The 72089-nt window shown below is 31.1% G+C and overlaps 2 protein-coding genes across 3 annotated transcripts; one reads left to right on the forward strand and one right to left on the reverse strand.

Moving 5' to 3' along the window:
- Nucleotides 1-32126: 32126 nt before the first annotated feature.
- LOC112800508 (scarecrow-like protein 32) lies at nt 32127-34642 on the forward strand. Its single transcript, XM_025842825.3, has one exon. It carries the CDS (start codon nt 32777-32779, stop codon nt 34280-34282), a length of 1506 nt encoding a protein of 501 aa, XP_025698610.1. The 5' UTR covers nt 32127-32776; the 3' UTR covers nt 34283-34642.
- A 2106-nt stretch (nt 34643-36748) lies between these two features.
- On the reverse strand, nt 36749-43895 carry LOC112800509 (peroxidase 51-like). Of its 2 annotated transcripts, none has more exons than XM_025842827.3 (4): nt 43597-43891; nt 43305-43505; nt 43048-43213; nt 36749-37329 (listed from the first exon to the last, which is right to left on the reverse strand). In XM_025842827.3, exons 1-4 carry the CDS (start codon nt 43804-43806, stop codon nt 36926-36928), a joined length of 981 nt encoding a protein of 326 aa, XP_025698612.1. In that variant the 5' UTR covers nt 43807-43891; the 3' UTR covers nt 36749-36925. The 2 variants fall into 2 exon arrangements, with proteins under 2 accessions (XP_025698612.1, XP_072092755.1); XM_072236654.1 differs by lacking the exon at nt 36749-37329 and adding an exon at nt 41448-42672 and having other exon boundaries at nt 43597-43895.
- Between the last annotated feature and the right edge of the window lie 28194 nt (nt 43896-72089).

The following is a 72089-nucleotide window of genomic DNA, read 5'->3' on the forward strand; positions in this document are numbered from 1 at the left end:
AGAAACTCAGCTTACTCCAAAGAAGTTAAAGCTAAGAGATTTGTGGATCAAGTATTGGATTCTAAATTTTGGAGTCAATGCAATGATATTGTTAAGCTTATTGAGCCACTTGTTCGTGTTTTACGTATTCTGTAGTGAAGACAGAGCTGCCATGAGTTTTCTTTATCAAGCTATATATAAGGCTAGAGGAGAAATGGTGAAGAGGTTTCAAAAAATAAAGAAGGTTGCTGATTCTTATTTGAAGATTTTAGATACCCGTCGGAATGCATAACTCAAGAAAAATCTTCATGCTGCTGGTTATTGGTTAAATCTAGCTTTTCGATTTAATGCTGAAGAATTTGAAAAGCATAGACAAACGACTTCTGGCTTGCTGGATGTCATTAAGAAATATGTTTATGGTGATTCTGATTTGAATTCTAAGTTGACAAGTGAGATGAGAATCTTTAACTGGCAAGTGTACCAGGTCGTCCAAGTAATACCTCAGGTGAGTGAGGGTCGATCCCACAAGGATTGATGGATTGAGCAACAATGGTCGAATGACTGGCTTAGTCAGGCAAGTAGAAAAGATTGTTTGGTGGTCTTCAAAGGCATTAAACAATAAACAAGAGTAAAGAAAGCAAATAATGAGTTTGGTGTAAAAACAGTAAGAGAAAATAGTTAAGGTTTCGGAGATGTTTACTTTTTTGGATTAAAATTTCTTACCATCTATTTTCACAATGCATGATTCATTCCATGGCAAATAGTAAATGACTAAACCCTAATCTCTTGTGATTCAACCTCCTTTAACCTTCATTAACCGCCACCGTTGTGGTAACTTAATTCTGATTAGAGGGTTAAGTGCAAAACTAGTTTATATCCACAAAAACACTAATTATCCAAAGCTAACAGGATTATATGTCACATATCCCAATTAGTTCATGTAATTATCAATTTAGGATAAATTTGTTTTCAAGCTGTTGTTCAAGCGATGTTACTTTCTCGAGAATCACAAGAACTCATGTAGAATAAGGGTCATACTCTCGTTCCACCCATATTCATAAGATTAAGAACGAAAATAATCCTTGAAACTGAATTAATACATTAATTATAATAGAAAAGCAATAGTTTTAATCCATAAAAATAAACATAGCTCCTAACCTTAACCAATGAGGTTTAGTTGCTCATGACTTACAGAGAAAACTAGGATTCTGAAAAGTGCGAAAGAGAGAAGATCCCCCTCCGTGAGGCATGTCCTTTTGGGGAGGAAGGAAGTCCCCTATTTATAGTAGAACATCTAAGACTAAACCTAGAATTCAAAATCAAAACGAAATCAAATCTAATAATTCAAATTCAAACTAAATCAAAACAAAATCAAATCTAATCAAATCAAAGCTTTTCTTAATGACTCTCTAACTAATGATCCTCCTTGTAATTTAAGTTTGGTATCTTCAAATCTTCACTAATTACAAAGATTTCTTGGGTCTGGGGCTGTTGTAGGCATTTGGCGCCACTTTGGTGGCGTTCAGCACCAGAACTGGCAGTGCTTGTGCACTGGTTTTGTCCTCCATGGGCACTAAACCCCAGACTCAGCATTTAGCACTCTATATGGTAGAGATTTCTGAAGAAATGTATAGACTATTATATATTGTTGGAAAACTCTAGAAGTTGACTTTCCAATGCCATTGAAATCACGTCAATTGGACCTCTATAACTCAAGTTATGTTTATTGGAATTCAAGGATGCCAGGGTTAACAACATCCACTTTCTTCCTTTGTTTTTGCATAAAATTATACCATATTCGCCCAAATTTCACGTAAAATAATAAAAATACTAAAACAATTTAAAGTACCATCTAAAGAGGATTTTAACTCTAAAATATAATTAAACTTACTAAATTCTAACTAAATTTAACTAGAAAATAGACAGAAAAAGGGTATAAGATGCTCACGTATCATATATAATGATCATTCCTTTGATCGAAAAAAAAAATTAAAACATATTTTCCTAATAGTGTGAATTCACTAGCGTCAAACCTTTTCTTTAATATTGGGTTTGTAGTGATATATCTCACCAAAATAATACAAAAAATATGTTTAATGTCGTCAAGGGAGATTGATAACTCATGCGAAAGTCCAAGCAAGGATGAATTATTGATCCATAAGAAGGAGTGTGAAATTAGGCACAAGAAGTTAGGCCAAGTCAAATAAAAGAGCCTAAGGTACCAAGAGTTAGGAAGCCTCCAATATAGATAAAAGACTATGTTAGCAAATGAAGGAAGGTACAACACGAGAATATTTCTTAATGCTAAGCTGGACAATTTTTTAGGAGAATGTGGAGGTATATTGTAAGGGAATCAGAATTACAATTCACGTATGCATGAATTGAGAGTTTCTTAGAGGAATTATCCCTGACTCAACGAACAGCTGCGTTCGTTTCCATTTTCTATCTTTTGTCTTTCATTCAACAATATTCATAATCTACTTTTTTTCATTCTGCTATTGTTCTTCTGTTTAATTACTTACCACTTGAAGGCTATCATTGGTGCTCTTGTTGAGAGAGATGGTGACTTCTGATGAACTCCGACATTAAGCGGAGCTTGCTGCCTTGCAATGGGGTCATGTGGAGATCTCCAATCAAGTGTCGGCCACCACTGAAAGGTTGGATGAGCTAGAGGGGTCTTTACAGAAGATCAGGGGGATACTGAAGGAAACATTAAAGCTTAAGAAGGTGGCGAGCGAGTCCAACGATGTGAAACAACTACAATTCTCATCAAACCGTAATGGTGTTGTCATAGGACACCAAGTTCAGCAGGGGAATCGACGGCTTCGACTGGAACTTCCCATGTTTGAACGTGAGAAAGTGGAAGAGTGGGTGTTTAAAGCAAGGGAGTATATCGAGTGGTATTCGGTGCTACCAGAGATGCGGGTTCGGATGCTTTTATTCCATCTGTCAGGAGCGGTTTACTCCTGGTGTCGTTGGGTTGTCAACACAATATTTACACACTTGGGAGATGTTCTTTGAGGCACTACTAGTGCGATTTGGGCAGAACCAGTTCTTTGATACCAAGGCAGCTTTTAAGGAGGTAAACAAACAACCACTATCGCTGAATACCAGATTCAATTCGAAGAATTTACTAATCAAGTAACTAGCCTGAGTGATGATTGGTTAATTTCTTTCTTTATTGTGGATTTCAAGATTATTTGAAATGTGAATTATTGTTAGCAAAATCCATCTCTTATGTCATTGCAATTTCATTAGCCAAATTGCATGAGTAAAAATATACTATCATTTCCTCTCCCAAGACACATCTCACGATTTCAAAAATTACTTCTACATCAACCCAACATTCTCAAACACTCTTTCATACAAACCACCTCAAAAACATATCAAATCCAATTTCTTTTAATCCACAGCACACAACCTTGCCTAATTTTAGAAATTCTAACCCACCCTTCAAGAAACTATCTGCTGCTGAAATCAAAGCAAAGAGGGAGAAAGGGTTGTGCTATTATTGTGAGGACAAATAGTCTCCAGGCCACATGTGTAAAACTTCTTGCTATCTATTTATTGGTGAAGAAGAGATGCACAAAATCTTACAAGAGTTAAAGCCTGAGGTAGTCCAGGCTGCAGGGGCTTATGAGACAATAACCGTGGATGCTGTCCAACCAGAATAAGCTTAAATGCAACGATGGACCAGTATCAACCCACTACTTTTCAACTGAAAGTTTCTTATAATGAGCAGTTGTGATGGTTTTGATTGATGGAGGTAGTTACCATAATTTTGTATAGGCAAGTGTAGCAGAAAGGTTGAATCTTCCAATCAAACAGACCACTCCTTTCTAAGTATTAGTGGACAATGGGGATGTGATTGGGTGTTAAGCCTATTGTGACAATGTGCCTTTAATCATGCAAGGATACTAATTTACTATCAACACCTTTGTATTGGACCTCCAAAGGACTGATGTGGTATTTGAGGTGTAGTGGTTCATGTGTTTGGGCTATGTGATGACACAATATGGGCTACTTACCATGGAGTTTGTGGTAAACGTCTTGAATATTAAATTGCAAGAAAAATGACTGCTAAAATCAGAAGCCATTAGTAAACAAGATGCTTTAGAGAATGGTGTCTTTTGAGATTGTCACTACACTTTATCAGTTGAAGGTGATAAGTGCAGACGAACAGGAGTCAACCCCATTTCTGCAGAAATTCAGCAGGTGCTGAATGAACACAACAATGTTTTTGAGGATCCAACTCATCCACCACCATGAAAGGAGATTGATCACACCATCACCCTCACATCGAGAGCACAACCAGTGAGTGTTCACCCTTATAAGTATCCACATTTTCAGAAAGAAGAGATTGAACATTTAGTAGCTAAGATGCTGGATGCCGGGGTGATTTGAGAAAGTCAGAGTGCATTCTCTAACCCAATATTGCTGGTAAAAAAGAAGGACGGGTCTTGAAAATTCTATGTCAATTATCGGACTTTAAATGCGATTACTATTAGGGATAAATTCCCTATTCCTACGATTAATGAGGTCTTAGATGAACTATTTAGTGTAGAGTATTTTTCCAAAATTGATCTGTGGTTTGGTTACCACCAAATTCGAATGAGTGATAACTCCATTCCTATGACAGATTTTCAGACACATCAAGGTCATTACGAGTTTGTTGTGATATCCTTTGGACTCACTAACACTCCATCAACATTTCAGGTCATTATGAATAAAATTTTTCAACCTTACTTTCGCAAGTTTATCACTCTATTTTTTGACAACATACTTGTTTATAACAAGATGTGGGAAGATCATGTATACCACCTCGGGTTGACACTCACTCTCTTAGCCTAACATCAGCTTTTGACCAAGAGATTCAAATGTCTCTTTGGCCAAACACAATTTGATTATCTCGGCCACATTGTATGTTCGGAAGGGATGAAAGGTGATCCCACTAAAATTGAGGCAATTCAAGCATGACTTAAACCTACTTCTCTTAAGCAACTGCGCGGGTTCTTTAGTCTAACGGGCTACTGTCGAAACTTTGTCTCGAAGTATGCTTAGATATCTTACCCGTTGACAAAACTCTTTAAGAAACACAATTTTCACTCGGGGTGTAGAGGCGGATCAGGCCTTTGAACAATTGAAGGCAACAATGGTGCATACACCCATTTTGGCTTTGCCAGATTTTTCAAAGCCATTCATAGTGGAGACCAATTCATCTCACAAGGGAATTAGTGTGGTATTAACACAAAAATGGGCATCATCTCGCTTATTTTAGCAAGAAATTGAATTACAAAATGTACTTGGCCTCCGCGTATATTAGAGAGCTATACGTAATTATTCAAGCCGTCGGCAAATGGCCATTACTTGCTAGGAAGGAAATTCGTTAATAAAATTGATCATCAAGGTTTAAAGGAGCTGATGACTCAGGTGGTACTCACACTAGACCAGCAGTATTATCTTGCCAAACTATTGGGGTATGACTTCGAAATTGAATATAGAGCTTGACACTTAAACCAAGTGGCTGATGCATTGCCCCAACACCCTAATTCAGACACTCCCTATGTCTTTCGCAGCCTTACGACATTGAAGAATTCACTTCTTAACTCACTCAAGGATGCTAACATGCATTTCCCCTATATGTTGCAACTACACCAGCAATTACACGAAGGACGACTTACTACGGACTATGAAGTGAGAAATGTTGATGTTGTACAAGGGAAAGATTTGGGTGCCAAATTACTCCGGATTAAGGGAACTATTACTGCAAGAGTTCCATGCTTCAGTGCGAGGGGACCATGAAGGGTTGCCTAAAACTTACAAGTCACTTGCTGATCTTTTCTTTTGGCCAGGTATGCGTAGTAATGCTCAAAAGTTTGTTGAGCGTTGTGTGGATTGTCAAATAACCAAGTATGTTCTGGTTACACCCCAAGGGATCTTACAACCACTACCTATTCCAGAGAGACCATGGATGAAAATCTCCTTAGATTTTATTATTTAATTACCTAAATCTATTGGGTACACGATGATTTTGGTATACGGCGATTTTGGTGGTGGTGGATAGGTTCAGTAAAGTGGAACATTTCTCTACTTTAAAACCTGGATTCACAGCGTGAGAAACAGTGGTTAAACTATATGGTTTCCCTGTTAGTATGATCTCCGACCGGGACCCTATTTTTCTTTGTAAGTTCTAGAAGAATTTATTTGAGTTTAGTGGAACTAAATTGCACTATAGTACGGCCTATTACCCACAGAGTGATAGTCAGACAGAGGTAGTGAATTTCACACTAGAATAGTACATAAGAGTCTTCACTCACTCTTATCTGAATCACTGGACCTCCTATCTTTCTTGGGCAGAATTTTGTTATAATAGCTCTCATCATTTAGTAATTAACATGTCTCCTTATGAGGCATTATTTGGGTTTCCTATGCGTACCTTACCGGGTTACCTTCTCGGTTCCAATCCCATTTTGCCTGTCGATGAATTTCTAAGGATTAGGAAAGCACTGTACCGAGAGCTTCGTTATTCCCTACAATGCACTCTAGGAAAAGATGAAATGGCAGGCAGATCAGTACCGCCGGGAGAAGACTTTCGAAGTTGGAAATTGGGTCTTGTTGAAAGTACGACCCTATAGATAGCGGCTCCTCACTAATCGTGACTCTAATAAGTTGCAAAAGAGATTTTATGCTGCCCAAATATATATTATACCCGGTGTTCCATGTTTCCGTCCTCAAGGCATTCCATGGTGAGCCACCAAGTACACTGCTATTAGTTCCAAATAATATTCTTCCATCATTGCAGCTTCTGCCCACTGCGATTTTAGGTCACTGTTTTATGGACATTGCGGTGGTAAGCAAGCTCATGTGCTGGTAGATTGAGAGGGCTCTTCTAGAGATAAGACGGCTTGAGAAGACTTAAAAGAGTTAACAAGGATGTTCCTTGAAGTCAACCTTGAGGATAAGGTTGTGTTGGAGGGTGAGCTAGTTGATAACTCATTCGAGAGTCCAAGCAGGGATGAATTGTTGATCCATGATGAGGAGTGTGAAATTGGACAAATAACATAAGAGGTTGAACCAAATTAGATAGAAGAGTCTAAAGTACCAAAAGTTAGGAAACCTCAAATATGGATGAAAGACTATGTTAGCAAATGAAAGAAGGTATAATGGGAGAATATTTCTTAATGCTGAGTTAAGTAGTTTGTTAGGAGAATGTGAGGATACATTATAAGGGAATCAAAATTACAATTTATGTATGTATGAATTGAGAGTTTGTTAGAAGAATCATCCCTAACTCAAAAAAAGACTGTATTCATTTTTATTTTCTATTTTCTATTTTCTATTTTCTGTCTTTCATTCGATAATATTCATATTTTACTTTTTTTATCTTGCCATTGTTATTCTGTTTAATTACTTACCACTTGAAGGCTATTAGTCTATTAGAGGTGATCACTAACGACAGAAAAATGATATCGATATTAACTATAAAACGACAATGACGTTTTGTACAAAATTAAAATATAAAAATGACTTTGTCATTTTGTGTTACAAAATTTTAAAAGACTTTATGAATGAAAATATTATTCTTATTTATTATTTATATTTGTTTACTACATAGCTGTACTGAAAAAATTATAAAATCTACAAAAAGTATATATTTTATAAGCATTGAAAACTTATTTAAGCTTTTATGATATTTTAGTACTTCTATAGTAATTAGTTGAATTATGGTTAAGAAAAATCATTTAATTTGATTTGAGAGTTTAATTTTTGTTCCCCATTTGAGAATAATGTACATGCATACATAAATCTTTATCTTAATTCTATCCTATATAGGAACTGTACGAGTCGGAAAAAAATTATAAAAAAACTAACTTTTAATTAATTAATGTTAACTGATTTTACAATGAAAAAAGATCAGTTGTTATTAAAAAAGAATATTTTTTTTAACATTACTCAATTGAAAACTTTGAAAATATATTTTTTAATTATTAAAAAAAAGTGAAAATTATTTTGAAATTATTTGCGTATAGAAAGGTGGCACGTGGACAAAAAAAATGGAATATAACATGTTGGATGTGGCAAACAAAATAATTGGAAGGAGGACACTGAGAGCGAAGGAGTGACGCGGATTTCACCGACCCTCACTTTCAATCAATAAATGAATTATTGGCCATTCGCCTTTATCTATTATATTTATTATATATTATCAATTTTATATTTATTATATATTATTAATTTTATAATTAAAAGATGTGTTATATTATTTTTTATTATAATTAAAATTAATTTTTTTATAAAATTAATTTTTTTATTTATTGATTTACTATATTTTTTATATATCATTATCAATAATTAATTATAAATTTAATCATCAAAATATATAACATAATATTTTTTAATTACATGTAAATTAAATCAAAATATTAAAATTAAAATTAAAATATAATTATATTATATATTATTAACTAATTTAATAACCAAAATGTGTCACATAACACTTTTTTTTATTAAAATTAAGAAAAAATATTTTTTTCAAAATTAATAAATTCTTTTCTTACATTCTCTTATTTACTTCTCTCTTTTATTCTATTTATCTCTACTCTTTCTACTCTATATATAATTTATAATTTACAATAATAATTTGACAAATTAAAATGTATCACTAGAATTTTTTAATACAATTAAAATAAAATTTTTCTTTCTAAAATTAACAAACTTCCTTTCATTCTTTTTATTTATCTTTCTCTCTCTTTTTTTATTCTCTATTTTTCTTCACATTTTTATTCTAAAAAAAATAAAATTAACAAGATAATACAATTCAAATTAAAAATATTGTTATATACATATTTTTTTAGTTTTAAATATTTACTGCTTATCTTTCTAATTTATATTTTCACTTCTCTTCTTTCAAATATTTATTACATATAATTTGAAGAGAATATTAATGCTATGATTAAAAGTTAGAATTAAAATTCAATTTTTTTAAAAAATTAATTTTTAATTAATTTTATAATTATTAATATAAATTTTTTATGCTAATATCTAATTATATTTTTATATATATAGAGAGAAAAAATATTATTTTTAAATAGCAAGTATAAAAATTAGTTATTTCTATTTGTGTAATTGACTTAATACCTAATCAAATATAAAAGTATACGTATTAAATTTTTTTAAATTTTAAATAATAAATGTTAAAATTAATTATTAATAAAAAATTAAACTCTTTCACATGAAAATAATAACTAAAAATCTTATTATTTGATTTTTTATCTAAGGAGACTCAAGTCTTGTTAACCGATGGAAACTTTTGTCCTCTACGACTTTTCTATAAAAGTAATTTGATTCTATAAATCTTTTGTGCCATAATCTATAATGTTATGACAAAATTGACATAATTTTAAAAGATTTATATTCTCATAATATTATTACGAGTAAAAGTATTAGTATATTACTCATCACAACAAATTCCAAGCTTCTTAGTGTGATGCAGTTCCGCTACTACTCAACACATTCATTTTTCGAACATATTTTCCTGATTTTTTTATTATGGTTGCGGACTCGTCTCCGAGTCCTAACGGTTCTACGGTCTAAAGAGAATTGGGCTCTCTTAAACCCAATTCTTTTCTTTCGACTTTAGGATCTCGGACAATTCAGCAGAGATAGCTAAACAAGATCTTATTATAAACATAAATTTAATCTTATCTAAATTAAAAGATTGGAAGAAGAAAATATATATATATAAAAGAGAGTCTTGTATTTTCTTAGGTATGACACACGAAAAATTATAAACCCTAAACTTTTAAGATTAATTTTGATTTGGACTTCAGAGTATTTTTGTAGGTTCTTTTCCTTTCTTCATTTAAAGACCCAGTAGCCTTAAAGCTCATCAACTTTGTCAAGTTACAGATCTTATCGTTTCAAATTAGTCATAAACAATTATAAAAAAAAAAGTTAACTACAATAACAAATTAAAATATCTATACTTTTTAAGAATTTTTTTAGTGATGGTTTATTAGTGGCTAAGAGAAAGGAGGGTTGAATCTTAACCCTTTTTTTGCTTAGTAACTTTTGTTGTCCTTCAGAACACTTGAGGAGATATTTCTTGTTTTTGTCTCGTGCCTAACCACGAAATTTTTTTGTTTTGTCTCATGACCAGCAAGGAGATATTTTTCAGTTTTGTCTCTTCTGCAGCAGAATCAGAAATGGAGTATAAGAGAGAGAAAATCACACCAAGATATATCATGGTTCAGCTGCAAAGTGCAATGCAGCCTACATTCAGTCTCCATCACAACAATGATGGAATTTCACTATAATCATCTTTGATTACATATACCAATTCTCCCTAGGAACTACCCTTTCTATCCGGGAAAAGTCCAGAATCTAATCCCAAAACTGAACTTGACTTGGTCACTGCCAAGCTTTCAACTGCTAAGTGCTAACCCAACTTGCAAGGGAATTCTCACAGAATCATGAAACACAACACAGATGTACAAAGGATCTCTAAGGACATCTATGATTTTTTCTTTTAATTTTGCACTCTCTGCCTTTTTCAGCTCTATGACTTTTTCTTACAAACCTCACTGTTTACCTTTTTCCATGAGACTCAAGACAGACAAAATTAAAGAGCAAATTACAAAATAAAACACATTGAATGAGAAGAACTTCTGTTAGTTTAGGTAGGTATGAGAACTTTGTGCCTTGCACTATCACTCCGTACTTCAAGCCCTGGCTGTTCTCCCTTATTTATAGAGGGGGAAGCTTCCACGGTTGAAACCATTTGAACCAAGCTAAACTTCTTCTTTTTCAAGAAAAACCGGTTCGGCCAGAGAGAGAGGAGAGGAAACTGAATGCTATATCCAACATGCAATTACCTCTGAGTCTTCTCTTTACACCAAGCTTTATCAATTCGAGCCATCCATCTTGACTTGCACTCCAATAAGGACTCCTAACCCTTGATGCTTCTTGATGCATGACAGCTCCTCATGCTCCACTTTTGCTTCCTTCTTCACGTAGCCTCCCTAGCTACCTTCTGTGATGAGTGAACACAAAAGTAGACATGAGCCATGCCTCTGAGATCTTCTTCCTCTGACCGAGATCTATTTCTTCCATTTTTGGTATGGAGAGCTTGAGCTTACTTCACCAAATCTTACCTTATTTTGGTGAAGATCTGTGCCACAACATACTTTTTATTTTCTTTTTCTTGCCATCATTGCAATGGTCATGTTGCTTGCTTCTTCTTCTCTTCGGTAACTTACCATAGCTTCCATACTTTCTCTGTGAAGTGACTGAGAGTGATAAGAGAAGAGAGAGTAGAAAGAGAAATTAAAATTGCTTTCAATGAAACTAAGAGAGAGAATGAGAGTGAATTAAATTTCTACTTCCTTTGTTTGCTGAGTAACGTGTAGCATCATTAAAGCCATCATATCACTTTTCTCTTTCTCTTTCATCTTTCCAATGCCAATTAATTCAAGTGAATTAAATTTAAAATCCACCACATGATGAAAATGAGATCCGTTGGAAGCATGAAGCAAAACATTTGCTTTCTCTCTTTTTTAAGATTCGGATCAAGCTAGTGGGTTTCCCACTAAATTTGAATTGGGCTAATAATAATGTTAAGAGAATCTGTCCCAATAACAAAATATTATTTCAGCTAAGTTACTTAAATATTTTAACCAAGACTGAATGTTTACAAACACATTGGGCTTGCAATTTTCTTTTCTTTTTGGTCCAATAGCAAAAATCTGTACAGCAAAATTATTTTAATTAACATATATAAATTGAAATCAAATTAATAATTTTGCAATTAATAATGTTTGATCATCGTCAATTTAAATTAGAGTTTTTCAAACTCATCATTTAGGTTTGATGAAGTTTGCTCAACTTTTTGGCTAATTTTAGCAATTGCTCCATAGTTAGAAACGTTTGGTGAATTGTTAAGCAGATTTGATGCAGTTTTTAAAGTTTGTTCAGGACTTCGGCAAACTTATTTTCAGTAGTCTATAAATATTATCAACTAAAAAATTTTTACTCACTAAATAAAATATATTTACTTTTTATTCTACTATTTTTTATTTTTACTGTTTAAAATATCTGAAATATCATTATTATTGATTCATTATGATAGAGAAATAGTATATAATCAAAATGATTATGTTGTATTTAATTTTGTTCGACCACCTTTGTATACATGCTAGTTGAAGTAAAATGTCTAACGATGTTAAACAATTTTATATTGTATGCTATTGGTCAACAACACAAAAAAAAATAAAAAAATTTATTATAGATATCCGATATAAATACACAACATTTTTTTTATAAAAAATAATCTTATTATTCATAGCGTATATTTAATTATTTAATTATTTTATTTTTTGTAAATGATATTTTTTATTTTATTTTATTATATTATTATCAATTCTAATAAAATTTTGTGTGACTTAAATATCAGTTAAATGATAACAAAAATATATGTTTAATTAGTGATTGACACAATCATTTTTTAAATATCAATCTTTTAGAGTTATTTGTTTTTTTTTTGTCTACCTATATAAAGGAATTTCTCTAGATCTTGATAATAATATCTTCTGAGACAGTTAGAACAAATATTAAAAAAATAATAATTGACTTGATCATGACATCTAAAAATAATCAAGAGAAGTCAAAATAATTATAATAAATTAACTCTAACTAACTAATTTAAATAAAATATTAATCTAAATATTTTTTAGATATATCAACATCTAATATTATCCAATATAACATAACCTAAGTTAAATATAACATTATCTAAATTAAGTATAGTCATTATTTATTCTATCAATATCTATTTAAATAAATATTTCTATAATATTTAACAAATTAATTCTGCCTAACTAATTTGAACAAAATATTAATCTAAATATTTTTTAAATACGCCAATATCTAATATTATCTAATATAATATAACCTAAATTAAATAAAACATTATCTATTTTATACTAACTATAATCATTGTCTATTCTAATATCTATCTAAAGAATTATTTTTACACAATATCTATTTTAAATAATTAAATATAATAAAATTATAAAAAGAATATAACAACAAATTAACTTAAAAAAAAAAGAAAAATTATCTGGTCTCTAATGAGACGAGAAGAAGAATAAGAAATATAGTAGAGGTAAAAAAAAAAAAAGAAAAAAGACAAGAGTTTGGTGAGGAAATAAGAAAAAGGAGGAAGTGAATATAGTCAAAAGTGAATTGATAAAAATGAATATCGTGGGGAACCACCTATAAACCAAAAATGTATATCATAAAAAATAAATTTTGTTTAATTTTTAATTGAAAATAAATATTTTTTATTTTATAATTGAAAAACTTCCATTCTTAAATACCCTGCTTTTGTAATTTGGATCTAATCTAAAAGCAAAACTATTAATAATTTAATAATATAAAAATAAATTTAATTTTGATGCATGATAATATAAAAGTTTTTATAAGATAGATTGATCAATCGAATCTATATTTTCAGATAATTTTTTAAATAATGAATATATGATAATATACAATTGGTTAACCTTTTTTTTTTTGTTAAACATGAATATTAAATTTTCGTATGAAAATAAGTCAAATCCTTAGCATAGACATATACTCTCTCCCTTCATTATAAGTATAGTTAGCATTCACTTTTAAATAAAACTTTATTTTTGATTTGTTATGTTATAAGAGTGATAATTCTACTTTTTTTTTTTTTTTACTTCAATATCATTTTCATTTTTAGTTTGTAACTAAATTATCGCAATTTCAATGTCAATTACTATGGCTCATCGACCTAATGGCTATTTAATCATCTTTTATCTTTCAACATGAAAAAGTCTTATACTTTAACAATCTTTTGTTATTTGATTATTTGATTTGATTTTAACCACAATTATAAAAAAAAAAATTCAATAAAGAACTCTTCAACCGATAAAAAAAAGATTTCAAATGAAAAATACATCTTTAACAAGTTATATGTGCGAAAAATATTAATACAGAAACAATTTTAAATTAAGAAAATAATTGAAAATCAATATTTTTTAACTGACAGCCAATCTACAAAACAATGAATAAGTAAATATTAAGAAAGAAAAAAAGAAATTAAAAAAAATTTGGTACATGGTTAATTAAAAAAGGTTAATTCACAGTCTTATATATATAATTCAAGCCTTTCAAACCAATTAATTTATAAGGCCCAAACCAATTAATATATAGTCACTTCTAAGTAGTATATATATGAAATAAAAGTGGCGTTCATTTTTCATGAGATTTTTTTAAAAAAGAAAGAAAGAATCCTGAAAAGATCATATAGGGATTCTATTTTGTGAGAAACATATTCTTGGGGTCCTTGGTGTCGTGTTTTGATTTGAATTTTTTCGATGAAGACAAGTGAAAGAGAGATATAGAATGGAAATATTTGGACAGCGTAAGCATAGCATAGAGATACCTTGTAGGCATTTTATATAACATCGATTCTTCACTCATACTTGAATGATAGGTCAGCGAGAATTCGGGACATTGGCTTCATCATATGATAATAGAGCCTCTCTTTTTTTTTTTTTTTGGATTTTTCTAAAGATATTATTGCAAGTTGAGGATCAAGTTGGCCAACCCATGGGTCTACCTAATAAAGATATAGTTCGTTTACTTCTCATATTCCATTTGATATGTTGTTGTATATATAACACTTGGCTTCCCGGTTGCCAGGCCATTAATAATAATTCTGTTTTTCCAATTAATTAATTAAGTATTTAATTAATACATGTATTTTAAAAATATATGTCATTAATTAGTCATTTATCAATTTCCATGTTGATGTTACTTATTGCAACTTTTCTTGAGTGGCAACGTATCTAAATCCACTCGTTTTTTTTGGTTTAATTATTATTTTAATTTTTATAATTTTATTAAATTTATAATTAGATTTTAATATACATTTAATAGAGTAATTAAACTTTTTTTGTTTTTTTCGAATTGCAACATCAGATTATATAGGTGTTTATTTTTTTTGTTGTATTTATTAGTCCAACAGATTAAGAATTAATCCGTTACGAATTTGAATTTTATTTAAAGATTTGTCACTTACTAATGCATAAAATAAAATTTGAACACTTACTTAAACAAACGAGTGAGTGCACAGCTCAAATTGCTGAAGTTGGTTTATGGGGGATGTTTTTCCTATTGTTATTAGTCTTTTGGCCTCTCCCATTGTTCCACAAACAAAAGTGGCCCTTCAAATGATTTTAAGGTTACCTCCTTCCAATCAAAGTTCCGAATCCAGCTGTTGGGTCAAGGTCACCATCCTAGCTAGTTCCAATTTCCATTACCGTTGGCTTCTCTCAAGTCTCGCAACAAAAATACGAATTTCCATAGTTCTCTCTTGTACATCAAGTAGTAGTAATATCGTTATATATCTTTCCACTGTTAGATAAGAAGTGTGATTATTTATTTCATGTCAGTTACATATTCAATCTAATAATAAATAGTTAAAAAATATAGAATAATATTATATGACTAACAAAATTTAGTATTATACGCTAACACTTGGCTAATAAACATATATATTTTTATACTAATATTTAAAAAATTATGATATTGACTAAATTTTAATAATATAAAAATAAGATATTAATCCAAAAAATATTGACTAATATTGATAAAAAAATATTAATCTTTTAATATTTCTCTAAAATAGTAAAATATATGTATGGTACAAAAGTAAGTATAAATAATATATTTTTTAAAGCTATAATAGATGATAAGACTGAAAAATAAATTTTACATATGCACATGGCTCAAAATTATACTTGTAAAATGAAGAAATTATGAACCCCCAAAGAGGTAGGTTCATAATTGATACATGCTGAAGTTTTTTTATTATTTTAATTTATTTTATTTTAAAGTGTATAGTTAGAAATTCAATTAGAATTACTTTTTAAGGCCGTTAGTGATATCGTGTTAATATTTTATTTAATTTAATATTCATAATTATGTATATAATATTTATAATTATATATTTATTTTATTTAATATTATTTAATTATTCTAATCATAGCATTAGGAAAATTCATACTTAAAACCCAGTGGGAGTACGTACTCCTCATCTAGCGCCCGACGCTCTGCTAGGGTTTCACTGCGCCACCTTTTCTTTGTCTTTTCTTCGTCAAACTCTTTTCCATCTTCTTCTATTTTTTATTTTTTTCTTAATTTCTTTTTCACTTAACTCCCTAATTTTCGTTTTCTCTCCCAATTCATTGCTCTTTTAATTCATTCCATTTTCTAATTCACTAATTCCATATATCTTATGTTTCTTTGGAATCATTGAATACCAATTCTGATTTTCTCTACACCATGAACAACAAATCAGAGACTCAGAACCCTCATATAATTGCTATGACGGTGGAGGGTGCCAGCCTTCAGGTGGCACCCAAAGAAATATGAAACTGCTCTCGTGGAATTGTCGGGGTTTGGGGAGACCCCTGACAATCCACAATCTTAAAGGGATTTGCAAATCCTACTCCCCCGAGGTTGGTTTTATCTGTGAAACAAAAAATCAATCTCGACAAGTTGAAGGAAAACTAAGATCTTGTGGTTTCAAGGAATGGTTTATTGTAGATCCGGATGGATTATCAGGGGGTTTGGCAATGGCATGGAGAGATGGTTGCACTGTTCAGATTTTACAGCATGGTAGATTTTTTATTGCGGCATCAATTCTGACAGCTGGTTCTAATGATCCCTATGGTGTTCTAGGTGTTTATCTCAGTTCAAATGATCAATATAGAATGGCTCAATTTGTTGAATTAACTTCAGTCACCCAACAGTTCGATGGTAAGATTGTGTTAATAGGGGATTTTAATGCCATTTCTAATCAATTGGAGAAAGAAGGTGGGGGTGCTAAATCTCCTTCTTCTATTGAAACCTTTAATAGTTTTATTGATGATAATTCCCTGATTGATATTGGTATGGTCGGAAGACCATTCACTTGGTCAAATAGACGGAGGGGTGATGAGTTGATACAGGAAAGACTGGACCGATTCCTGGTAGGAGTTGATTGGCAGCAACTCTATCCCAATGCAACGGTTCTTAGACTGTCAGAATCAGGCTCGGATCATGTCCCTCTTATCCTAGACTCTAATCCGAGAACTGAGAGATCTAAACGCCGATTCAAATTCCAAGAAAGATGGTGTTCCAATGATGAAATACGGCAGATTGTTAGAGAGGTTTGTCATGAACAGATTGATGGTTTAGCCATGTATATCCTAGCTCAAAAAATAAAGCGTTGTCGGCATAAGATTGTCAAATGGCAGCAAGAACACATATCTAATTCGAAGGTGGAGATTGATTTACTACAGTCGGAATTAAAGGAACTTCGTTTAGCAGGAATTCATGGAGGCGACATCATTTCAAAAATAGAGGACAAACTTGAAAAAGCATTGCAAAATGAGGAATCTTATTGGAAAGATAAGTCTAAAGTCAAATGGCTCAAATCTGGTGATCAGAATACAGCTTTCTTCCATCAGAAATTTAGAAATCGAACCCGAAGGAATAGAATTTGGCAACTAACTGGCAATGATGGTGAAGTGGCTACTTCAAATGCTGGTATTGCTTTTGTGGCTGAATCTTATTTCAAGGACATCTTTTCCTCCACTTGTCATGAGAACCTTGAACCTCTGTTTACTGATTTTGAATCTAAGGTTACAGCTCACATGAACCGTAGGCTTCAAAGACCAGTGACTATGGAGGAAGTGAAATGCGCAACATTTAGCATTCATCCTCAAAGTGCCCCAGGAGATGATGGTATGACAGCAAAATTTTTTCAAAGCTTCTGGAACATACTTAGTGGTGATGTGTTTCGAGCAGTTAAGAGCTTCTTTTCTGGGGGCAGAATCTTGAAGGGTTTTAACCACACTCAGATCTGTCTTATTCCCAAGATTTCTGATGCTAAAGATATGACTCAGGTAAGACCAATAATCCTATCTTCAGTCTTTTACAAGATTATCTCCAAAGTATTTGTACATAGGCTTCAGAGTATGATGAATAGACTAATTAGCCCTACGCAAAGTGCTTTTATTAAAGGCAGATTAATCTCTGATAATATCCTAATTACTCACGAGTGTATGCATTACTTGAAGAACAAAAAAAGGGTCTCGAAAATGAAATGGCGCTAAAATTAGATATGAGTAAGCCATATGATAGGGTGGAATGGCACTTTCTTTGGTTTATATTGGAGAAGTTTGGTTTTGACTCTCGATGGATCATGTGAATTCGAGAATTAGTGACAACTGTTTCTTATTCTGTTATTGTGGAAGGACAACCTTATGGTTTCTTCAAACCAAATAGAGGTATTCGACAAGGAGATCCTCTATCCCCCTATCTTTTTCTTTTTTGTGCAGAAGGTCTCTCTTTCGTGCTACACAAGGCAGAACAAAACAGACTAATTCAGGGTCTTCAGATACATAGGCGATGTCCCAAGGTCAACCACCTCCTGTTTGCTGATGATTCCATTTTATTCTGTAAGGCTAACCCTGAAGCATGTTCAAATATCCTGCATTTATTGAATTCTTATGAAAGCATCAGTGGTCAGAGGGTAAATCTTAATAAATCTGCTGTATTCTTTAGCCACAACACTCCGTCCACTACTCGTACACTACTGGCTAACTCTATGAATATTAATCATATTGGGGCTCAGGATAAATACCTTGATTTGCCTTCTACAGTCTCTAAATCGAAAAAGGCTTCTTTTAGTATGATCAAAGAAAAGGTTCGGAAAAGAATCCAAGGGTGGAAGCACAATCTTCTTTCGTCAGGTGGTAGACACGTATTGCTTAAGGCAGTGGGAGAAGCTATTCCTATTTATACATTGTCTTGCTTCAAGTTGCCTGATGGTTTAATTTCAGAAATTCACTCTCTACTTTCTCAGTTCTGGTGGGGACAAAAAGGTTCTGAAAGGAGGATGGCTTGGATTAGCTGGGACACTATGACTCGCTCACGAAAAGAAGGAGGCCTTGAATTTAAAGATCTCAGAATCCAAAATCTGGCGCTTTTAGGCAAACAGCTTTGGCGACTTGTAACACAGCCTACTTCCTTATTATCCAAAATCTTAAGAGGTAAATACTTTAGCAATGGTAATGCTATAACGGCAGAAATTGGAGTCTTACCTTCTTGGGGATGGAGGAGCATACTGGAAGGCCGAAAGATTGTTGAAAAAGGTCTTAATTGGGCTGTGGGTACTGGTGAGGATATCCGAACCTTTGAGGATCCTTGGCTGCCTCCTCCGTATCCTTTAATGATTTCTGTCATGCCAAATAGACAGGCTATTTCTGAGTTGTTTCCAAGAGTTAAAGATCTAATTACTGAAGATAGAAATTGGAATCAGAATCTCATTCAAGAACTATTTCCCCAAGACGTTGCAAACAGGATTTTGTCAGTTAAAATTCAGCAGAGTAGGGACAAATTGCAATGGGATTTGAACAAATCCAAGCAATATGATACATCTTCAGGTTACAGAATTGGCTATTTATTTTACCATCCGCCTCTGGAGCTTTGCCCTAATTATATGCAACAGAAAAAGCCGTGGATTGATCTATGGAAGTTGAACTTGCCTCACAAAATTAAGCTATTTATCTGGAAAGCTCTCCATGGCCGACTTCCGGTGCTTGCTCAGATTCATCACTGCATCCCATCTATATCACCAATATGCCCTTGCTGTCATGAAGCAACGGAAACAGTCACTCATTGTTTGATCGATTGCTCTAGAATTAAAGACGTATGGTCTCAGAGTTATCTTCGTGACTGTCTTTCCCCTCAGAGTTCTAACGACTTTTGGACATGGTGGACTGCATCAACAGAGATACTTAACCCGTTGAAGAATGCTGACCGTAATCCTCAATTGCTTGCCATCATTTGCTGGAACTGCTGGAAAGCTCGCAACCAGTTGATTTTTGAAGGTTCTACTTCTATGCCGTCTGCCATTCTAGCAAGCTCTGTCAAGTTGCTCCGTGAAATCCAAAGAACTCCCAGTTTAAGTCGTCATCTCCATGAGACAAGCTCTTAGATGCATTCAATTTGATTTATCATTATTTCTTCTTTAAGATTTTTCTTCGTTTTTCGACCACGCACCGTTGGATGAATACCTTCAGTGTAGTGTTTTTGGGAAATTCCCACTTTTTATTATGCTGTCCTGCTTTTGGACATTTTTGTATTTCATTTTTTAATAATTAATGAAATATAACCTATTATCTTTGGAAAAAAAAATTATTCTAATCGTAATTAAGAAATACAAAATAAAGTAAGTAATAATTAAGAAATATAAAATAAAAAATTAAATTATTTGAAAAATGATTGTTTTTTAAATATTTTTGTAGTATCAATCGTTTACTTGTTCCTAGAATATAATGATGTGGCACGTTTAGGTTTTGAAGAGGCTTCAAATATCTGAATTGAAGATCTCCTTGTGGACATGCATTCAGCATTCATTCATTTGGACCTTGTTCTTCAATAAATAAGGGGTAATCATGTAGAAAAATAATCCTGCAATGCATGTAATATTGAGTCATTACTTATATTATTAACTTCATTATGTCATAGAAAAATCCTAACTCATATTCCTAACACTAACAGTATAGCATAATAACATTGTTAGATCTTTTTGGTGTGTTTGGATATCTTATATTGGTATATTGTGGACTTATTTAGAAACGGTCAAGGAGCATTATCAGAGTTGGACAGAGATATCATATAAAAAAGAGAAGTACAAGAGATGAATGGTGTGTTTTTGTGCTATTGTGTGAAACATATGGTTGGAATAAAACAGGAGAATTTTTTCAGAATAAAGAAAAGGAAGTAGAGGAGATTATCAACATGTCCTTTCAGAACTATATTGAGTGACTAAGTGTAAACCCCTTTTATTGTTAACAATAATGCCAAAAATGACAAAGAGATATTATGGCCTTACGGGTGCTTCAATTTCTTTTTATTTTGTTATTCTATTTGTCTTTTTGTTGTTATTCCTCTTACTCCACTACTTGTGTTGAGCTCCTCTTTCAAAAAAAAAAAAATGATATTGGATCGATTGTTACGTTTGTAAATGGTAATTATAATTTTTTTTGAGAAATTCTTATTTGTTCTATAGAGTAAACGGCTTTTCTTTTTCACATAATTTATCCATTCTTAATTCTTATCTCTCTTTTTTTTCCTCTTACTTTTTCACAATAAAAGTCACATGCAAATGGAAAGAATATATAGAAATCATGAAATACCATATTGGACTCGGGTAGCATTCTTTATATGTTTTGGGCCTCTTGGTCCGCTTTATATTGGGATTATCTTTTGCCCAAGGTATTGAGCATCTTCTGCTCAGTTGTATACAAGTTGGTTCGCTTCATATATATATATATATGATGCTGTCTATGAGGGTAAAAAGGTCAGATAACTATGGTGACTAGGAATAAATGTCCAATTAAATTGAGAAATGTGTTAAGATTTGGTTTGTTTTACTAAATTTGACCTACGATTAACAGTAGATAAAATGTTTTTTTTGTCAGTGAATTGGACAACCCCCAATTCTAGATACTCCAATAAATTGAACAACCTGCAATTCTAAGTACACAACACACCCACACACTCCTTACATTTTTTTTTTACAAATGCACTCTTTAGAATTTGAACTCTAGACCTTAGTGATGAGGAAGGGTGAAGTGCCACCGAGCTAAGGCTCTTCGGCACAGCACGTAAAATGTTTAAAAAGCAAAACTTTGGTTAAGTAATTAGATATGTAAAATAAAATAACATCACGAAATAAAAAAAGGCCCAACCACACAGCACAAAAAAGTCGACAAAAGTTTTGCCTAAATCTGAACACTTTCTAAAATACAAAAAACAAAAAAGTATAACCCTGGCCCATGAAAACCCACAAACACTCATCTTCTCAAAAGGGAAGAGGAGCTGGGTCGAGTCCTTCAAGTTTTTGGCGCGAAGAAGGTTCATGGCAACGTAAATAAGACACCATTGCTGACTGGGAATTCAATCAGATCAATACGTCTTCTACATCCAACAAGAAGACATGAACATAATCAACCGCACAACCTCAAAGAGCTTCCACCACCATGTCGGGAAACAAAAATCGTCTTCAGGCCAACTCCACTGAACCAGGGCCGCTGGAAAACTACCTGATCACATCGCCTGCCGCCGACAAATCACTCTCCACACTTGACCGCGACGTTTTGCACCTCCACTATTTAATTAATTTTACGAAAATATTTTATAATAAAAAAAATTAACTAAAAATAATTAAAATTTATTTTATTTAACGTTTATTAATTATGATTAGAATTAATAAATGCTAAATAAATTAACTTTTGTCTCTTAGCATTATTGTTAATTTTATATTCTTTGGTTTAGAAATTGCCAATACAACCTTGGGTTAAAAACTCATAAATTATGGCTTTGCATTCAAAACATGGTTTACTTTAATAGTAGTATTAGAAAATTAATATATTTTGTGATTTATAATTATTAATTAATTATTATTATTATTTTTAATAATATAAAATTATATTTAATAATATTTTTTTATTATTAAATACTGACTAAATTTTAATAAAAATGTTTACCCTAAAACTTTCTCATCCTTTAAATGGAAGACTTAATTAAACCGTTGTCCTTACCATTTGTCACATTTATTCAAAGTGTTTTGGTCAATACATAATCCCGTAGTCACTAGCCACCACTTTTATAGACACTATAAATATATGTGTGTATATATAAACACATTGAAATTGATGATTAAATAAGTTTTTGATTCATTCAAAATTATTGATCCAGGGCTTTTGGTTCCAAATTTTTCAGCAGTGAGTGAAATTGGTTTCTACTTCCATCCTAATATATATCGATTTGGAAATAAATACTTGTACTTTGAATCATGCTAAATCAATTTCTACTACCATTCCACACTATTAGTCTTAGCTTTTTAACTTTTATTATTTCTGTTTAGAGGCCAACGACAATACAACAACAACAAAGAATTGTCTTACTAAATTTAGAGGTCAACCATTATATTTATAAATATTAAAAAAACACTACCAAATAATTTTTTTAACATAAAACAATTTCTAATATTTTTTAGGTTAATTAATTATTATCTAGAGAATAGAAATCCATAAGTAGTACCAATATGCTTGAACATTATTTAAATAAAAAATGATTGTCTTCGTGTTAAAATATATAATAACTAAAAATTATAAATAATTTTACATATTTAATTAAGGAAAATGCTAAGTAAACAATGACTATTTTAAATAACATAAATAATTACCAATCAAATAAAAATATATTACATCTTAATTTAATACTACTAATTTAAATTTATTCTTTTAATCCTATTAATTCATATTATTCACACATTATTCAAAAATGTTGTTGGTTACCTCTACTTTTCCTTTAACTAAACTATTCGATATAATGCGTGTTATATCTTAGCTACTACCTTTACATTATGATATTTTCATACACCTAAACAAATATTTTGCTCAAATAATAAGAGCAAGGGAGCTTATTCAACCATAATTGAAATGATTCTGCATATTAATTTAAGACATTAGTAAGAAAAAAGAATAAAGTGGTCTCTAATGATTGGTGCGACATTTTTAGATTAATTGAATCACATGCAGTGCTCGATCTAGTTAGCCCAAATATCGAAGCTGATGATGTCGTTATACCTTTGGCTTGGTTATGTCTGAGGGAAGTTCGTTTCCTAAAAATTAACAAATTTCTGACGCAGCGTGCACATTAACCTTATTATATTTATTATTATTATCTATAATAACTATTAATAGCAAATCAAAAATGAAAGAACAATTGCTATCAACGTGGGATATCCAAAAGCACATGGGTTATTCTTTATCAGTTTGGTGCTTGAATTTTCTGTTTTTAGCGTTGTTTTTAATTTGATCAAGGAACAAGGAAGAAACATTTAACCCTCTGGATGCATGCCGAGAGAATTCTCATCTGACAACATTTCAAGCCAACTTGCTTTTATCCTCTTCTACCTACACTTTAGGAATACTCAAAATTCCCATGCACAATTAATTATAATTATTTAATTAAGCATCCTTAACCTTTTCTGATTCTCCTTATATGCTTTTCATAGATTCTAGCTACTCTCATTCCATATATACGTTCAACTAATTAATAAACAATTAAGGCAGAAAGTTAGTCAGCTTTTTGGTATAAGATTCCGTTAGTTATATTATTCTCTGCAGTGCATGCCTGACATAACATAGCAAAATGAATTAGCAAACAAAAGCAATGGTAAAAACTGTAAGAGAAACCAACGTGTCTATACTCTCTATACGATGATTATTCGGGAAAGCAACTTTTGAATCTACTCCCATGGACCAAAATCATCTACGCTAAGCTCATGGACGTATATGTATGTATGTATGTGACCTGCGGGGTCCATTCACAATTTTGAGATCATCACAAGAGCACTGCTTCAGTTTCAGGATCTTTGAAGCTGCAATTGATAAGATTTGGAGAATTTGTGAATGATGTTATACCTATACATATACATTATTATACCATTGAAGACACCCCATATTTAAAGTGAACATTTTTCTTTCCATTAAAATTAAGGTAGAGTCCATGTGTTATAATAGCTATATCACTTTGGCAATAATTAAGAATAGGGTTTATCTATCTTGTAGCTAAGGGTACATATTAAAATTATAAATTAAGAAAGTTTTTATTAAAAAAATAAAAAATTATATTTTTAAGATATTTGTTTTGTATCTATTAAATGAAAAAAATTTAAAATCTTCTACTGATGATAAATTTATCATGTGTCTTTAAGGCACATGTTAGCTAAACCCTTAACAGTAAAAAAAATTAGTCTTTTATCATGCTTTTAAAACGTGTCAAAAAGTGCAAAAAAATGTAACAATAGTTTTTCGTCACGCTTTTTGAACTATCGGCACATTTTTTAAAAGGTCACATCCACAAGCGTGCCAGTTGCTCTATTGCGCGCTTTTGTCAATCTATATTTTTTGCCACACTTTCATTATTGGCATGCTTAAAAGCGTGAGTGTATGTATAACCTATAGCTACACTTTTAAAAACGTGTCCATTGAGTTGGTTTTGGCTATACTTCAAAAAGCGTGCCGATAGAAAAAGATATAGCTACGCTTTTTAAGCGTGATAATAAAGATATAACTACGTTTAATAAATACGGTCGTTGATGACTACAAGAAGATATGGCTATACTTAAAAAACGTGCCAATAAAGCACAATAAATTCTGTACAAATTATGTTGTATTATTGACTTACACAATATTTATATATATTATATTTTAAAAATATTTTGGCTAAAAAAACTTATAATAATATTTAAGTAATAATCTAATAATAATTTTTTAAAATTAAACTCAATATCTTGACATCTCAGCACTATCTTTGTTCTTTACAAAAGTTAATTATGTATTTTTAGTGTAGGGGATTAAATTGACTTTTTTGGAGTAAAAAGATATTGGCTCTTCAGTATGGACAGAAAAAAAATATGTTAACTTTAATTAAAAAATGAGATTACATCACTAAATGCCTAATTGATGAGCCTGGGCTAGCTCATAAATTACTTAGTCTCAATGAGATAAAATTCAGGAAATAGCTATCTTTCAAACTTAGTAAGCTGAAATTATTCATACAGGAATATAACAACAATAATAAAAATAATAAGCATAATAAGATAAGAGTAATAAAATGTGCATTTGTCGTTCCTACGATGGACAAGTAATTTTGCAGTCAACATTGGCTATGAGACGTCTAACAAGTTCACCGGTATATTCAATCACAGGACAGCTTTATTACTATCAAATAGAATGATTCGGAGGATTAAAGGGATGGGAGGCCTAACAAGTTTACTAGTGTACTTAATCACAGGACAGCTTTATAGCTATCGAATAGAATGCTTCAGATGATTAAAGGGGGTGTATCAAATAGAATGATTCACCAGTGATTGAGGTAAACTTCCTTACTGCAGGGCAGATGAACTTTTCATCACGAAAAGATGAAGAATCTTCAACTATTTTTCCTGAAAAAAGATGAATTTTAAATTACAGTGAGTACAATGCTCTTTGATAACTTGCATCTCATATATGTAGCGCTCTCTATTGACATATAATTACATAATATATATGCAGTATATCTACACAGAGGTATCGTTTAATTAACCATTATATTTATTTTTAGGGAAAAAAATCAAGTTCTGGTGAAAATGCCATAGACTTGAGCTATATTGATTTATGTATTCAAAGCTATTAAAGAATTTATCTTTAATCCTTATAAAACTTTATGCAATTAGATATCAATAGGCAAGGAAGTGCACATTATAACCTTTGTTCCTTGTAAAAATAAAAGATATTAATGGTTAATTGATTCATGCTTGTAAAAATATTCTAAAAAATAACCAAAATTACAGTTATTAAAACCAAATTGGATCGGTCGGTTTATCGAATTTTTGGTCGAATTAATAGTCTAACTAGTTTAATTAGTAATTTAGATTGGACCTGCAGTTAATCTGATCAACAATAATTAAATTCGTTGAAAATCGACCGGTTCACGCTTGGAATCGTTGTTGACGGATGCATTGTAGATCCGCATGCCGCTGAACTACCAGAGGAACTCCACATGCCCACATGCCCACTTCAAGAGTAGGAGATGCAACAGGCATGCAACGCCCCTCCCTTGCCAATATGTCAACATGTTTTTTACCCTTGCCAATATGTCAACATGTTTTTTATTATTACGTACGACACAAAAAAAAATAATTATCCAAAATTAATTTTATTTTTACTTTTATTTTTTTAAATATGCATTTACATGGATACCAAAATTTAATATATTGACTGTGTTATGTTTTTTTCTTGTTCATTTAAATTAAAAAAATATTTTGTACTATTGATGAATTTATTATCTCTTTTACATCATAAATTATATCTAAAATTTAATACTTGATTGTTATTAATATATTTATAAAATATGTATTTTAAATTTTAATTTTTAGTTTTAATTTTTTATAATTTTATAATTTTATTTAATTATGACCTAATCGTATGATCGAATTAATTATTAATTACCGATTCAATTGTGATAATTATGACCAAAATCTTTTGCTTGGACTTATCAAGTTTAATACAATTACTTGTCGCAGCTACATAAAAAAAATATAACTGCTAATATTGACAACTTACCAAGGCTTATAATTTGTAGGTAAGGGAAATGTAATGTTTTCATGCTTTTGAACGCTTTTTGTTACTCAAAGACTCTTCTCCTAAATATGTACTCTTCTCATTCTCTCCGATTATATTTTTACCGTCATCAGCTACATATGCATCCTTTCTGCAACTCTAGCATCTTTGAGAAAAGTTTTTATTCATTTAAATACCTGTTAAGTGAAATTAAAAACCATAAGTTTGAGCTACCATATAAACATTATTCAGTTTTAAATACCAAAGCAGAGTACGCAAGAAACTAAGAACCAAAGATAAACATTAAGAATTAAAAACTGCGAAAAAAAATGCTAAGTGGTCATAACTTTGACCAAAGATAAATAGCATCTATTCCCGCTTTTTGATATTATAATCGCCAAAAGTGAAACCTGATGAACATAAAAGGGAAAAAATGGTTACATTATTTCTTTGCGGATCAGTTATCCTTCTCATAGTACTACATATTAAATTTATAAACAGACTAAAAAAAAAGTTGAAAATCGTAATGTTGGAATAATTAAAAATAAAATAAAAAATTAAAATCATAACAATAAATTATGATAAAACAAACAGAATTTAAAAATATAATTAAAAAAATAAGAAGCTCTAAGGATTAAAAATTTAATAACAGAATTTAGAGTTTAGAATAAATAAGAAATTACAACAAAAAAGTGAATAAATCATATTTGAGATTGAGACTCCATTGGAAGATGTAGCTAGAGGCAGAGAGACTGGGAATGACGGAGCATCACGATGCTGATAACGGTGGAGAAATTGAGAACGATGGAGAATAACGTTATTGGGAAGAAGGACGACGAGGCTGTTGAAATGGAATACGTGGAGAATAACGACACTGAGAGGCGAACTGCTGGACGACATCAAAATATTATTAAAATAAGATCAATTTTTTCATATTTTTGTAATTTTTTTACTTATATTTTTAAATTAAAAAAATTAACTATTAAAAATATTATTTTAATTTTATTAATATTTTAAAATCTCATCTAAAGCGTATAACTATTATAATTACTATAATAATAATCACCATAAAGTGTAGTTAAAAATAATTAATTTAATAAAATATTATTCAATTATAATAGTTGTTTATTTGAATAGTTGAAAGAACTAACATTGTTGTAATTTTATTAGTAATTCTTCTGATCATGAGATAGAAGACATAGATATACAGATGTACGAGCTGACATACACTTGTAATAGCAGTTTGTCATTGCATGTAAGATGCTATTCTTTGTAGCATTCAAAATTGCTCAGCTGGTCCTACTGGATAAGACCACACAGTATAATGACAGAAACAATACTATTTAAATATTTCTATCTGTCTGTTTGTGAGTGACTAAGTGAAAAGGAGAATGATTGAAGAATGTTTAAAGAATAATTGTAGTATTCCCCAGAGAGAATAATAAATTAGGAATACATATATGTGCTACATAAAACTGTAAGGACTAGACGTTCTCATATGGATTTTCATGTTAATAAAGGTAACTGGGACCAATCACAAGTGGAAAACTATATACCAAACAACATCGACCACGGATTCTCATATATTCGTCTTAGTATAATTCTTTTAACATAGTCTTTAGTACTTATTAGACAACCAAATCAACATATACAGGGGTAACTTTATACAATGGAATGAAACTTTTAGTATAATAGTTAATATCGATTTTAATGTCTAAAACAGATCCATGTGTATATTTGCTCTTCTTTCGGTTTATAAGTTATTATTAAAAGAGGCAATAAGTTAAGGACCATTTTGTTGTTCTTATGTACAAAAGTTTCTCCGAGTCTTATTGCAATATTGATGGTCCAGTATTTGAGGAGATATGATGTTTGACCATTTATGGTGTATATCAGTATCATGTGGTGATGATTGATGCACAACCGCACTGAAAAGAGATGCATATATGGTTACAATTTTTGTTGGACAGCTTATTACAATATTCCTTTTGATAAGTGTTCTGAAACTTCGAGATATGTTCAAATGTGTCTGAATTTTTTTTATTTTTTATCAAGACAGTTAAATATAGCAAATACAAAAACTCAAGAAAATATTCGTATTTCGTAGTGTTGTTATACAGTTCCTAATTTATTTTAACATTGTATATATATATCAGATTTTTTATCAAGACAGTTAAACATAGCAAATACAAAAACAAGAAAATATTCGTACTTCGTAGTGTTGTTATACAGTTCCTAATTTTTTTTAACACTATATATATATATATATATATATATATAAATCTAACCCTAATTTAGAATCAAATTTGTGTTAAGACTTAAATTATAAAAAAAACATGATATGCTATTTTGTTTTCACCTTTGTGGGTTGAATTTTAATTACTTTATGTTCTAGATAAATTTTACTTGAATATCTTACGAGTGATTTTTAAATTCTTTTCGCAAAAGTTTCATCATTAAAAATTTTCGTATAAATGCAGAAAACAGAAATCTCGTGAGAAATTTGGAGAGGTAAAAAATATAGGTAAAATACAATATTATCTACTAATAAAAAAATACAATATTATCCATGACAAGAATGGAAGTAAGACAAAGAGGAATTTTTAATTTGAGAACGGATGTAAGGAGGCACTCCACTTCATTTTGCGCTGTTGATATCCTAATCTTAATGTTTGTTATTTTGAAATTTTACAGAGTCTAATTTCTCTGTTTTTTTGGATGTTTTTAAAAAGAAATTATGAGTAACTAATATTTTTTACTTTACTTTCTAACCGACATTAATAATTTTTTTTTTATCTTTTACCGTAAAAGTATTAACCCTCTAACAATCCTTTTTATAAAAGAAAATTTTTAAGTGACAAATACTTTTTCTTTTTTATTTTTGTTTTACTTTTAAGCATTATATTAGTTTTTTGTGTAAATGAATAAAAGCATTAATGGATAATTTAGATATATATATATATCATATCAATAATATTTTTATAATTAAATACAGTACTCTTTGAGTACTTTCATATATATTATTAAAATAAAAAATTATGTATTTTAATTTATATATTATTGATATGATATTTTTATATATATTTAAATTATTCATTAACAAGAAGCCACCAAACTAATTGCTCTAACTTTATATTTATATATAACATACAAATTAAACTCATCATTTCCTCCCAAACATTCTTAATTCAATTTATCATTCCTGATATATGTGCATGTCATTAGTGGTTAATATATAGACACGCCTATGTAACTTCATGTCCTATTATGCTATATATTTTATATTATCAGATAGACTCTAGACATTGTTGAAGAAACGGAATCTTATTTTATTGTGTAAATTGTTAATAAAAAATATATATAATTAAAAAATAAAAAATCAATAAATATCAAATCAGACTTTGGATTCATTATTAATTAAAAAAGTTGGTTTAGTGAAACAACAAATGTACTTTTAAAAATAATTAATTTCCCGAGAGATTCATTATGTTAATCTCAAATCGACATTTATAAAGATATATAAAAGAACAAATAAAAAAATGTTTGGATCATTCCTGTTCCCATAGATTAGTTTTTAGCCGCCATTAACAATCACAATTAATAGCTACAAGGTTGATACTTGATACAATAATGAATAATTATAACTCTTCTGACGGTTTTCTTATCCATTTTAAGAGCATAAAATTAAGGTTTTTAATAGAAAAATATTGATATATATTCCAATATATTAATAATAACTTAGAAAACCGTCTCAGTTAGAAGTTTAGAAATGTTTAGCAGTTAATACTACTCTTTCCTTGCATTTGGGTTATATTTGAACCAATGTTGATCAACTTTTTATATTTTTTTATTAAACATATTGGACTTCAGATAATCTTTTATGTTTTTCTTAAAATATGTTAAGTAGTGCTTAGCTTTTAAGAGATATTATTAAGCAACCAAATTCATTTTAATATAACTATTATTCATATTCAATCTAGGAATTCATCGGATACATGCATATAATAATACAAAAGAAAAAAAAAATGATGCATGTTAAAAGAAAAAAATAAATAAAATAAGACATTGCATACAAAAGAAAAAAATTATTCGTATTCATATAAAAGCGTGTTCATATAAATTGTTACGAAAATCATAAAAGAAAAGTTTAGGGACCAGCAGTTTTATTGAATTTTGGTCAGCATGTAACCAGCAGAAGAAGATGAGTCATTGGATGAAATCTCACACCAATCTCACACCATCAAATCATCATTGATAGCTAGTTGATAGCTAACAATCACAAAAATTGCTGACCCTAGCATTGCTCAATCATAAATTGATGCATGTTAAAAGAAAAAAAAAATCAAATAAATCATTGCATGTTTTGTTTCTCTTCCCCTTACTTTATGATTAGTCTATGTAGCTATGCTGGTCGTATCTTTTAATGTTGACATTAATATATATATATATATATATTATTTAATTTATTTTTAATGTATATTTTATATTTTATATTTTATATCAATGGTTAATTTTAATAGATAATTTTAATATATATCTAACATAATTATAAAAAATATAATCATTCATATTGTCTTTTTTTACAAGTTTAAATTTTAAAAAAAATAATTTTATAACATAATTTTAAATCCTTGTGTCTAAAAGATAAGAGTTCAATTTTAACGAATCCTAAAAATAAAAAAATAGCATAAAACAAAAAAATAAAACAAATTCAAAAAAATTCTTACCAAAAAACTATATTAAAAATATAAACATTGATGTGTCTTCCCCAATAAACTTAAACTTTTAGTATTTTCATGACTCTCCAACTATGAGGCCTCAATTTGGAAAATGAAGAAAATTTTGATCGGTTATATGATATAAAGGGTTGTTGAAGTAACAAATGAATGAAGAATGAAGGACCGGAGCAGCTTGCTAATGAAAATTGTATGATTGGCACCATATCTGGTAGGCCATGGGGGAGAGAGAGAGAGAGATGAAAGCATTAGCCCGTGATTGAGTGAGTGAGGCAACAAGTTAACTTGCTTGAAATTAAATCCCCCACACTTGGGTGTCCTTCACTACATGACAATTTCCAACTCCCACATACAGACAACACCCTGGCCGGCTGCTTCACATGCCTTCCTCTATTCCTCAACCACGGCGACTCTCTTTTCTAGCCACCCATGAATACCTTCTGCTTCTGCTTCTGCTTCTTGTCCTCACCAAAATTAAACACAGCCTTCTCTTTCTCCCACACACTTTGACTTTAGGCCTACACTTGTTTTCTTGGGAGTAGAGTCGTCTATGCCACCACGATCATCATCACCAGTGACCAGTCTCTTTTTCGGATGAACAAGGGATAACATAACATCCTCACCAAAAATTAAACCTCCATGACATGTCTAATTCAAACCCACAAGATATTGGTTCGTTTCCCAACACACACTACTACAGTACTACTAGTCAGGTCACTTTCCCCCTTTTCCCCTGCTACCCCCCTCTGATTTCCCCCTTAATTATTCCACGCTTCAATTCCTTTTGTTTTCTTTCACTCTACAATGCAATATACACTCACTACCTTCTCTAACTCTTCAATGACGCAATTCACCACAAAAATACCACCACCTTTGCATCCCTACAACTTTTCATTTTCAAACCCTAATAATAATAATATTATGAACAAGAACCAACAAATTCCTAGGACTAGGCCCTGGCCTGCTTTCCCTACACCTAAGTCACTACCTACTTCCACCACCTTCGGTGACGCCACTTGCATGGAACAGTTACTTGTTCACTGCGCCAACGCTATTGAAACCAACGACGTAACCCTCGCTCAGCAGATTCTCTGGGTTCTAAACAACATAGCTCCACCTGACGGCGATTCCAATCAGCGACTCGCCGGAAGCTTCCTCAGAGCCCTAACCGCACGCGCCGCGAATACTGGAAGCTGCAAGATGCTCGCCGCTGTAGCTGACGCCGCTGCTAACCGTAACAGCCTCGCCATCGAAACGCACAGATTCTCTGTCATCGAGCTGGCAAACTTCGTTGACCTCACTCCATGGCACAGGTTCGGGTTCACCGCCGCCAACGCCGCCATTTTAGAAGCCACGGAAGGGTTCTCGGTGATCCACATCGTGGATTTGAGCTTGACGCACTGCATGCAGATCCCGACGCTGATCGACGCCATCGCTGGCCGCCACGAGGTGCCTCCTGTAATCAAGCTCACGGTTCCCGGTGCCGCCTTCAGAGAAGGTAACATCAATATCCCTCCAATACTCGATCTTTCTTACGAGGAATTAGGCGCGAAGTTGGTCAACTTCGCTAGGTCGAAGAACGTGGTCATGGAATTCAGCGTTGTATCTTCGAGTTACGCTGATGGATTCGCCTCTTTGATCGAACACCTGAGAGTGCAACATATAGTTTCCGTTGCAGAAGGTCATCGTCCAAACGAAGCTTTGGTTATTAACTGTCACATGATGCTTCATTACATTCCCGATGAAACTGCACTAGTTCATCATCATCATGAAACAGATTCGAATTTAAACCCTTTTATTGTTCATGATTACTCTTCTTCTTCGTCATCTCCTTCATCTTCATCGTCGTCATTGCGGTCAATGTTTCTTAAGGCGGTTCGGAGTTTGGAACCTACAATTATGGTTTTGGTAGATGAGGACGTGGATTTGATATCAAATAACTTGGTGTGTAGGCTAAGGTCTGCGTTCAATTATCTGTGGATACCGTACGACACGGTGGACACGTTCCTTCCTCGAGGCAGCAAGCAAAGGCAGTGGTATGAAGCTGACATATGTTGGAAGATTGAGAACGTGATAGCGCATGAAGGGGCTGAGAGGGTGGAGAGGGTTGAGCCCAAGAGCAAGTGGGAGCAAAGGATGAGAAATGCGAGCTTCCATGGGATTGGATTCAGTGAGGAATCGATTTCTGAGGTGAAGGGGATGCTGGATGAACATGCTGCTGGTTGGGGTGTTAAGAAGGAAGATGACAATCTTCTTCTCACCTGGAAAGGCCATAATGTTATCTTTGCTTCAGCTTGGTTACCTGCTTAGTATCTGTAATCTTATCAGTAATAAAGCTTCAATCTTCAATCATGAATGTTTCTTAATCATGTACTACTAGTTTTTTTTTTCTATAGATTCTTCTTCCTTCTACCTTGTATTTCTGGGAGTAGGTGAGATTTTTTATTTTCTTTTAAATTTTAGATTATAGATAGTATACATTTAGTTTATCTTATAGTAGTAATTCAGTAGGTAGCAAGAAATTGTGTCTTCTTGTATCATTCACTCTTTATCTTTATCATCATACCTGTTAGGTTGTCATTGATAACGCTGTATTTTAATTTCGAGTTACAAAAACTTGATATGATGAATGCTAAATGTTACTACTCTTCTCTAGTTAAGAACATATAATTAATAACTCTTCGAACATCTCTATTAGTTCTCCAATTTTAACCTAGTAAGGGTACGTTGCTTCCATCACTTAAGGTAGTTCCTCATATAATTTCAATTTTAAGTTACTATATAACTCTGCTGCTATAATAGATTTGTTATTTGTCCTGCTTCGCTTTTCTGCTTAGATGCAATCTCGATTTCCTAAACTATATATCAGAAAGATAATTATATATTAGCTATCAAAATTAGTTACCAGTCTAAAATACATGTCGAAATATAAATATACATTAAAGATAAATTAAACAATAAATATATTTATACACAAATATATTGATAACTGATTTAGTGACTAGTTTTAGTGTACAAATAACATTTTTTAATAATAAATTCTGATGTAGACGGTTGATAATGGCACCACTTTATTTTTGATCGATGTTGAAAATGGCTCCTGAGTCTTGAATCTTCTTGATTACCAATCAAATAATCTTCATTGCGGAGCTAGAAGCGATTCCGCTGTGTTGAGTGTAACTGCATGTATAAACAACATTTTACAACGGATTTTTTTCACCACCGTTTTCGTGCAATTGCAAACATATACGTGATATAAGGCATTGCTTTTTGTTGCAACTACCAACTAGGGTTATAACACAAAAACGTTATTTATATAACTTCTATCACATCTTAAATTTAAACTTTCATTTCTGGAATCTTAAATTATATACAAGGAAAAAAACAATAAATTTATCTTTTAAAAGAATAATTTAATTTTGATATATTTTTAATGTAAAATCGTGTTATATGTGCATTCAATCATATAATATCACATACATTAACAAAAATAACTACTTTTTACATTGATGGCATAAATAATTATTTAAAAAAAATAATTATAATCATACAACTGTATAAAAACATTTTACATTGTTAATACATAAAAATTAAACTCTTAAAATAATACAAAAGGACGACCAACCCTTCTAGTAAAAGAAATAAGCTTAATTGATTTTAATCTAAATGTAAGACAAAAACAAAAAATATTAATTATATGATATTTCTCTTTTTTTTTATTAATACTGAATAAAATGTGCATTTTAAACACGCAAAAGGAGAGATAAAATTAACATTTCTCAGTATATAGTATTTGTATGGAATGTTATATTTGTAAGAGTTTTGACATCTTGAAAGTGTGGCATAAATATGAAATAAGTATATACTATATAGTGACGAACTTACCCTTGCAAAGTTTTTAGTTTATTCTCTTAGATGCGAGAACAAAAATATACAATCTTGAAAAGGGTAATTAAAAATAGGAGTGTTAGGTAAACAATAACTAATTTGAATAACATGAATAACTACTAATTAAATAAAAATACATTAAATCTTAATTTAATGCTACTAATTAAATTTAAGATTAATTTACTCTTTTAACCCTATTAATTTACATTATTCACACATTGTTCAAAAATATTGTTAGTTACCTATACTTTTCTTTAAAAATAACCCATTAGATGTAAGTCTAATTAGGATGCCGTAAACAGAAAAAGAACAACAATGTGGATTCAATATTCTCCACTGGAATTGAATGACTTTTGTCATCATATGATCCCTAATGTTGACCAAAAAATTCTTCACTAAAGTTGAGATCCCCAAAAGAAAAATGTCTTGACAAAAACTCCAAAGAAAAAACGTCACGGAAAAAATGTAGCGATTCAAACAGAAAAAGTGAAAAACTAGCAAGTTAAAAAAAATGAATATAACTGTTTTTTTTCATACACATGCACAGTCTCATACTAACCCACTCACACACACTAAAAAGCTCTTCTTTTCGACTACAACCCAGCAATTACGGAGAATCGAATTGGTGTAGCTATCTAGGAGGCAAATCGATTTGCCACAAGTATACAAGTCTGAGTCATGAAAAAAAAAATTAAACCCTCTATATAATCAATTCAAAAATATTATGTGCATATTAAATATTAATTATCAAATCAATTATTATATATATATATATAGTTTAATTTATTTTTAAAATATATTTTATATTTTAATAAATATTCTATACTAATAACTAATTTTAGTATATATCTAACAAATAAAGGCACTCTATTGGAACGCAGGAGAAGATGATGCCAATAAAGACATTAACAAATTTAAACAGTTACGATTAAGCACAACATAAAATAAATTTACAAGCAACTTAATGAACTTATTCTGTTCATTATTAATAATCTCCCCCATAGCATATACTCGGATTAACCAACCCCCTTAAAGATTCTATCTTGTGCTTTTGTTCCTTGAAAATCATATGATGGAGCAATCTGAACGAATGTTCCCATTTTGCGCATTCTTGATTCCAACTCGGCCCAACTTAGTAATGGCAGCGACGAAGTTGGCGTGGAAGGTTTTGCTGTTACTAGCAAACGCCTCCACAGCGGGCTTGGACCTTGGGTCCATGAACAGAACTTGGTCTGAGGTGAACAGGCCCATACCCTTCTGAAGATTCTTGAAATAAGCGTTATCGAAAGCCCGTGGTGTTGTTGGGTCCATGTCGATTGCAATCCTTGGATCCACATTTCTCGGGCACATAGATTTTAGCTGCGAGGCGTAAAGGTCGTTGAGTGTGGGGTCCACTTTAGTGTGGCTCTTGAAATTGTAGATTCTGTTATTGAACTTGTTGCAATGAGAGAACCCCACGGTGTGAGCCCCTGCCAAGTGAATCAACCAACATAGCAACACGTCAACACTCTTCATCTTAATTTCGCCCAGCCTTATTGCATGTGAATTAAGAAATTTTTTCCCTGAAGTTTTTATCTTTTTTATTCAAGTGATTTCTAATATTCGTCGTTTTGGAGCTTAACTCCAAAATATTACGATCTTTTTAAATAAATAAAATAAATATTTTATTTACGGATATAAATTATTTAGCATATTATTATGATTTGTGTATATATCATTTACACTCTAAATGAGATAAGATATGTCAGCGAGTACATATACCAGAACACGGATATATGAAAAAAAGACACTTTCACGTATCTCGTATATTGTATAAACGAGATATACACATACTTATTTCGTTTACACAGTAAACGAGATATACACTAAGTTAAAACATTGTCACTGTAAATAAGTTATAGTACGACAAATTTCAATCAATTATAAAAGAATCTACAAACTATTAGTATTCTTCATAAACATATCAATCTTTCTTTTCATCAGTTTCTTTAATAAATTTAGTAGAAATGTCTAATAGTAGTGGTTTTTTGTTATAATATTGTATCCTAACTACCACATACAAAACAGTGACATTAGAGTTATATTTGAGTGTGAGAATCATATTTTGAAGTGCACTAGAAGAGCAGATTCTTTGTTTGAGTTGAAGAATCTGATATTGACGCACCTCAGTGATAATAAGAGAAAAGATGTTGGAAGAGTTAGGTAAATGATGCTAGCACCGATGAGAAACGGTGTATTTCTGTTTTTTCTGTTCTGACTTAATGAGAATGAGCATGTGCACCTCGTGTTTGATGTCCAAGGGAGAATCATGACTCAACAAGTGGTGAAATTTTCTGCGAAGGTTCATGATGTTGGTGGTGGTGATTTTGGCAGCTCAAATTTCATTTAGGATGATGACCCACCTCTTGCACCACTACCCTGCAATGTGCTAGACCAGCGGTAGACGTGGACGTGAAAGGTGAGAAGTCCGATAAAGAGTATGTTGCCAATAACAACGAAAGTAGTTCCTCTGAAGATGATGACGAGGATGAGTTCGTACCAGAGACTCTGGTTGGTGGATCAGTTCGATACTTTTTGCCTGCTCCATAACCAATTCCAGAGTTATCAGTTATATCCAGGGGTGGTAAGTGGGGAAGCCCGCCCCGCTCGGCCAAAAGCCTGTCCTTTGACGGGCTAGTGGACCAAGCCCACCAAATCTTCTCTTTTTACTATTAACTATTAAGTAATATAAATTACCCAAAAAAAGTATTAAATAATATATATAATTTCACAACTATTTTAATAAATTTATAATTTCTAAATATATAAAAAAATTATAATTTCTAAATTAACAAACATTAAAGTCTTTATAATTATAAATAAGTAATAAACATAATCATAAACAAAGTTTTTTGAAATAAAATAATAAAATCAATATTGTCCAAAATATATAATTAAAAATCTACAAGTTTAAAAAATAATCAATCAAACGTAAAACACAATCTAAAACACTAAATCAGAACATCTTTTAAAAAAACCTAAGTCCAACGGCCCTACCAAAGCACACGGTTTAAGCGGTGCGGAATAGGCGGACTTTTGATGTGTGGCGGCCTCAATTTTTCAACCCGACCCGCTTTATTTGGCGGGTTACATATGTCGGCCTGACAGGTTTAGGCCCGTTTGCCATCCCTAGTTATACCCAATTACTATCATATATTGGATTTGGATGCGATGCACGAGGTAACTCCATTTTTCAATATGGGTGCGGACGATTACAACATATACGACGATGTGAAATTTAGGATTGGTCACAGATTTAGAAGCAGAAAAACAGTCATGCAAGACATGAACAATTACAACATTCAAAAAATTGCTAAGTACTAAGTTGTGAAGTCAGATCGGTTAAAGCACTATGTGCATTACAGGCAATTTACTGATGGTTGTTGTTGGAATTTTCGTGTCTTTTTTCGATAGAATCTCGGATATTAATAAGCGTTACTTTGCATTTGAATATCAACAAAATGTGCAACAACGAAAGAAATGAGACATGGATAATGACATTTTAAGCGTTGTAAACGAGTTACTTGTATAGACTTGCTTAAGTCTTATCTCGTTTATATATAAACGAGATAAGTATGTGTATATTTTGTTTATATGGTAAAGAAGATAAATTACGCGTCAAATTACGTGTACAAATACGTGTACTTATTGACGTGTTTTATTTTCTTTACCATATAATTGAGATACATCTATCTCATTTACACTGTAAATAAAATAAAATATGTTGCACAAATCGATAAAATATTTTAAATAATTTATATTCATAAATAAAATATTTATTTTATTTATTTAAAAAATCTAAAATATTAAAAGTTTAATATTGGTTAATGTTTGTTCAAATGTCGCGCAGAAATAAGAAAAAAGTGTTACCTAATATTTCTATATTCTATATGACAATAAAATATGACATGACGCAAACTTTTCACATCTATGCTCTGGAAGTTCGTTATAAGAATACAAAATTAAAGAATATTTAAAGGGTTAATAACCAAAAACACTTTTAAATTATTCAAACGCCGACAAAAATATATTTAAATTTTATTATCAATAAAAATATTTTTAAATAATTTAAAAATACGATAAAAATATCAAATAATAAATATATATTTTTAAAAAATATCTTAAAGATTAAATTTTAATTTAATTTTTTTGCAAGAATAATTATAAAAATGAGATATTATTATCCTTAACATTTTTAATAATTTTTTGTTAAATATATATTTGTTTGTAATTTTTTTATTAAGAACTACTTTTAAAACATCACAAAAAATATATACTTAGCAAAAAATTACCAAATTTTGAGAATAATATATCATTTTTTTAATCATACTTACAAAAATTTTTATCAAAATTCAACTTCTAATGTATTTTTTGAGAAATATATATTTAATGTTAGATTTTTTGCAAAATTATCTAACATTAAATATATATTTCTCAAAAAATACATTAGAGATTGAGTTTTGATGCAATTTTTTGTAACTATGTTTAGAAAAATGAGATATTATTATCCTTAAAATTTTGTAACTTTTTGTTAAGTATTTATTTTTGTTAACAACCAATAATATTTTTAAAAAATTATAAAAAAATATATACTTAGCAAAAAAATCACCAAATTTTAAAAATAATAATATTTTATTTTTTTAATCATGTTTGCGAAAAATTGCATCAAAATTTAATCTTTAAGACTTTTTTAAAAAATACATATTTACTGTTAGATATTTTTATCACATTTTAAAATTATTTAAAGACATTTTTATCGATAGTAAAATTTGGGTATAATTTTATTTGCATTTAAATAATTTAGAAGCATTTTTTTGTGGTTAACCCATGTTTAAATTTGATTACTAAAGATGCTTGCCACGCACGTTGAGTTATACATATTAACGATCAATGTATTAAAAATCACTCGTCTCAATGTAACATCTAACCCGAATTACTAGAATAGTAGTATTTATATTAAAAATAATTTATAAATAAATTATTTTATATTTAATTTTTTAATTTTAAAATATTTATTTAAAAATTATTATAAAAAAGTTATTTTTTATTTTTTTTATAATTATTTAAATAATTTTTAAAAAAATTATAATTTAATTTTAAAAATTATAACAAATATTAATGTTATAATATTTTATAAGTTAAAAATTTTTAAAAAACTATTTATAAACTTATTTAAATTGACCCTTGTTCTTTTATTTATTATATTTTCAAAAAATTTCAAACTTAAACGTTATTAAGGGGAAGGGAAATTATTGTGTCACATGCGTGGCGGTGTTGACAATTATTTGATTAGAAATGTTAGAAAATAAATAGAATTTGTTATTTTTGCTCCGCTTTTTAGTTATTAATTTAATTTTTGTAATATAATAATTTAATAACATATTTTTAGTTCATATTTAAAATAAAAAAAATTTTAATTTTTTAATTTGTAAATATTTAAATTTTAAAATATTAAAAATATCTTTATATTTTTTATTTTTTTTAAATTTAGACACATCAATTTTGAAATCTAAGTCGTTCCATTTTAAACTTTTTTTTTTCGGTATAATGGAAGTTACGTTTTTTTTTTTTGGTGTCTAAACAAGGAAAGAAACAAAGCAAAAACTATCCTAAATCCGAGCGGATGATTCGTTGGAGATCAACACAAGGCTCAGACCAAATAACATGATTAGAGTTATTCTTGGCACCATATTTAGCCATCCAATCCGCAGCTCTATTTGCTTCTCGGGACACCCATTCAACGTGAACAAGCCAAGGACGAGATAAAAGCTCCTGAATCTTGTGAACCAAATCTGTTACTTCAGATGAATACCCACTTGTAAGCTCATGCATGATGGGCAGAATGTCAAGGCAATCCGTTGCACATATAATATCCCTCAAACCGCAATCCCAAGCTAAAACCAGCCCCCTCCAAGCAGCAAATAATTCACATCTGATTATAGACCAAGGGGGAATGCTTCCAGAGCAGCCCGAGATCCAATCTCCCTTAGAATCTCTAATAATACACCCAAATCCTGCTAAATTTGAATCCATATACAAGCTTGCATCACAATTAACTTTAAAACTATTACCTACCGGTGGTTCCCAACACAGGCAATTTCGGAGAGACCTAAAGGCATTGCTTCGATTCCTGTAAACCTGTAAGTCCTTGGCGGTAATTCTGGCCAAGGCAACAACCTTGTGGTCTGTCCAAGGGTTGTCAGTATTGAATATGTCATTGCACCTATGTCTCCATACCCACCAAAGCCCTGCACCAAAGGACGCCTCATTGTTAGCCAAGGCCTTCCGAAACCACTCTTCAAGAGCAGTACCAGTCGTCGAGTCCAGGATACTAGGATCCAACATATACCAAATTGCCTTTGATCGTTCACAGTCTCTAAGGCAATGCTCCATAGTCTCCTGCGCCTTGTTACATCTCTTACACATATCTGAAGAAGCTAAATGCCGCTTGAATCGAAAGGTCTCAGTTGGTAGAGCATCATGTAAGCCAAGCCACATAGTAAATTTGAACTTCTCTGGAATGTTTGTGTTCCACAACCAGTTCCAATTACTATTGGCATTCCAATTTAATGCTTTCTTTAATAACCATCTGTAACCCTCCCTTGCACTATACTTTTTTGATGCTGCAGGCCACCACTCCCACTGTGGCTCCAACGCAGTCGAACTAGGATATCTCAGACCACAAATAAACTGCTTAATCTCATGCGGAATAGGCGTGGTAAGACTATCAACCTCCCAAGACACCCCTTTCCACAAGTCAGCCACCATGAAATCTGATTCAGAAATATGTACATAAGGAACAAGGTTGCAAAGTTTACCAAAAGGAGTCCACTCATCATACCAAACTGATTTGTGGACATCTCCAATATTCCAATGAAGCCCTTCCTTGAGATGCTCATAGGCACTAACAAATTTTTACTGTTGGGTCTGACAAATTTAAGTAAATGTGAGAAATTAATATGTCCAAATTTTGAAAAAAATTATAAATTTAAATATATTTTTAAATTTTTGATAATTTAAATGTCTGCTTATTAAAAGATTAAAGATCTATTTATCTTTTTCTCTATTTTTAAATATTGATAGTTAACTGCTCACCAAAAATAATAAATTCTGTTTGTAGTTAGGGGAGTGTAATGCACGCGCATTACCTGAAAGAGCAATCATATCTGTCTGGGTAAGGCCGTTCGCGGCGAAGAGTGAATTGAGCTGGTTCAAGTTGAACCCTGGCTGCGGCAGCTTCCCATTCACATCTGAAGCCCTTGACTTCAACCCATCATATCTCCCTAACTCAACCTCATAGTACGGTCCACCAGCCTGAAATTAAACACGACCAACAATGCAATTAACTATTCAATTTCCAAAATATTAATTAAAGTTATACGATGAAGCCAAGGAACCAACGAACCAGTGAAATAACATCACGGGTTGCCATGGTAAGAATATCTGCGCATGAGACTTTATTTCTGCAGAGAGGGACAGCATCCACGGCTGCTTTTGCTCTGATCACCGTGTCAAAGCCGTCTCCGGCCAGTGAGAGATTGTCAGGATGATCCTTCTCTGCTTTGTTGTTTGGAGTCGAAGCTACCAAAACTGAAGCATCACAACCCTGTCACATATATATCACACATTTACTTCTTTACTTTTAACATTTTACTACAAATTGCATGCAGTAATTAATTGTTCATTTACCTACTTACCCTCACAAAGCAATCATGGAAGAAGAGGCGAATGGTAGCAGGGACAGTGACAAATGTTTCATGGAACTTCTTCTTAACTGCATCTCTGACTATGTTCTCAACATTGGGGCAGATTTTTGCATAATGGTGTCGACTTAGCTGAGCTGAAGTACCATGTGCAACACTTAATAAGAGAAACCACACAAGTAGAACATTATTAAGCTGAGACATTTTTCTCTGTGGGAGGTAGAAGTATAAGAAAAATGCAGAGATATTTTGCAGAGTGGGAGAGTGAAATTATAGCTAAAGTGGAAAAGTTTAGGGGAAAGGGAGCATATATTGTACTGCCTATAAAATTGTCGGGGTCACGAGCCAGTTGTAATAAAATATTATTATTCTATTAAACTTTTTGGTTTTACAGCAATAAAGTGCGTTTAGAAATTAGAATGAATAATAATAGAAGAATGATAGGTACATACTCTACTTTGAAAGGGACACAAATAACTACCAGCCAAACCTAGAAAAAAAGAGAGGGGTAAAAGAACTCGTGAAACTAAGGAAAAATAACATGCGATAAAACCACTCATTTCAAAAGTTTAAAAGATACAGTGTCTATATTTGTAACTCTCTTTTTCAAGCAAGAGTCTCTTTTGGATTTACTTAATTTTTGTATAGGTCTTCTTTTCTTTTTTTTATTGCCTTATGCAATTTTTTTATTTTTGAAATTTACCAAATATCGAATTTTAGATCTTTTAGACATAAAACTTTAATATCATATCAGAACTAGTGAAACTAATTAAGGAAAGAAATTCCACAGCTCTTTGAAAAGAAGCTGTGCTAAGCTTGAGCAGATTGCAAAATTCAAAACAGAGGAGAAAGCTTGTAATGAAAGTAATTGAGCATCTTTTGTTTCAAATATAACTTACATTTACACTAGGCTAAGTCTACCTTTTATACACAAAGCTAGCTATTGTTAAGGCTCAAGATTAACCAAGAATGACATTAGTAACCAACTCAACTAACTACTTACATCACACTAGCTAGCTGCCTGATTACTAACAGAACTATAACAGAAATATAATGCAGTAATGCAGTTTTGCCAACTGCTATTGTAACAGTTTTTGCCCTTCACCCTTAATAAGAGGGAACATATACAACTGAGATTGGTTTGTTTTCATTTATATAACTGCAACAAAATATTGGTCCAAAACAAAATTCTTTGCTTATTTCGGAGGAGGGGCCTGGTTTCAGTGAAAATCCTAATTTTCCAAGAATTTGTGGACCAACTTGGTTAAACATGAAAAGAGGAAGAAGAAGGGGATGCTAACATTATTAGCACAATAAGAATTCGATTGAGTGGCATGCACGTTACTTTGCATTCATCCCCCTCGGACCTGGTCCTTGCATTGCTGCTACCAGAAAAAACAGATTGTACTTTCAAGTTTCGTTGGAGCCTGGCGGTCCTGTCCTAGCTATTATTATAAATTATTGAAATATACATGTAATGTAATATAATGGGGAACTAGAAAATCTTATTTGAGGTGGTTAAAGGAGGAAGACATTTTGATTCAGGGCAAAATCCTAGTAGTTTCAAGGATATAAAAAATAAGTAGAATGTGAAGTAGATGTAATTTTATCCACTCACGTCTTGTCATGTTTCAGTTTGGTGTGTTTCTTACATTCTTCGTGAATAAATATGGAGAGAACTAATTTTAACACCAGAAAAAAAATTTTTGAACCAGTAATTTTTAGTATTTTTCACTATTATTTGACAAACATAAATAGTAAATTGTCATTTTTATTAATTAATGTATATAAATTTTGAAAAATGTGAGTATAAATTGTATTGATTTATAGGTGCAAATTGTATTGATTTATATGTAAAAAATTTAGTAAATATAGGTATAAATTATATATTTCTTATGTGCAAAACATATGTAAATATATATGCAAATTATTACTGACTAAGTACTCACAAAAAATAATAATATTTACTAGTCATGTAATGTTGCTCAATTTTAATTATTAGTAAGACAAATTATTTTTTATACTGGGTGAGGATTATTTTTCATGATCATGGGATGTAAGGGTGTTAATATCAAATATGATAATGTTTAATTTAAAATGTTAAAATTGAATTTTTCGATTTTTGAAAAAACAAAAATTGGGCCTTCTGATCTCTTATGTAGCATTTGTGTTGAGGTATTAGGACGAATATTGGAAGACTGAGATTTAATATCATGTTTGTTGGTACAAAGGCTGCTACTAAAATTTTAGTCTTTATCCCCAAAATTTCAGCATTTTAATAACTCTAAAAAGTGGGAACACGGAAGACTGAAACTTTTTAGGATAGAGACTGAAACTTTAAAATTCTAACTTTACCCTTTGCGCAAATTAAATTAGAGTTTTATTTTTATTTTAGTCTCTATCTCTTATTTTACACCAAATATAATATTAAGACTTATTTTAGTTTCTATCTCTTCGTCTTTATTTCTCAATCTCAATTTCTCAATCTTTATCTCTCTTTCAAACACTACCTTAAAGACAAAAATTAGATCATTCGATTTGTGAATTTTAAAATAAAAAATTACAACAAATAAAATAAACCTCTCATTTAATATTAAAGTTTTTTTATTTTTTTATAAAGTAATCGAACTAAATTACATCGTCCCATACTAAAAAAATAATACAGTTTTTAGCCTATTAGTAAATATTGATTAATTTTTTTATTATAAAATTATTTTTTTAATCCTCACTCCAAATTTATAAATAATATTAACTGAAAAATAGATGATTTCTTAAGTAAACTCATTTTTTATCACTAGGCTGCGTTTGTTTATAGAGACAGGACACTGAAACAGGAACACTTAGGCACAAAATTGTGTTTGGCAGAGAATACATGGACAGACACAATGTGTCAAGAGACACTGAATTAGTGTATTTTGTGTCCATCCTAACAGGAAGGACACAGAGACACTAATAAGGGACACAACTTATTTTTTATTTTTTCTTTTATTATTCTTGTTAATTTTTCATAATTATATTTTTTATTGTTATATTTTTTATCTCAAATTTTTTAAATGAAAAAAAAATGAGAATAAATTGAATTTTCATAATTTGTTCTAGTTTATCACCAAACAGAATACAATAACACAAAATTTTATGTCTCTATCCATCAATATTTTATTTTGTCCTATTCTCAATATCTTGTCTTATCCTGTTTTTAAAAACAAACGGAGCCTAAATAACGATCAAAATAAGTTACCCCAAGGCCACTTTGACTGTAGAGACACGGGTTCATCCTCCACATACTGCCAATAAAACGTTGATTTCTATCTGTGCTTCTGTCATCTTTGTTTTACTGTTACTGATTATCTTTTAGTGTTGTGAAAAAAGATCAGTTTAACACTAATTAAACTTTCACTAGATAGTAAATAGGTAGTACTTCAAGTTACTATTACTGATCTGATAAGGTTTACATACGAGCGCTTTTACACCGTCTTTTTTAATTGCCTCGTTTGGTTTTGTTGTCCAATATTACTAAAAACAGATATTCAGTTTTTACATTGAATGTGATGTATGTGCAAAATAATAATGTTAACGAGATAAAAAAAAATCCATTCAAATAGTTTAAATTTATTTTATTTAATATTTATTTATTAAGAATATATTAAATAAAATAAAAAATAATAAGTTTTAATAGTTTTTGTTATAAAAAATTTATGTGTAAATAACAGTACAGTGTGCTGTAATTGGTTTTTATTAAGAAAAATGTCTGGTTTGATTAATTCATTAATGCAGGTATGAGTGTATAACCCCATCACACCTAGCTCTAGTAGTGTGGTGAAAATGAAAACCATTTAGATAGATGACTTTGATTCTTGATTTGTCGCATGACGCGGCCATTATTGGGTTTATGACTTGTCAATAACAAACTTAAAATACCGCACATGGCATCCACACACCATGAATAGGAGGGAAAAGAAACTTTATATTTGGGTGAAATGATAACATTACTCCTATTTTGATAATATAATTATTTATAAATTTATATAAATATTAATATTTTTATCCGTAATAATATTAAAGAATATAAATTTTTTAAAATTATATCGATTTTGTCATAATATTATAAATTATGACACAAAAGATTTAAGAAATTAAATTATTTTTACAAAAAAATTATAAGGGACAACCGTTTCTGTCGGCTAAAAATACTAGAATTTCTGTAGATAAAAAAGTTAAATAATAAGATTTTTAGTTATTATTTTTCATGTGAAAGAGTTTAATTTTTTACTAATAATTAATTTTAATATTCATTATATAAAATTTAAAAGAATTTAATGTGTATACTCTTACATTTAACTAGGCGTTAAATCTGTTGCACAAATAGAAATAATTAATTTTTATACTTGCTATTTAAAAATAATATTTTTTCTCTCTATGTATATAAAATATAATTAGATATTAGTATAAAAAATTATATTGATAGTTATAAATTAACTAAAAAATATGTTTTTAAACAATTGAATCTTGATTCTAATGTTTAATCACAACATTAGTATTTTTTTCAAATTATATATAATAAATATTTGAAGAAAGAGAAGTAAAAATATAGATTAAAAAGATGAACAATAAAAATTTAAAATTAAATAAAAAATATGCATATAATAATATTATTTTTAATTTTAATTATATAATTTTGTTAATTTTATTATTTGTAAAACAAAAAGATAGAGAAAAATAGAGAATGAAAGAAAAGAGAGAAAGATAAATAAGAAGAATGAGAGAGAAAATTTGTTAATTTTAGAAAGAAATAAATTATTTTAATTATAATAAAAAATATCTAGTGACACATTTTGGTTTGTGAAATTATTAATATAAAATATAAAATATAAATTATATATAGAGTGGAAAGGAACGAGAGAAATAAAAAAATAGAGAGAGGTAAATAGAGAATGTAGGAAGCGAGTTTATTAATTTTGGAGAAAATACTTTTCAATTTTAATAAGAGAGTGTCATGTGACACATTTTGGTTATTAAATTAGTAATATATAATATATAATATAGTTATATTTTAATTTTAATTTTATTTAAATATTTTTAGAGAATGTCATGTTATCTGTTTTGATGGTTAAATTTGTAATTTGTAATTAGTCATCTACTTAATATACTAAAACTAGATTTTTTCCCAACTAATGAAACTGAGGTGTCAATTTCTCATGAATCCATTTTCCCTCCAAAATGAATGCATTTAATGAATAATGTATAATTATACTAATTTAGAAAAATATCTTTATTATAATGATATAAAATCAATATTTAATGCATTATTAAACTACTTATCAATTATCAATCAGAAATATTTTTAATCATTTTAATGAATAATGCATAATTATACTAATTTAGGAAAATATCTTTATTATAATTATATAAAATCAATATTTAATGCATTATTAAACTAATTATCAATCAGAAATATTTTTAATCATTTTAATTATATTGATACCATTCTAATTCTTATTCATTATCCAATTATTTTATTAGTGGAAAATTTTTACCTTAATAGTAACCCAATAATAATAATAATAATAATAATAATAATAATAATAATAATAATAATAATAATTTTATTATGATAAATATCAAATTCTATTCCTAATATAAAAATACAAAATTTTATTCTTTTCGTTTTTATTTTACCACTATAAAAGACCATGTGTGCTAGAAGAAAATATCATTTGTTTACCAATTACTCTTTCATTGGATAGTTTTTACAACAATTCTTTTTCTTCCTATGAGGTGTCGTTGCAAGAAGGCAACTATCGTAGGTACGGATTATTATATAGATATAGTGTATCAATAAAATTAGTTTACAAATGTAATTATTTATAGTATAATATTTTATTACAGTAACATATTTTTTTATATCTAATTTTTGTATAGTAATAATATTATATATATTTATATATCTTTCCTTTTAACTCTTTTCTAAAAATATTAGCATATAATTAATGTAGATAATATATATATTGAGTAAGTATCTTTATTTAATTAATCAAAAAGATTAATAAAATATAATGGCATAATTTTCACCTAATTATAGCTGGTATTTCCTTTTAAAATATTGACTAATTATTACCGTGTGTATGTATATTCATAATTCAGGCATAGTTCTTCTTCTATTTTTTATTCTTCATACCTAATGGCTAGTAGCTACAATTCTATCAATAGTATTACCTATGGTAGATTATGTGATGAAAAAATTTGAAAAATAAAGGTACGAATTATAAGGTTATGGAAAGTTCCATCTAAATTTGTCAAGAGAAAGATGGTTTATATAGAAATGTTTCTCATAGATGATAAGGTTAGTTGATTACACACGTGTGTAGAATAACTTTTAAGAATGAGTCACGTATAGTAAATACGGTCGATGATCGTAAAATTATATACTAACATTGATATAATATTGTTTCAGGTATATGTTTTGCAGGTATTAAAGGAAAATGTTGAGTTATTTTTTAGTGGAGTTTAAATTATTTATTGTTTATTGAAGAACTTTGTGCATTAGAATTTTCTAATAATCTTTTGTTCATTTTAAGTAGATTTCATATGTCCTTACTTGACAGTAAAATAACATATAAAAATTTGTTGATGGGTCTAAGTATTACTAGGTTATTTATGGTCACATTGAGTATATATGTCTAATTTATTGGAGAAAGTAAATTTCTAAAACCAATTAATAACTATTAGAGTTAATACACTTAACACTAGATTAAGAAAAAAACAAACAATACATAACATGTTACATTTTTATTAATCAAATTATTATAATTCAAATTAATCTTAACAAAACAACTTAAAATTATAATTTCAATCTTATCATGTGCATGGCACGGGTCATTACACTTATTGATAATTATATAAAAAATATATAGTGGATGTGGGAATGAGAGAGATAGAGAAAGGGAGAGAGAGGACACTAGAACTCTTTAATTTTAGAGAGAACAAAATTGATTTTAATTACAATAAAAAAGTGGCATGTGATACATTTTGGTTGTAAAATTAGTAATATATAATAATATAATGTAACAAATTATGTGAAAAATTTATTCTATCTATTCTATTAATAAAAATCGAGTTTTTACACTTAATGATAAAGCTGACGTGACATGCTTCTGAGAGTGTTTTTTAATTTATTTTTTTAACTCATTAAATACTATTCATTACGATGGATTAATTATATCAACTAATTGATTTGATTAGATATTTAAATATAATACAATTTAATATTATGTATATCAATTAATTGAATATAATTGTTAGAGTATAATTAGGATCAATTAGCATTATTCAACATATCTGAATATTTATTATAGGATATTACGTCTTTATTATTTCAATTCTCTTATTACCTATAAATACCCTTCTATATTGTATTATTCTATACAACTTGAATACTCACAAACCTTTTTTCATATTGCTCCCTCTCTCCCTTTCTAATATGGTATCAGAGTCATGGTATCCTCCTTGAGGAAGATAAGTTGATTTTCTTCTGGTAAAATCACCATACTTTTCATATTTTTCTCTGTGCCATTTTTTCCTTTTTTTTGTGAATGCTTTGATGTTTTTCTGACCTCACCGATTAGTTCATCCACTACTTACTTATTCTCATGGAGGAACCATATATTTTTTGTCACCTTCTGATAGTTTGTAATCTCTTCACACTTTGTCACTTTTCAGCAGTTTTCTGGCAGTTTGCCATCTTTTTAGCAGTTTTTCGACAGTTTTCTGACAGTTTTTAGCAGTTTTCTGGCAGTTTCGTCTGTGTTTTTTCCGGCAGTTTCTTTTGTGTTTTCTTCTAGCAGTTTTGTCTGCACTTCCTTCTGGTAGTTCCGTCTGCGCTTTCTTCCAATAGTTCCGTCGCGCTTCCTTCTGACAGTTCTATATGCGCTTTTTTCAAGCAGTTCTGTCTGCACCCGTTCTATCAGTTTATGCATTTTTTTTATTTAGTTGTTTCAAGTAAGTTTCAAACTCAAGTTGTCACTTGAGTTTGAGGAGGTATGTTAGAATATAATTAGCATTATTTAATATATCTGAATATTTATTATAGGATACATTTTTATTATTTTGATTTTCTTATCACCTATAAATATCCTTCTATATTGTATCATTCTACACAACTTGAATACACACAAACTTTTTTCTCAACTGCTCTCTCTTAATTATCCTTTCTAATAATAATAAATACAATTTAATTTAGTTGGAAGTTTATTATTTTACAGTCTTCTATATATATAAACATGACAGAATAAAATTGTAAAAATATTTTTTTATCACTTTGGATATTTTAACTCTTTTTTTTCTCTTTACGTGTAATTTTGTTTTCATTAACTTTGTTTATTTAATGATAAAATATACTCATGTTAATTTTATCATATAATAATTTATTTTTCTCTTATATATTTTGATTTGTATAGTTACTATTGATCTTGCTATTTTTGTTTTATTAATTAATTAAGATTATAATAATTCATCACAAATTTGTATTTTGTAGAGAAAATTTATCAATTATAAAATAAAAAAGAATTAACCAAAAAATTTAAAAAATGTTGATTAATCATAAAATAAAAAATTATAAATTATTCTTTAATTATGTTATAAAATACAAATTGAGACTATTTAAAATTAGTTTTTTACCATTAATGTTAACTCAAATTATAATAAGGTAAAAAGTAAAAATTATATATAATAATTTAATTTAATTATTTATATTACCAAAATTATTCTTTATTATATTCCATTTATTTTTATTTATTGGTGATCTTTAATTGTCTATTAAAAAATTAAAAATTTGAATTGATTAAATTGATATTTTTTTTAATTAATAATATAATTATTGTGGCATCTTATTTGTTTAGTAATATTTTTAAATTTATTTAATATGATTAATCATCTCTTTTTTATTTTATGCTAATTTAACCAATTAAAATTAATAAATTTAAATTATTTTAAATCTTGCAACTTTTTATTCTAATAATGTATTTCAATTAATTCATTAATACAATTTTAATATTTATATGTCATTAATAATAATAATCTCATTTTAAAGTGACATTTTATCCCCAATATATATATATATATATATATATATATATATATATATATATATATATGTGTCTAATTATAGAAAATCTACTATTTCTTTATACGATTAGATTAGACATATTTATATTCAATTTATTTAATTACTTAATTAGAATTAATTATATTAAAATATTAGATTAAGATTATGGTAGATTAATTATATTGTTATTAATTAATTACATTAAAAGATTAAGATTATGATGGATTATCATTATTTTATTACTTTTTATTTTTTATATTAATTTAGATATTTAGTTTCTTTTTATTATTATTTTTTATTCTCTTATTCTATGTGTTTATTCTTATAAATCTTGATAAATTAAATAAGGTACTGTATAACTTCTTTTTATTCCTTTTTTATATATACATAAAATTTATTAAATTATTTCTCTTTTATCTGATAATTTTATTTCTCTTCTATTTATATTTTTTTCTTCAATATTTTATTGGTTCTTATTTTTCTAAATTTTACTTTAATTTATGTATTTGTTCTTATTATACCTAATATTTTTTATTTATGTGTAAAATATATTCTTATATATGTTATAAAAATATGATTTGATTTCATTAATTTGCCAATTTTTTTTGAAAAATCTAAAGCTAAAGCACAAAAATTATATTTATAGATATTTCATGTCTTCAACTAAAAAGATAATATTTTTTGTCATATTTGTTGAAATCCTAAGTTAAATATGAATATTAATTTTTTAAATAGAATAAATATATTTTAAATTTTATGCATCTAAAAATAATATTCTATCAATGTTAGAATTATTTAGATGAATAAGTAATAGTAAATATAAAATTATTTAGGATGGATAGAAATAAGTACATCTTTTTATTGAAAATATATTTAAAAATATTATATTCAATTCTGAATAGTCAACCTCTCGTTAAACCATTGTATGTTCAAAAGATTTTTGAAGAAATGAAATAATTTTAGGTATATAACTTTTTGTAAAAATTTAATTAATTCAAGATATTTATTGTCGTTGATTAGAAAAGTAAAGTGAAATAAAAATTTAATATTTTTATACTCTTAAAATATTATTTATTTATTTTTCTAGCATTCTTTATCATCCAATGATTATATTAATATAATTTAATTCAATAAAATTATTTATCAGCATTTGATTGAATAAAAATTCTATTTTATCTAAAAATTTTAGGATTTCTCAATCTCAAGATCATCCATGTTAAATAATTAAGAAATATAACTGAGAGCGCGGAAGTGTCCCTTCATTCGAGAGCATGATTGAGATCAGAGAGCTTGTCTCTTGTGGTTCTTTGATTTTCGTCAACCAAAATATTTTGTATCCCTAATAGGGTTGAATCACAACATGGAGGCGAGTTTGATGTGTTGGAGACCAAACTCCTGAAGTTATTATTTATATTTGAGTGTGACACTCATTAAACCCTAAAACTCAAATAAAATAGTATCTATGATTTTAATCTCATTTATCCAAAGCAAAAGTAACAATGACTTATTTAATTTAATATTTATGAGAATGATCACCGTTATATATGTTATTTAATGTGAAATTACTTAAATTTGCGATTATAATTAATATATGTATTGTCCATAAATATATTAAAAAATAATAATTTCCTAACAATCTTCGACTTAGGTTGTACATATATATTTTTCTGAGATAATCACATCTTATAAATTTATGCGCACATTTAAATGTTATTTTTCTGATTACTTTAATAATCTGCTGTCTCATATATTAGTTATGAAATTATCGCAAATTTTATCACATTTGTATCGCAACGAAACCACGATGATCGCTATACTAAAATACTCAACCACATACATCAAATTTGGATGAGAAAATTCAGAAATACATGCTTATGTATGCCTATTTTCAACTGGTCCAACTTAAATAAAAATTTATTTTATTCGGTGACAGACTCAGATGAAACTGCAACGACAACGCCCGAGCTCATAGCAATGGCGACTAAGTGATGAGTTTGTGGAAGAAGAAGAGACAAACTTAACAGACTTATAATGAGAGAGAGAGAGAGAGAGAGAGAGAGAGAGAGAGAGAGAGAGAGAGAGAGAGAGAGAGAGAGAGAGAGTTTACCTAGAGAAAATAGACTCGGTAAGAGAAAGGTGGCGACATGCTCAACAGCGATGGTAAGTCAATAACGGGATAAGTAGCAATGGCGATATGAGCTGTGAAGGAATACGGGAGCGATGAAGGGGATAGGCGGCGATGGGCTCAACAACGACGATGACGGGAGCTATGAGGTTTTTTGTAAAGAAGTCGAGAAGAAGAAGACTTTGGGTGAGGATGACTGGGTTTCTCTTGCATGGCTATAGAGTCTGGACTGAAGTTTTAAATCACTGAATCTGTGATGTGAGGCAAATCCTAATACCTAAAAAGTGTTTATATGTATACATCTAGAGCGGGTACACCCTAAACCCAACCATTCCCTGTCCTGAGCAAAATCTGTCCCGATTCGGGTCAAGTTATTACCCTCTCCAACCGGGTATGGACGGTTCAGGTACCCACATATTCGGGTACTCCTGATAAGTCTAATTATGTATTAATACTCCATTTATTAAGAGTTTATCGCTAGCCAATAAATTGCTACACACAAGGTTAGATTCTAATTCTCAATAATTATTTAAGCAGATGAGTGAGATGATCACTCAACAAACTTAAATTGATTAAAATAAATACTAATTATTTTTAGTATTTTAATATTAAAAATTCTAAAAATGATTTTAATTATAACTTTATAAAATATTTATAATAATAATTATTATATATATTTTATTTAATCTTTTAAAAAAAATTATATAGTTTTATGTATTATTTCGTATAGAATACAAAAACATACGCTAGTAACATTATAAAAAAGAGAATGATATTGTCATTTTGGTATATTTGAATCCTTTAAATTTCTCGCGTAGACAAAAAAAAAAAAAAAAAAAAAGAGAATGATAGTGTTCCAATCCTTTTATTTTGTGGGCAAGCTGTGTACATAGCATATATAGTTGGGAATGAAAAATGGAATGGCAAGTAAAGTAAAGGATGGTGCCATGGTGGTAGTACCATCCCATTGATCAGAAGGTGAGGAATTAAAGTATAAAGTATTGTGTGCATTGGGAATATTCCATTAATTGATTTCCTAAATTGCCTCGTTGATTTAGGGTAGAGCACTTGCATTCTTCAAATACCATGGGCTCACGGATATACTTATATAGTGATGGGGGCACCTATTAACTAGCTAAATAATTATTGGGTGTTCATGCATGTAATGTTATTGTGAACTTTGTCCATGATCATTGATTTTTCCACCTTGTTTTTCTCTGATATGATTATGACAGCTGGAGTGGATCCCGTCGTTTGGTGGTAATATGTTTTCTCTTTTTCATCCAGTGATGTGGGGCGTGGGGGCAAATTGTTGACTCTATGATATGATATGAAGATCTAACATCTGATCTTTGCTTCCTTTTAACTTTTTCCACTTGCTTTTATCCCTTTTTCCTTCTCTTGGCAACAAATCATTAATATGTGTGACAAAAAATAATGGCCAGCTGAATTTCAGCGAGTTAATTAAGAGTGAAATTTTAAGAGCTCATACATAACAACAACATTCCTAAATTCAAAATAAACAGGTCTGGACTCGAGGTACTTACAAGGACATTCTTAAATCCCGAAATCCCTGAATTCCTAAAGCTTAGCAATGTGAGGGAGAAACTAATAACAAAATTAATGTGGCATACATTGTGGGGAGAAAAATGATGTTTAAATTAAAAAAAAGTCATTAAATTAGACATCATTTATTTGTATATAGATATATTTTATTTCATATATTTTTAATATATTTTATATAAATAATTAAGTTTAATAATTAATTTTGATAGTTAATTTTTTATCTGCTTGTAGTTTGGTTATATTGAATGGCAACTACTCAAATAAAAATAGAAAAAACATCTTTTTATGAAACGGGTCTCCTACACATACAAACAAAAAAGCACTACAAGTCATACAAGCTCCCAACCCACACTCCTTGCACACGTGCACTGAATTACTTTGAATGGAGCGTAACATTCACGCGCTCCACTCAACACTCGCGCTTCGCGAAAACTGCTCCTTAATGACGCACTCTTCCACTTCTCCAAGCCATTCGAAGAAAACACAACCGTTCCATTTTGGAGCAACATTGCAAACGGCAGAGATAGCAATCGTCGCGAAGATTCGAACTCTCCATCAACATAACATAGAACTCCCAATCAAGAATCTCCAGAAAAAAAAGTTATAATACTCAAGGTACGTTAGGTTACTATTTTACTCATATTCTATATTTTCCATATTTCGAAAACGAAAAACTAGGTTTTACTGTTCTTCTACATTCGTCTAGGTTTACTGTTCTTCTACGTTCTTCTAGATTTTACAATTTTTAATGTTCTACTTGTTCTAGTTTTAGTGTTATTCTTGGTTCTAGGTTATATTGTTCTTCTTAGTTGTTCTAGGTGTTACTGTTCTTGTTGTTCTAGTTCTTCTGGTAACTGATTTTTGGAAGTATATTGCTTGATTTGGTGGGTGTATATGGAATATTTTGTTGGGTGTATATTTCTGAACTGATATATTGTAATATAGTGATCAGTTGCAACTGTTCTAATATTTGCTTGTTCATGGGTGTATATTGCTTGACCTTGTAATGTTGCTTGATCTTGTATGTTAATGCATGTTTGAGTAATATCTGACTGATATCTATGGGTGTACCTGACTCATATGTATGGGTGTATCTGAATCATATGTATGGATGTATCTGAATCATATGTATGGGTGTATCTTACTGATATCTATGGGTGTATTTTTCATTTCAGAAAAAATGGCAGGCATAAACCAAGTTGGAAAAAATATAAGAACAAATATATGTCTTAGTCGAAATCAGTTTTATATAATAGAAATATATCTGACTATAATTTTTCTTTGTTTACAGCAAACCAAGGACCTTAAGTGTGCAACACATTTGTTAAGTGAGAAATTCAGAAACATGAGTGAGGAGAAGAAAACAATAGTTAGGGATTTGGGATTTGGCGGCCTGATGCACATCCCGCCGCTGAGGTGCATCACCAAATATTAAGGGAGTTGGCTAACTCCTTCAAATTAGGGAAAAACAAACTGGAAACCGGCTACGATTCATTTAAAATAAGACCAAAAATAATAGGGGATGTGCTTGGCATCAACGCGTCAGGTAACTCGCTAAAAATTATAGATGTATATGAGCCATATTTAGTTGTATTTCAATTGATGCTTGGGTGTATTTGAACTGATTTTCATACTATGTTGTTTTCCTTTTTGTAGGAGATTTATTTCCTCAGAAAGTCAATTATAAGGATCTTTCTGAAGATGACAAACAAATTTTTAGAAGATTCCAGGGTAAGACCCTAAAAAATCGAACAGATGAGATGATGGCTATTGCCGTTGATAATGAACAAGATCGCCTCATGTTCAAGAGGATTTTCATCCTCTATATACAGATGGCGTTCCTATTACTAATGACAATAAACAAAATCTCACCTGTGCACCTGGCCCGAATTTTCAAGATGGACACAATAACAGAGCGAAACTGGGGAGGACATGTTTTGAGTTTTATCATCAAGGGCATAACGGATTACAAGGTAAAAAAGAAAAAGGTAATTGATGGATGTCTTTTTGCCCTGATGATAATTTACTTTCATCTTTCAAAAAATAAAGACAAGAAGAGGGAAGAAAGACCTCCAGAACCCTGGGTTGCCAACTGAACTAAGGAACAGTTGGTCGAAAGAATGAGGAGAGAAATGGAGGACCATATGGTAAGTGAACAAAATATCTTGGGTGTATTTTATTTATCTGAATGCTGCTAACTACAATTTCTACTGTTTCAGGGGGTTGTAAAGATGGGTGAAGCAAAGAAAAAAATGAAAGAAATAAAGAAAAAAAAAAGAAAGCAAAAAAAAACAAAAAAAAGAAAGGCAAGTTCAACATCATCATCTGAGACTGAAAAAAATGAAAGTGACCATTCTACCTCTGAGTCTGAGACTGAAGAAGACTCAGAGGATTCAACAAGAAAATAACCGACCCAAAAATCCAAAAAGTAAGTAACATGCTTGACTGTATTTTGTTTCTACATTTGGGTGTATTTTGTCTATCCATTTGGGTGTATTTTAATTCTCCATTTGCGTGTATTTTATTTATCAAGCTGGGTGTATTTTGTGCACTCCTTTGGGTATATCTTGTGCATTCATTTGGGTATATTTTATCCCTTTTAGAATGTTTTTAAATAATGATTATTTGCCTTCCAGAATGGAGTCCAAAAAAAGAAAGAATATTGAGGAGGATTTTGATTCAGAATCTGAATCAACTGAATCTGAATCAACTGATGAGTAATGTTCTGAAATTATTACTCCTTTTCTTTGGGTTTATTATCAAGATTTCATGTATTAACAGAGTGTTCCTTATTAGCTTATAGAAGCGAAGAATCATCACCAGTGGATAAACAAAAAACAAAGAAAAAAATTCAGAGAACACCAAAAAAGTAAGCACTTCTTTGGGTACTATTTTGTGATCAAATTATTTTTTTATTTCTGATTCATACTTATTTTTCCCCCAGGACACAATCCAAAAAGAAAAAGGTCATTGTTGAGGATTCATCTCCTGAACAAGCTCAATCATATCATGGGCACAGTACTTTGTAAGCTATATTACCATCTATCATCAAAATTATATTCGTTAACATGTTCTTTTATGCATGTACTGTCAGATATGAAATTGGAAGTGAAGATTTAGATGAATTGTTAAGAGGATTTAGGAAAAAGCAAAACAATGAAAAATCTGCTGCAGAGGGGTATGTCTTGTTGGGGTTTATATTTCAGATTTTAGGGGTGTTTTCTTTATTAATAATTGTTTCTTGTTTCGCAGTGAGAAGCAAGCTGACCTGCGATCGACGGAAGGTCACTATGTCTTATCTGAAACGTAATAAGCTTTATTTGATAAAATCTTGTTATCATGATTTAACAGTATGGTATTTTTTTGTGAATAACATGTACTCTATTATGTTTAGAATACCGGACGTAAACTTGATAAGTGATGATCCTTCCTCTCAAGGACACACAGAACAAAGTAGCGTAAACAAACCGGCAGAGAGCGTGTAATTTCTCTTTTAAATAACTGTTGCTTTTATTCTTTTATTAACTTCTACTTCTAATTCTGTATATATTTTTTTTAGAAAAAAATCCCTTTATTGTTTTATTCGAGAAAAAAAAGGCAGGAAAAAAAAGAAAAAACTACAAGTATGTAAGTTCTCAAAAAACAAAGCCTGTCTTTCTTTTGAATTGTTCGGGTGTATTTTTGACTTTGTTAGGGTGTATTTTAGGTTTAGTCCGGTTGAAGAGTCAGCCAATGAGGCGACTGAAGAGAATATGATGGTTATGAGGGAAGAGACACCGCCAGAAGTGCTTGCGATGTGAGTTTTTCAAAAATATTTCAACCTTATAATCTTTTTATTTTCAAAGGCATTGTTAACCTTTTGTTTTTCTTCTTGTTTAGAGTTTCAATTCAAGTTTGTCTACCACTGTCCTAAACAACCCCTACACCTGAGACAGAAAATGAACCAACCCTTCTTCTACAAATTAAAGGAACTACAAAAAGGTAAGAAATAGTGTTGGGTGTATATTTGGTTACAGTTTGGGTATATATTGCCACTGTTGGGGTCTATATCTTCACGATTGATCCATGACTAGTTTTTTTTAAATCATGATTAATTTTATGTGCCGTGCAGCACACCTGAACCCCCCCAACAACTTGAAGAAAGCACACACACGCTTCCGTCAGCTCCATCTAAAATGTAAGTTGATTAGAGTAAAACCAATGTTTGGTTATCATCCGTATATTCTTATTCTTATAATACGTTATACATGATCACGCAGTAATCCAGCCATAGAGGACGTTGATGCGCTGATGATGATGGCACGGACAGCGTCATATGTTCCTAGAACAGATCTGATGCCATCATTCAGCCTTGGCTAGACTGATTCAAGCCAAGAAGAAACAGCAACGCATGAGAGAACGTCAACGCAATATGGAGGCAGGGCAAAGACACCAGAAACACCAAAACTGCTAGAACAATTAGGGGATCTGGTACAAAAAATTGCAAGTGGTGGGGTGTCAACAAAAGAAAAAGTCCGCAGATTCCAAAGGAGAGTGGGGTAGAGAGTTTCGAGAAGTTTGAAACTCCTGCAAGGACGAATGAAAATAGTGCTGACATGAAAGAGAAATGCTATCTCTGGGCTATACAAGTGAAGACCAACGCAGATGGGCGAAGTAATGAGTTTGACAATGTCTGAAGACTCCAAGCCCAAGATATATACACTTTGTCAAAAGTCCACCTTGCATCACTCGCACCTGAAACGCATATAGAAGCTGAGGTAATATTACAATAACATTAATGTTTTCATCACCAAAATTAACTGCAATGCTGATTGATGTAAAATTGATTTCGGCATCTTTTTCTAGATGTCACTACCATGTACTTCATCCTAAACCAACAAAAGATTCAAAGGTTTCAAGAAGTAGTATACTATCTCTTCCCTGATTTTGTGATAAGGGTTGCTTCAACAAATTTTGGGTGTATTTACTGCATTCCTTCGGGTGTATTTTCTGTCTTATATTGGGTGTATTTAATGTGATATTTTGGGTGTATTTTCTGTGTTCAATTGGGTGTTAGTTGTTTATTCAATTGGGTGTATTTTATGTATTCATTTGGTGGTTCATAATTTTTGCAGAACATGGCGATTGTAAATCATCCAAAGGGGGTATTCTTAAACGCTAAAACTAATAGGCCATTCAGGGTGGAAGACTACCCAATGTTTATACCCTTCTTAGACCTTAAAAAATTAGCATCACATCGTTATGTAAGTTTTCATTTCAAAAACTTCTTATTACGATTTTTTACTTATGTGCCAAATAAATTAAAAGACCATTGGTGGTTATGGTTGGCTGATACAAGAAAGCGGAAATTTTATATAGTCGACCCATATCACACGAAATCTCCGTCCGATGAGAGAACTACTCTGAATACATTCATTGTAAGTTGGTTCTGTGTTCTATATTTTAATAGTTAGGTGTATTTCTGTTCAATATAAGGTGTAACTTTGTGCTCCTTTGGGTGTATCACTTTATTGAAATTATTCATGTATTACTGATTTATTTTGTATTTTAAGGGATATGTAATTTCACGAATTAAAGTATATGTTGGGGGGCACCTCTGAAGACAAGGGACAAGGACAAGGAAATTGAACCACCATACCTTAACATCTCGGGCCAAAAGACAAGGTATAAATCTTTCACTCTGAAAATTAAACTTTCTTATATGTAATTTGTAATTTATTTTCTTTGTTTTCAGCTATGACTATGCTATCTACATATTGAAGTGGCTTGAGATACTTAACCCAGCAAACATTAATAGGCGGAAGTATGAGTAGGAGAATTGGAGCCAGGTAAATGTCTTTAAAAGTAAATAACTCTGTATTACATTTCTCAATTAAAATGGTTGATTAAAAGGAATATTCTTTTTAACTGTAGGACAAGGTGGACCACTTTAGGGTGGAATATGCTTCGAGGATTCTATTCCATGAGATGAATCTAGACAAAGCTGAAGCCATTAGGAGAAGTAATGCAATAAGATTGTCCAAGCCATCCTCATTTTTATTGAGTCCATATTGTCAGATAGATTCTGAGGATATTGACACTGTTTAATGTAAATGTTATATAGTCCTGTAATAAATTGAACACATGCTGTAAAAATTTTCCAATTATAGTCCAGTTTATTGTATTCAATATTTAAAATCTCTCTGCTGTATTCAAAATGTATGAATTACAGGTACTATAATATGAAGGAAAACATCAAACCAAATATATACCCATTACCTGCCATTTTTTACACCCAAAGAAAGTTAAATATACACCCAAAAATCTATCCCCTTGATGCTTTATCCCTAAAACCCTGAACACGAAACACTTAAAACCTAAACCTTAACCCTTACCCCATAAACCCTAAAACCCTAAACCCTAATACCTAAAACCCTTAAACCATTGTAAAAAAACAAACAGTATTTTATAACATAAAAACAAGATTCTGAAGTATATATATCTATATATAAGTAAAATCCGAAATACAAAAAAATTCAGAAATACACCCAAAAGAATACTGCTTTTACACCCACATTCTGTAACTATACACCCAAAGAGTTATCCGCTGCTGCTGGTACCCTAAACTGATAATTCATAACACGTCCTTGATATTGGCTGGAATTTGAATGCACCACTGATGCATCATCAAAGAGGTTTAACTGAATATAACAAATTCACATATTAGCTAAACTATTAACGAGAAAAATAAACTCAATCACGACATATTTAAAGAACATCACTTTTACCTCATTTAAACCTTTCGTTTTCTTCTTCTTTGTGGCATTTGCAATCTGTTTCTCCAACTTTGAACCTAGCCTATTTTTTGGACGTCCTTTTGTTCGAATCCTTGGGGGGCTTTGAAGCTCGTTAACAGATTCCAAGTTGGCGTCTTCATGAGATAAAAAAAGATGTGTCCTTCCTTTTCGCTTTCAATGATTCCATCCCAACCATGACGTTATCGTACGCACGGTGCAGAATTGCAGTCAACTCCTCCAATTCTGATGTAAATTCGCAAATATTTTGCGAACGAAAAACCAATTGGTCAAACCTCTTGCTTCTTGGCTCCAACAGTGGCTCGTCGTGGCTGCTCTTGATGTGTGTGTGTCGCCTCTTATATCTAGGTGACACTTGGCTTACTTGTTCAAAGCTTAACACGCTTAGTGCGTGACGGCACAGTATCCCTCTTGACTCGAATAATAAGCATTGGCATTTTACCTCGGCTGCTACTGAGTCGTAATAAGCATTGGCATTTGGCTTACTTGTTCAAAGCTTAACACGCTTAGTGCGTGACGGCACAGTATCCCTCTTGACTCGAATAATAAGCATTGGCATTTTACCTCGGCTGCTACTGAGTCGTAAGTAACCACAAACTTGTTGAATATTGAGCTGGATACTTGTTCTCCAACTTCGTATACTGAATAGCCTAGAGCGGAATTCGTTAATCTAGTTATGCAATTCGCCTTTCCTCTGAATTGTGCTTGGACTTCCCTAAACTTTTGATGAGTGTACACATCTTGAAACTGAGCATCAATGGAGGATTTGGTTGCACATGGTATGACCGTATGAAAATATGCAGCATCTGATTCTCTCTCTGCTTGCTCGCTTCTTCCGAGGCAATTATCATATTGTTTGACAAATTGAATAAGCGAGATGTTCCGGGTAATAAACTTGTTAAAAAATGAATGTATGCTCTCGCTCCTTTGCGTGCTTCTCATCCCTACCCAGAAATGGTGATCCAAATAGATTGGAACCCATATATGACGGTCTTCATAGAGATCTACAGAATACACCCAAATACAGACTATAAATACACCCGAAGAAAATTAAATTTACACCTCTACTGCAGATTTTAAACAAACATTACCTGAAAGCCACTTGTTGTTCACAAGACCAAAATTCAGCAGAAATTCATTCCAATTCCTATCAAATGAGTCTTAACTATGAGTGTTCAAACAACTTCGCTCATTTCTTGTTCAATTTCTGTATGTCCCTTGTACCCGTTTAATTTGCTTGGAATCTTCTTCATGATGTGCCAAATACACCAACGGTGAATTGTTGTTGGCATACAGGCCTCTAAAGCCCTTTTCATTGATGCGCATTGATCAGTGAGAAACCCTTTCGGAGCATTTCCTCCCATGCAACGAAGCCAACATTGAAATAACCATTTGAATTATTCAATTTCTTCGTTTTTCATCAAAGAACATCCAAGAAGTGTTGGCTGACCGTGGTGATTCACCCCGACAAAAGAACCACAAACCAAATTATACCTGAAACAAATTACCAGAGTGTATAATGGAAAATTATTATGTACACCCAACAAATACTTTGTATACACCCGAAAAACACCCAATATACACCTCTGCGGCAGATTCATAAAACACATTAATTTAGAATCATAAAAAGGGACCGTTTATTACCTGTTTGTATTGTAGGTGGTGTCAAAAGAAATAACATCTCCGAAATACTCAAAGACAGCTCTACTTCTTGCATCGGCCCAAAAAGCCAGCTTAATCGATTGATCCTCCTCGAGTTCAAGCTCAAAAACGAAATTCTGATTCTTCTCTTTCATTCGTAACAAATATTTTCTGAATTTTTTTTGCATCTTCTTGTTCAGAAACATTATGCACTTCTCTCGTAATGTAATTCCTCACATCCTTTCAATAAAATTTAACTCGCGATTACCACCGGCAGCCACAACAAATGATTGGTTTTGCTTGGTCTAATACCAGCCTCCTCGTTATTCTCTATTGTATGACGAATGGACATGCTTAGTTCCCTGTGCTGTTTGAGCATCTCTGCTTTACTTGGACAGCAAGAGTGTGAATGATCCAGCACAACCTTTGAAATGATCCAAGCACCAACATCCTTCAATGTGTGTATATAAATTCTTGTAGGACAGTTTAAACTAGCTGTCGGATTCGTCTTCTCGGTCGGAGATATTTTAGATTTCCATTTTTCCTCTCTGCTACATGTAATCAATTGATTCTTAATCTCGTTTCCCTTCCTATTTGTGCTCCAAACTCTTGTAGAAAAACCTGCAGCCTTGGCATAGTTCCTGTAAAATTTTCCAGCATCTTCAAGGGTGGTAAAGGTCATTCCAACCTTCGAAACAAACTGGTCATCAACAACAGAGAGAGGCTGCAGAATACACCATGTCAAAAGCTAAAAATACACCCAATCATTGCTGATATAATACACCTGAACGGCAACAATTCAACTAAAATGACAATAAAAGCCATAAATTGTAAATACACATGCTGCAGAATACACCATGACAAAAAATAAAAATACACCCAATCATGTCTGATATCATACACCCGAACGACAACAACTCAGCTAAAATAACAAAAAAAATATACTGTAAATACACATGCTGCAGAATACACCATGTCAAAAACTAAAAACACACCCAATCATGTCTGATATAATATACCCGAACAACAACAACTCAACTAAAATAACAGAAAAAGCCATAAATTATAAATACACCCACACTTCCCGCAAAAATACATCCAAAAAGTTCTGATCTACACCCGAGCGTCTGCTATAAATTCCAGATAATCAATCAAAAATAATACATTATATTCAATACACAGATTTATGTTCACGTGTTAGTTTCACAGTCAATGTTCACGAATTATTCAGCTACACAATGCTATATAAATTATTGCAACAAAATTTAGAGTAATCGTATGTAAATCAAACCTCAGGAACTTCGTTAGATTCAAATTCATAATCCACTTCGCCCTGATTCAGCTAACAATCTGAGGTTGAATCATCCATTATCTTCAAAACGAGTTCAAACTTTGATTTCAGAAAACAAAAAATGGAATAGAAAACGAAGCTGGAGTTGCAGAGAGAGAAGAACGAGAAGAAGAACAAAGAAGGAAATAAGAAGAACGAGCAAATCTAATAATAAGGAGAACGAAGAAGGAAACAAATCTTTTAAATTTGGTAGTTATATATACGCAGGATCTTTATATAGCGCGTGTATGGGACGTAACCCTTGTAGTGCGTTTTGGGTTTTTATTCGTTAATTAACTTGTAAAGCATACAAGCCCTAATAGCTTGTATGCAGAACTTTTCTGTTTATGAAAATACTTTGTTTAAAAATGTAACTTATTTATTTAGTCACATTTTAAATAAAAATAACACTTTTATAAATATCAAAACCTAACCATATAATTTATCATTCAAAAGTTAAAAAAAATATTTTTACATAAAGATAATTATAAAATTTTCATTGTAGTATTACCGCATTGAATAATAAATACATAGTATTGTTGAAAATATGTGGGACTATTGTACACACTACAACACTGGCGTCCCAACAGGCTACAGAATAATTATTCTGGACCAATAATTAAGCGTGAAATTACGAGTTTTTATTCTTGAACTAGTGTATTTTACTATTTTTTTATATCCTATACGGAATATTACATAACATTATATAAAAAAATTTTATTAAAAAATTAAATAAAATATATATAATAATGATTATCATTATAAATATTTTATAAAATTATAATTAAAATCAAATTTTTAAGATTTCTAATATTAAAATATTAAAAATAATTAATATTTGTCTTAATCAATTTAAGTTTGTTGAGTGGTCATCTCACTCGTTTGTTTAAACAATTATTAGGAATTAGAATCTTGCTTTGTATGTGTAACAATCTATTGACTAGCGATAAACGCTTAATAAATGGAGCATCAATGATCAATATGTGGTTAGACTTGGCAAGAGTATCCGAAGACGCGGGTATCCGACCCGTCCATATCCAGTTGGGGAGGATAATAACTTGACCCGAGTCGGAGATGATTTTGCTCAGGATATGGTATGGTCGGGTTTATGATGTACTTGTCCCGAATATATACATATAAACACTTTTTAAGAATTAGGATTTACCTCACATCACAGATTTAGTGATTGTCTAGGTAAATCCCCCTCCCTCCTCTCTCATTGTGAGTTTGTTAAGTTCTTCTCTTCTTCTTCCACAGACTCATCACTTAGTCGCCGTCACTATGAGCTTGGGCGTTGTCCTTACAATTTCATCTGAGTCTGTCACCGAATAAAGTAGAGTTTTTATTCAAGTTGGACCATATAGAAACAGGTATGCATGAATTATTTTTGCTTTTTTACCTAAATGCGCATGTAAAATGCTTTAATTCCCAAAATGCGCATGGTTTGAAATTTTTCTGAAAATACGCACTTCCATTTCTTGGCCGACGTCTGCGAAGTGGAAATTCAACTCCATTTCACCTTAGGTGCCCACGAAATGGGCAACCCATATCAAGTTTAGCTCTCACGAAATGGGTTGCCCATTTCCTTAGTGGCAGTAGCGAATTAGGAGGAACAACTCAGGAGCGCCAGGCGCAAAATGGGGGCACTGCGGAGGTGAGTTGGACACTCCATTAATAACAAATTTATTCTGCTTTTCAAATTTGTTTCGGTGCATCAATTTTCAGTTTTTTTCCATGCTTATCTATTCTCTTTTTCCACTTGTTATATGCTCTATTTCAATCCTTTTTTTTTCTTTTTGTTTGACATATATATATTTGCTTTTAAAAAAATTTTGAACGATTTGTGAAACACGTTGGAGAGGATAAAAGTGCGTTTTAGTGCTTTTAACGTTGTTCTTTGATGTTTGACAACTTTTTTTTTTCTGAACACCAACGTGATTCTGTATCCCAAAAACTTGTTCACTAATATTTATTTATATTTTTAATTTCATAAATAAATATTAATTTTTATTATAATAATAAAAAGTTATAATATATTAAAATAGAGTACTATAAAAAAATACTATATAAAAAATACTAAAAAATATAAAAAAAGATTAAATATACTTAAAAGAATAATATTATAATTTAATATTATATTTTTTAATAATTAATTAATTATTTATCTAAAAGTGATTTTAACTAATATTATCCATACAATATTTATTTTATCAAAATCAATTTTAGTAAAAATTACCAAACATGAATTATGTTGGCACAAATTCATTTTTACCCAAAATCAATTTTACAAAATCACTTCCATTCAAACTCTAATTTATCCAACGTGAATCTAAATACACACTAAATTAAACCCCACACATCACCAGCTTTTTCTTTCCCCAATAGTACATACATATCAATAATGTTCAGTTTGAAACATCCTTAGATTTATACAGTCATGACATTAGGCCAACTCCTTTAATTAGTTTCCAAAATAAAATATTGCAATTCAAGGAGCTAGGAATAGCCAAAATAGGATTAATAGAGAAACAGATCCATTTGAGATTCAGCTAGCATGCATGTGTTTTCTAAGTAACCAAGTGATCAAATAATAAGATCTTAAACATCATCACTAACTAACAATAACAATAAGAGGAAGCTAGATTAGTCAAAGTTTTGCTAATAAATAAAAGGAGGGCCAAATCCACAACTGACGTAACTTTAGTACTGAAACTAGGGGAGCAGTGAGAGAGCTAAATGGAATTGGGCAACTCACCTCCGCAGTGGTCCCATTTTACGTCTGGCGCTCCTGAGTTGTTCCTCCTAATTCGTTGCTGCCACTAAGAAATTAGGCAATCCATTTCGTGGGAGCTAAACCTGATATGATTTGCTCATTTTGTGGGCACCTAAGATGAAATGGAGTTAAATTCCATTTCGCAGACGGCAGCCAAGAAATGAAAGTGCGTATTTTCAGAAAAATTTTAAACTATGCACATTTTAGAAATTAAAGCATTTTACATGCGCATTTAGGTTGTTGAGTTAAGAAATTGACTAACTTAATTAATGATGACAAACATTATTTTTGGAAAAAATAAATAATTAGTGTTGATTAAACTAATTGCATATTACTAATTATTTATAAACATGCTGCAGGCCAAAAATTAGTTTAAAGCAGCCCAATGTCAAACAAGAAGAAATCTGCTGGTGGGCTAAATGAGAAATGAAAATAAACCAAGCCCAAGTCATCCATCTCAAGCAAAATTTTTCAAGAAGCAAAGGAAAGGAACCAACGGGCCAAAAAAAATTGAAAAGATCCAACCCAAGCCCGGTTTGATAATTCAGCAAGCAAACTCCCTCCATGTTGCTCCAACCAAAGCAACGTTCCCCTCCTCTCAAATCAAGTCAAATCAAACCTTCAGAAAAGTAAGAAAGAGAAAGAGCTTCTTCACCAAACTAAACACCAAAGAAGCAAAAGAGAGAAAAGTTAAAGCTTGACACACAGAAATTTAATCAAAAAAAAAAACAAACCAAATCAAGCTTAGGTTAAAGGTAATCCATCTCATTTTGCTTGCATCAAATCTTCTTCTCTTCTTCCCAACTCTCTGCTATATCTGAAAATGGCATTCAAGGGAAAGTGGTTCTCTACCCTATTCTGTTTCACATCTACGGTCACAAGTGATACTTGGGGACCAAGTAGCTATTCTATGGCTAAGATCAAGTTGACCATGAGAAGATTTCTATGGTTACTGCTTTGTGGCTTTCGGTCAAGATGAGGAAGTCAGAGGGAAAGTTTCTACTCTGAGGATTAAGGAGAAAAAGTGAATCTGTGGTTGGTGAAGCTCAAGGCTCAAGATGTTGACCTTGGAAGAAGAACCAAGGAACATGCAAGGAGATAAAAAGAAGCTTGTTGTTCATTCTGGAGCAAGGAGAGAAAATCAGAGTTTGAAAGTTTTGTTTTGAGAAAGCTCTTTGAAGAAGTTCAACTAACTGGACAGTGTAACCTAATCAAAGGTGCATTCCGCCAGTATGAAGAACTGAATCAGAGGCTTGCTAATCTGGTTTTTCGCATAGCACAGAGGCTGTTGATGAAGTCAATCTCCTTCATGTTTTACTGCTTGTAATGTATTTTTCTAAGCTTATCTTTCTGTAATTTCTTGAGAGAAAAGGCATTGTGAGAAAGCTTGAGAAAAAGCCAAGAATTGAAAAAGCCTGAGAGATACACTTTAGAGAAAAGCCTAGAGTTATTTTCAGATTTCTTTAGGTTAGCTAAGTGTCTTGTATCTTGTACCTGTTTGGTATCCCTTTCTTAGTTGGGTTAGCACTAAGAGTGAATAGTTGAGTGTTAGCATAGCCAATGTCAAGTTAGGTTAGAACTTGAGTGTGAAATTGGTGTATGTAATATTGTTAACTATAGTGAAATTCTTCCATAGTTGTGGAGGAGACTGGATGTAGGTTGCATAGCACAAAGCAACCGAACCAGGATACATGCTGGTGTTAGCTTTTTCTTCTCTGTCATGTTCTGTTTTCTATATTCATGAGACAAAAATAATTTGTCTCATAAATTTCCGCTGCTGAGTTCAAACAGAATCAGATTTGTAACTTTGCTTTAAAAAAGGGTGAAAACAGCAAATCAAAGGAAGGCATAGATTCAACCCCCCCTTCTCTAAGCCTACCACAACCTTCAATTGGTATCAAGAGCTAAGGTCTCAAGAATCAAGCTTAACCGCTTGGAGTAGAGATCCAATGGCGAACAACTTGGGCACAACCACAGTTGCCTACACCCTCACTGAAGGTCAGTCAAACAACCGACCACCTTTCTTCAACGGGAAGAACTATTCCTACTGGAAAGAAAGGATAAGGATCTTCATCCAATCCATTGACTACAACCTATGGAAGATCGTTGTGAGCGGTCCAAAGATCCCAACAAAAACAAGTGCTGATGGAGTGGTGACTCCAAAAGAAGAAGCTGAATGGAATGAAGATGATAAGAAGAAGATAGAGCTGAACGCTAAAGCAATCAACCTTCTTCACTGTGCTATCAGCTTTGAAGAGTACCGGAAGGTGTCTAGATGCAAGACAGCCAAAGAAATCTGGGAAAAACTCCAGGTTACACATGAAGGCACCAAACAAGTCAAAGAAACGAGGATTGATATGCTGCGAAAAGAGTACGAGATGTTTAGCGTGAAGGATGGAGAAAGCATTGATGAAGCATTTGAGAGATTCTCAATCATAATCAACAACCTTGATGCTATGGGTACAAACTATGCAGAACAAACCTTGGTGAGAAAACTCCTTAGAAGCCTCACAAAAGAGTGGGAAAACGCTGCCACTGTCCTAACCGAGAGTAACAACATAAGTCCAATAACCTATGATGAGCTGAGAGGAAAACTCCTTGCCTATGAAGCCACACACACAAACACAGACTAAAAGAAAAAGGGAATAGCCCTTAAGTCACAAATAGAACCGAAAGAGAGTGAGTTAAGTGATGGTATTTCAGATGACGAGCTTTTGTTTTTTGCTAGGAGATTTAGAAGGATGTTGAAGAGCAAAGGCAAATACAAGGGCTCAAGTTCAAAGGAGCACAAGATAGACTTGAGCAAGGTGACATGTCATCATTGCAAGGAGGCTGGACACTTCAAGTCAAACTGTCCAAAGCTCAAAAAGGAGGACAAAAGAAAGAAGGAAAGGAAGAGAGTACTCATGGCAGCTTGGGAGGATCTTGAGAATGACTCAAATGAAGAAGAAGAATCTGAAGGAGATGACAAGGACTGTTTCATAGCTGGAAACAACAATCTCGATGAGGTAAACTATTATGATTTGACCATTGAGGACTTGCATGCTATTATTGATGATCTTACCTCAAACACCTCAAAACTGCTTGACAAATACAATGAATGCAGATCTGAAAGAGATGTGTTAAGAGCTGAAAATGAGTTTTTAAAAGAAAAAGTG

Source organism: Arachis hypogaea, chromosome 5, assembly GCF_003086295.3.
Source record: "Arachis hypogaea cultivar Tifrunner chromosome 5, arahy.Tifrunner.gnm2.J5K5, whole genome shotgun sequence".
Taxonomy (NCBI): domain Eukaryota; kingdom Viridiplantae; phylum Streptophyta; class Magnoliopsida; order Fabales; family Fabaceae; genus Arachis; species Arachis hypogaea.

Excerpts from the sequence above, each read along its gene's own strand:
- LOC112800508 (XM_025842825.3), top strand. The coding sequence starts at position 32,777 with ATGCAATATACACTCACTACCTTCTCTAACTCTTCAATGACGCAATTC.
- LOC112800509 (XM_072236654.1), bottom strand. The coding sequence starts at position 43,806 with ATGTCTCAGCTTAATAATGTTCTACTTGTGTGGTTTCTCTTATTAAGT. Across the intron at positions 43,506-43,596 it reads TCCATGATTGCTTTGTGAGG|GGTTGTGATGCTTCAGTTTT; the intron begins GTAAGTAGGTAA and ends TATATGTGACAG. Across the intron at positions 42,673-43,047 it reads AGATATGATTGCTCTTTCAG|ATTTCATGGTGGCTGACTTG; the intron begins GTAATGCGCGTG and ends TTTCTGAATCAG.